Below are 72,089 nucleotides of genomic sequence, written 5' to 3' on the forward strand. Positions count from 1 at the left end.
TTTTTTTATGTATATGCAAGGTATATACAAATAATTTTTGCTCATTTGGTTTTATTTTTATATCATTTTTATTAGCAGTAATATTATTAGTAATATTTTTTTTATTTGTGATAACGAAAAATGTTATTTTTTTAATATATTTTTTTATTATTAGCTTAAAGTGCTGCTAAAATGCTAAATCTAAATTGTGTCCCCTTTTCTGTTATGATCATTTCTATATACAGGATGTTTGTAGGGTTAGGGGATAGAAGTGTTGTTTATTCTTTCTTATATTATTATTATTTTTTTTTCACTTTTATATATATTTTTTTATTTTATTTTTCACATGTCATGGAAGACAATGGGGGGCATTTTCACATTATGATACATTTTTAAGATTTCTGATTTTCCCTGGGACGGACATATTGTTCCCATTTACAGGGGGAATACAGTCTTCTGACAATCCATGGGATGTCCTAGAGGTGGGTCTGCTTAGACGCAGCAGCTCCTGCAGGTACCCAAGCGGTTAAATGACTGCCTGGACAGGAAGCAGGAAGTCACATGGCATTGAGCCCTGTGTATGCAGAAATCGGGGCAGCAGTGATGGTAATACACCGTCCCTGTAAATAAAGGATAGAAGATTTATAGTTGCGTCTTGCGTGTGTCAGTATTACAATGTTATAGTCACTTCTAGCTTGTCGGGAATCTTAGAGTTCACATATCAAGCAGGCCATTCTTTAAGACTTGTGTGATGTCCCAGTATGGGATATAGTCCCGTACAGTGCTTAGGCCCTGTCAGGTTGAGTCCCTCTGTGTTCTAGGGGCTCTCCTGCAGTGTCTCCCCCAAAGTAATATGTATAATGTATATTGTTATGTGTGTTATGTATTAAGAACCTTGGAGTTAGTCACAAGATAATGTGTTCACATGATGTGTTTGTTACCCAGAGAGCACCAGCTAACCAGGTGACCTGCAGCTTGACCTATGGGCTTCTGGCTCAGCCCCCCTTTATAAGAGGGGCAGCCATTACAATCTTACTCTTCTACCTCTCTTGATCCTGAGGCACAGTAAAGACCAGACATCTCAGAGCTAGTGTCCAGCACATCTGGGGGCCTCAAGCCTAACCTACAGCCACATGCCAGTAAGTCAAGTCTTCTATGTCTGCTGTCACTACCTACAGTCATGTCAAGTCTATTATAGTCAGCGTGGCTGTCCTAAAGTCTGTCAACGTCACTACAAGTCCCAGCAAGCTGAAAGGTCCTTCTGTGTTACAGGCCACCTTTCTAGGATCCTGGCCTAGCTGTAAAGACTATTTCCATCTGTCTACCTCAGTAAAGCTACTGTTAACCCCAACCTGGTCTTGGACTATTATTGCCCTGCCTGACCTTGGGATAGCGGTACAACTGTTCGGGTGGTTACCGGGAAAACCAAGCCCTGGCATCACGAACATTTAGGGGTTAATAACACCTTGCCCCTGGGCTACAACATCTGCTCCATACACCTCACCTTCACATCCCGTGGCTCACCACACTTGTATGGCTCTAAAGGGTCCCTGTCTCATTGACAAGTCTGCAGCAACATGTTATAGAGCAGAAATAGCTGATTAGATCGATATACATATTTGTAGGAAAAGATTTAGTATAACTTTTAGTATTTTCTAGATTAGGAGTCCAGTGGGTGGTATCCTTCTCCTATGAGCATGCAGATATAGCTGTCAATCACCAATAGTACCGCCCACTGAATTAAGCCCACAACAAGCAGAAGTTTAAAGTGAACCTGTCCTTTTGAAAACCTCTCACGTGTCCTAGAGACATGTCAAAAGTTTTGATCGGTAGGACGAGCGAGCAGAGATGCACACAGCTGGGCACTTTTCAGTCCTGCCGGTCTGGGTCTGGTTTAGCGGTTGGTTGGGGTCTGAACCCTCAAACCCTGACCAATCACAACTTTTCACATTCATCAGCGCTGGTCTCCACGCCCTAGTGCTGGTCACGTGAGCGCATGCGCTCACGTGACCAGCACTAGAACGTGGAGACCAGCACAGATGAATATTCAAATACAGCTGACAGGTCCCGCCTCCACTGAGCAATTCAGTGAAGATAGCAGAGGATCTTCAATCCTATCCTTTGGATAGGGGATAAGAAGTTTTTCGCCAGAGTACCCCTTTAACAACATTTAAATTTTTTTTTTAAATGACAGTACCCATTTAAGTAAATATAATACTAGTTCTAATGAATCCTTTAAAAAAAAAAAAAAAACTATATGGAAATCCGCTCATCATTTCCCGCTCCGCAATATGCTACTTGCAGATTAGAATGCATTTTTATTGTGTCGGGTTCCCTTTAAAATCAGGTGGGACAGGTGTTAAATTGATCTGCTGTAACCTGTAGGAAATGTCGCCTGTTCGGATATCTGCTATAAAATCCACAGCTAAAAACCATTTAGGTAATGAGATGGCGAGGGGCACAGGTGCACATGTACTTTTGCATAAATCATTACCATATGTTCCCATTAAGCAGCCGCTACCTAAGGCGTCAGCCACCAACACATTGATAAAATTATCTCTTTAATATTTATTAAGATGCGATGTGAAGAAAGTATAAATGATGAAAAGTGTTTGGAAGATTCTCCCACCCCCATGGTGCTGAGCCTTTGATAAAGAGTTAATGGAAATTTTTATAAATAGATCCATCAGGACATTTTATTCCAGTTTATTATCAAATAACACATACATAGTGTGGGAGATTTGCTATGTAGAACCTGTCACTGACAGGCTGACCCTTCCCATACCATTAACCTCTGCAGCAATGCTGGCAGCACTCATAGATCTATTTCCCCAAAACAACCTCTGGATCTGACGCTGAGCATGTGCACTTAACATCTTTGGTAGATCATGGTGAGGCCTGTTCTGAGTGGAATTTGTCCTGGGAAACCGCAGTGTGGTTTTGCCCGCCACCCTGCAGCTAATTTTCAGGTTCTTATTTCAGGATTTTATTATGGCCAACACCGTCTTTATGTAGAGCATCATTTCTTTTTTCAGATCCTCAGAGAGTTCTTTGCCATGAGGTGCTATGTTGAACTTCCAGTGACCCGTATTAGAATGTGAGAGTGAAAACACCAAATTTAAGACACCTGCTCCTTATTCACACCTGCAGGGCTGGCGTTAGGGCGGAGCAAACCAGGCAATTGCCTAGGGCCTCCATCATCCAGGGGGCCCCCTGCCGGCTGCTTTTAAAGTGCCCACAGCGCCGGCTGCTTGTTAAACATCAGCAGCCCATCTGCGGCCATTTTAAACTAGTGACCAGCGGCAGGTCCTGCGGGCCTGGACACTTCTATTTTTCATATTTCCTTACCTGGCCGCGCTCGGCAGGATCAGGTAATGCGGCGGGTCTTGTGGGCTGTGTGGATAATATGATGAGTGACATCTCCTGTGGCTCCTCTGCATGGCATCAGGGATGTCACTCCTTATTTCCTGCAGCCACGGCCAGACTGCTAAACTTAAACAGCCGGCGCTTCAGGAAATGATGAGTGACGTCCCTGACGCCATGCAAAGGAGCCACAGGAGACGTCACTCATCATATTATCCACACAGCACACAAGACCCGCCGCATTACCTGAGCCTGCCCAACCTAATGTGGGGGAACTATACTGCCAACCTAATGTGGGAGATACTGTATATATAATATGAGGGGTGGATTCACTTATGGGAGACCCTGTATATATAATGTGAGGGGTGGACTCACTTATGGGATATACTGTATATATAATGTGAGGCGTGGACTCACTTATGGGAGATACTGTATATAATGTGAGGGGTGGAGTCACTTATGGGATATACTGTATATATAATGTGAGGGGTGGACTCACTTATGGGAGATACTGTATATAATGTGAGGGGTGGACTCACTTATGGGGGATACTGTATATAATGTGAGGGGTGGACTCACTTATGGGAGATACTGTATATATAATGTGAGGGGTGGACTCACTTATGGGAGATACTGTATATAATGTGAGGGGTGGACTCACTTATGGGAGATACTGTATATATAATGTGAGGGGTGGACTCACTTATGGGAGATACTGTATATAATGTGAGGGGTGGACTCACTTATGGGAGATACTGTATATAATGTGAGGGGTGGACTCACCTATGGGAGATACTGTATATATAATGTGAGGGGTGGACTCACTTATGGGAGATACTGTATATATAATGTGAGGGGTGGACTCACTTATGGGAGATACTGTATATATAATGTGAGGGGTGGACTCACTTATGGGAGATACTGTATATATAATGTGAGGGGTGGACTCACTTATGGGAGATACTGTATATATAATGTGAGGGGTGGACTCACTTATGGGAGATACTGTATATATAATGTGAGGGGTGGACTCACTTATGGGAGATACTGTATATAATGTGAGGGGTGGACTCACTTATGGGAGATACTGTATATAATGTGAGGGGTGGACTCACTTATGGGATATACTGTATATATAATGTGAGGGGTGGACTCACTTATGGGAGATACTGTATATATAATGTGAGGGGTGGACTCACTTATGGGAGATACTGTATATATAATGTGAGGGGTGGACTCCCTTATGGGAGATACTGTATATATAATGTGAGGGGTGGAGTCACTTATGGGATATACTGTATATATAATGTGAGGGGTGGACTCACTTATGGGAGATCCTGTATATAATGTGAGGGGTGGACTCACTTATGGGAGATACTGTATATAATGTGAGGGGTGGACTCACTTATGGGAGATACTGTATATATAATGTGAGGGGTGGACTCACTTATGGGAGATACTGTATATAATGTGAGGGGTGGAGTCACTTATGGGAGATACTGTATATAATGTGATGGTGGACTCACTTATGGGAGATACTGTATATAATGTGAGGGGTGGACTCACTTATGGAATATACTGTATATATAATGTGAGGGGTGGACTCACTTATGGGAGATACTGTATATATAGTGTGAGGGGTGGACTCACTTATGGGATATACTGTATATAATGTGAGGGGTGGACTCACTTATGGGATATACTGTATATATAATGTGAGGGGTGGAATCACTTATGGGAGATACTGTATATATAATGTGAGGGGTGGACTCACTTATGGGAGATACTGTATATATAATGTGAGGGGTGGACTCTCTTATGGGAGACACTGTATATAATGTGAGGGGTGGACTCACTTATGGGAGATACTGTATATATATAATGTGAGGGGTGGACTCACTTATGGGACATACTGTATATATAATGTGAGGGGTGGAGTCACTTATGGGAGATACTGTATATAATGTGAGGGGTGGACTCACTTATGGGATATACTGTATATAATGTGAGGGGTGGACTCACTTATGGGAGATACTGTATATAATGTGAGGGGTGGACTCACTTATGGGAGATACTGTATATATAATGTGAGGGGTGGACTCACTTATTGGGAGATACTGTATATATAATGTGAGGGGTGGACTCACTTATGGGAGATACTGTATATATAATGTGAGGGGTGGAGTCACTTATGGGAGATAATGTATATATAATGTGAGGGGGTGGAGTCACTTATGGGAGATACTGTATATATAATGTGAGGGGTGGACTCACTAATGGGAGATACTGTATATATAGTGTGAGGGGTGGAGTCCACTTATGGGAGATAATGTATATATAATATGAGGGGTGGAATCACTTATGGGATATACTGTATATATAATGTGAGGGGTGGACTCACTTATGGGAGATACTGTATATATAATGTGAGGGGTGGACTCACTTATGGGAGATACTATATATAATGTGAGGGGTGGACTCACTTATGGGAGATAATGTATATATAATATTGAGGGGTGGAGTCACTTATGGGAGATCCTGTATATATAATGTGAGGGGTGGACTCACTTATGGGAGATACTGTATATATAATGTGAGGGGTGGACTCACTTATGGGATATACTGTATATATAATGTGAGGGGTGGACTCACTTATGGGAGATACTGTATATAATGTGAGGGGTGGACTCACTTATGGGAGATACTGTATATATTGTGAGGGGTGGGCTCACTTATGGGAGATACTGTATATAATGTGAGGGGTGGACTCACTTATGGGATATACTGTATATATAATGTGAGGGGTGGAGTCACTTATGGGATATACTGTATATATAATGTGAGGGGGTGGAATCACTTACGGGAGATACTGTATATATAATGTGAGGGGTGGAGTCACTTATGGGAGATACTGTATATATAATGTGACGGGTGGACTCACTTATGGGATATACTGTATATATAATGTAGATTGTACTATATTGTATATATCATCTGCTCAGCTCCTCCTGCTCTATAACATGATACCTGCAGATTGTACTGTATTGTATATATCATCTGCTCAGCTCCTCCTGCTCTATAACATGATACCTGCAGAGTGTACTGTATTGTACATATTATCCGCTCAGCTCCTCCTGCTCTATAACATGATTCCTGCAGTGTGTACTGTATGGTATATATTATCTGCTCAGCTCCTCCTGCTCCATGGCATGATATCTGCAGATTTTACTGTATTGTGTATATAATCTGCTCAGCTCCTCCTGCTCTATAACTTGATACCTGCAGATTGTACTGTATTGTATATATCATCTGCTCAGCTCCTCCTGCTCTATAACATGATAGCTGCAGATTGTACTGTATTGTATATATCATCTGCTCAGCTCCTCCTGCTCTATAACATGATACCTGCAGATTGTACTGTATTGTATATATCATCTGCTCAGCTCCTCCTGCTCTATAACATGATACCTGCAGATTGTACTGTATTGTATATATCATCTGCTCAGCTCTTACTGCTTTATAACATGATACCTGCAGATTGTACTGTATTGTATATATCGTCTGATCAGTTCCTCATGCTCTATAACATGTTACCTACATGTTGTACTGTATTCTATTTGTCATCTGCTCAGCTCTTCCTGATCTATAATATGATACCTGTAGATTGTACTGTATTGTATATATCATCTGCTCTGATCCTCCTGATCTATAATATGTTACCTGCAGATTGTACTGTATTGTATATATTATCTGCTCAGCTCCTCCTGCTCTATAACATGATACCTTCAGATTGCACTGTATTGTGTATATCATCTACTCAGCTCCTCCTGCTCTATAACATGATACCTGCAGAGTGTACTGTATTGTATATAGTATCTGCTCAGCTCCTCCTGCTCTATAACATGATACCTGCAGCGTGTACTGTATTGTATATATAATCTGCTCAGCTCCTCCTGCTCTATAACATCATACCTGCAGATTGTACTGTATTGTATATATCATCTGCTCAGCTCCTCCTGCTCTATAACATGTTACCTGCAGATTGCACAGTAATGTATATATCATCTGCTCAGCTCCTCCTGATCTATAACATGATACCTGCAGAGTGTACGGTATTGTATATATTATCCGCTCAGCTCCTCCTGCTCTATAACATGATTCCTGCAGTGTGTACTGTATGGTATATATTATCTGCTCAGCTCCTCCTGCTCTATGGCATGATATCTGCAGATTTTACTGAATTGTATATATAATCTGCTCAGCTCCTCCTGCTCTATAACTTGATACCTGCAGATTGTACTGTATTGTATATATCATCTGCTCAGCTCCTCCTGCTCTATAACATGATACCTGCAGATTGTACAGTATTGTATATATCATCTGCTCAGCTCTTACTGCTTTAGAACATGATGCCTGCAGATTGTACTGTATTGTATATATCGTCTGATCAGTTCCTCCTGCTCTATAACATGTTACCTGCAGATTGTACTGTATTCTATATGTCATCTGCTCAGCTCTTTCTGATCTATAATATGATACCTGTAGATTGTACTGTATTGTATATATCATCTGCTCTGCTCCTCCTGATCTATAATATGTTACCTGCAGATTGTACTGTATTGTATATATTATCTGCTCAGCTCCTCCTGCTCTATAACATGATACCTTCAGATTGCACTGTATTGTATATATCATCTGCTCAGCTCCTCCTGCTCTATAACATGATACCTGCAGAGTGTACTGTATTGTATATAGTATCTGCTCAGCTCCTCCTGCTCTATAACATGATACCTGCAGCGTGTACTGTATTGTATATATCATCTGCTCAGCTCCTCCTGCTCTATAACTTGATACCTGCAGATTGTACTGTATTGTATATATCATCTGCTAAGCTCTTACTGCTTTATAACATGATGCCTGCAGATTGTACTGTAATGTACATATCGTCTGATCAGCTCCTCCTGCTCTATAACATGTTACTTGCAGATTGTACTGTATTCTATATGTCATCTGCTCAGCTCTTCCTGATCTATAACATGATAGCTGCAGATTGTACTGTATTGTATATATCATCTGCTCAGCTCTTCCTGATCTATAACATGATAGCTGCAGATTGTACTGTATTGTATATATCATCTGCTCAGCTCTTCCTGATCTATAACATGATAGCTGCAGATTGTACTGTATTGTATATATCATCTGCTCAGCTCTTCCTGATCTATAACATGATACCTGCAGATTGTACTGTATTGTATAAATCATCTGCTCTGCTCCTGCTGATCTATAATATGCTACCTGCAGATTGTACTGTATTGTATATATTATCTGCTCAGCTCCTCCTGCTCTATAACATGATACCTGCAGATTGTACTGTATTGTATATATTATCTGCTCAGCTCCTCCTCCTCTATAACATGATACCTACAGATTGTACTGTATTGTATATATCATCTGCTCAGCTCCTCCTGCTTTATAACATACCTTCAGATTACACTGTATTGTATTTATCATCTGCTCAGCTCTTCCTGATCTATAACATGATGCCTGCAGGTTGTACTGTATTGTATATATCATCTGCTCAGCTCCTCCTGCTCTATAACATGATATCTGCAGATTGTACTGTATTGTATATATCATCTGCTCAGCTCCTCCTGCTCTATAACATGATACCTTCAGATTGTACTGTATTTTATATATAATCTGCTCAGCTCCTCCTGATCTATAACATGGTACCTGCAGATTGTACTATATTGTGTATATATGATCTGCTCAGCTCTTCCTGCTCTATAACATCATACCTGCAGATTGTATTGTATTGTATATATTATCTGCTCAGTTCCTCCTGCTCTATAACATGATACCTGCAGATTATACTGTATTGTATATATCATCTGCTCAGCTCCTCTTGCTCTATAACATGATACCTGTGGATTGAACTGTATTGTATATATTATCTGCTCAGTTCCTCCTGCTCTATAACATGATACCTGCAGATTGTACTGTATTGTATATATCATCTGCTCAGCTCCTCCTGTTCTATAACATGATACCTGCAGATTGTACTGTATTGTATATATCATCTGCTCAGCTCCTCCTGCTCTATAACATGATACCTGCAGATTGGACTAAATTTTTTGTTGTGTGACAGGTTCCCTTTATAAGAATTTATTATAACATAACCTAAATATAGACAGACACTTTTTATGTCTGGAGGACTGAAGGATGAGAAAGGGTTCACAGGGTCTATAAGGAAACCTGCTGGGCTTTGATTGGGTCAAGTTTAAATGTAGAATCAAAGTAGGTGCCCCACAAAGAGGTGTTCTCTGATCTATTACCTATAGCTGGCTTCTTATGGTCTCTCGAGATTGGTGAACTCTCTCAAAGACTTTGATTTTAGAACGTAGATCTTTCAAGTTCTAGGATATATATATATATATATATATTTATATATATATATATATATATATATATATATATATATATATATGCGCTTTATATTATCTGCCTCCTGCAGGTTTGCAGCAGAGTCAGGAGATTTTTAATGAATTACACTGTGTGACTCTTAGGAAAAGTCTTGGAGAAATGTGGGGAAGGCTGATAGCAAGAACAAGGTTTGTGAAGCTGTTGTAGAATGGAGAATGCGCCAACTTATTCCTGCCATTCCCAAAATCCTTTGCTGTGTGGCAGCATAGGCTTGTAATAAACAGCTATACAGTCCCTGATCACAGCATTTTTCAAAAGTTGTAATGTAGAACCTTATGTACAAAGAACTCTGAACCATGAACATACTACATGTAATTTAACACTGCTGTTCTCATAGGCACAGTTGAATACAACTGATTTCTTAAAGTTCTGTGCCACTTAAATTATTAACCTATTAGACTGGGGAAAGCAGACTCTATCAGCAGAAAGGACCCGGGCCCTGCACTGAGAAAGTAAGCAGGGTCTGGAAACCAATGAGACTCCTACACATATGTCGCAGGGGTGCCGATCGGCAGGGGGACTGTCATTTTCGTCTCTTAAGGCCCCGATCGCTATTGATCTCGGCACTTATGGGTTAAATAAGGAACATCAGCAGGATCGCCCATTTCCTTCATTGACCGTGAGTTCACAGCTGATAGCAGCCCCCTACTCACAGTCCATGAAGCAAGTACTTGCTTCATAGACTTAATGCCGGTCAGAACATATATGCACATTCTGGTGCGTTACGAACCAGGGCAATAGCATGTCATTGTCATTAAGGTAAATCCTCCTTATTGTTGATGGTCTACTGGTTACTGGATTCTTGTTTGTTGATGAGTCTACTAACCAATAAGGTCTTGTTGCTTGATGAGTGGTCAACATATCATTGAGTTTCTTTTGCTTTTTGTCTAAGTCAGCCAACATTCAGTTCCCGTAGGAGTTTATGGTCTACTTATCCTTGGCTTCTTGTTTGTTGATGGGCCTACTAACCAATGAGGTCTTGTTTCTTGATGATTGGTCAAGATATCATTAGGCTCCTTTTGTTTTTTGTCTGGGCCAGCCAGCATTGAGTTCCTGTTCACAGCTGTTAGTCTACTGATCATTGGGTTCTTGTTTGTTGATGGGTCTACCAACCAATGAGTTTTTGTTGCTTTATGATTGGACAAGATATGATTGGGTTCCTATTGTTTTTGTCTAGACCAGTCACCATTGCGTTTCTGTTGATTATTGATAGGTCCAACCAACATTGAGTTCCTGCTAATTGTTGATGATTCTACTTAATATTGGGTTCTATCTGCCTGTGAATTGGTCAACTCACCATTCAGTTCCTGTTGCTTGGTAATCATATCATTGGGTTTCTTTTGTTTGTTGAACAGGCCAGCCACCATTGAGTTCCTATTGATTTTTGATGGTTCTGCTAACATCGAGGTTCTGCTAATAGCCGATCGGCACTGTGTTCCATATGTCTAACCATCACTGGGTTCCTACCGTGTGTTTTGTCTACCTATGTTTACGTTATTTTTGTTTGATCAGACAAGCTACTAATGGGTATGTGGTTCTTGTTGATGAATCCAGCCACATTGAGTTACTATTGCTTACTGATGGGTCTATCCATTGACTGGTCAAGACTGGTTTTGCAGTTAAAGGAGATATCCAGTGCTAAAAAACGTATCCCCTATCCTAAGGATAGGGGATACGTTTCAAATCGTGGGGGGTCCAACCGCTGGGGCCCCCCGCAATCCCCTGTATGGGGCCCAGCAGCCGCACGAAGCAGCTGACATGCTCCCTCAATACAACTCTATAGCAGCACCGGAGCGCTGCTTTCGGCAATCTCCGGCTCTGCCACAGCGCAGTATTGAGGGGGCGTGTTCGCCGCCACTTCATGCGGTGGTTGACACCCACTATCTGGCCAGCGAGCCAGGGCCCTGTACAGGAGATCTCGGTGGGCCTCAGCGGTCGGACCCCCCGCGATCTGAAACTTATCCCCTATCCTTAGGATAGGGGATAAGTTTTTCAGCACTGGACTATTCCTTTAACACTTAATATCCGTTGAGGTGTAAGGTGAAGATGGGGTTAAAGGGGCTATCTAAGACAAGGTGACATTAGTAATTATGTGTCATACAGTAATAGACATATTTACCAAGAATCTGTGCTTTTGTTGGTGGTAAATGGCCGTGTCCTGTTTCCCCCATCATTCTGCTGGTTTGTTTTTGGGAACTGGCTACTTCCTGTTTCTGTGGCCTCTCTCAAACTACAATCCCCTTGATCCTTTGTTTTAAGGTGGTAGGTGATTTACTACCCTCCCACACATTGGTCGCCCCACCCATTGCAGCACAGCCACGCTCCCTTGGATCACATGACTTTCCCGACATCACCTGACACACAAGCTCTGGATCTGTGTAATGATGAATTACACGCACATGTGCGCCGGTAACATCATCAGGGGGCTGGCTTCACACACAACAGATAAAGCAGCCAAGCCCCCTTTCATCAACTGACACTCATTTTGTTGGCTGCAAAAAATGAACTTCTGGGGAAAAGATAGACAAGGAAAGTATATTAATAACTAGACTAACTTTTGTTGCCCCTATGCTATTATTAGTGTTGCTCGCGAATATTCGCAATTCGAATTTTATTCGCGAATATCGCATATTCGGGAATTCGCGAATAATCGCGAATATAGCACTATATATTCGCAATTACGAATATTTTTTTTTCACATAACACATCACAGTGATCATCCCTCTCTGCTTCCAGCTTGTGTGGTGTAAAGAAGGCTCTAATACTATTGTGTGAGACTGGCGTGCGAATGTTCGCATATGCGAAAATTTGCATATTCAAATTTTCGCAAATGGTAATTTTGCATATACGAATTTTTGCATATGCGAAAATATACTGCGATTATTACGAATATGCGAATTTAGCGAATATATGACGAATATTTGTCCATATATTCGCGAAATATCGCGAATTCGAATATGGCCTATGCCGCTCAACACTAGTTATTATAGGTAAACATCGAATATTGAATATGGTGTTTTAGCAATTAACACTTTGTGTGGCTATCCATTGTGTAGGATGGTGTGACGGTTAATGGTGATCTTAGACAAGAAAGAATTAAATCCAAAATTCTCCAAAATTGAATCCAAAATTCCATGGTTTTATATAGCTCCGATCCCTTTCTCCTTTAGCCATACTTAAATGGGCGCTGTCAGATACAAAAACTTTTGATATGTTGTAAAGCATGTATAACCAATAGGTTTTGCAATTGTTTAATTAGGAATTTTTCTAGTATTTCATACTGAAAAAGTCAGTCAAACAACTGCCGCCCCCCGCCTGCTTGGACACTTACTAGTGCTGCTGTGTCCATGCATCATCACCTATGTCATGGACACACTTCCTTGATTGACAGCTGTGAGCGCAGGGCTCACAGCTGTAGGAAAAATCCTCCTACTGTCAGCTTGTGTCCCACTACTGTCAGTGAGGACAAGCTGGGAGTTGTAGTTTTGCTAATGCTAGGGGAGATGTGAGCAGACAGCATACTGAGGGAGGGGGCGGAGAGCTTCACAGTGAGGCCACGCCCCTTCCCTTTGAGAGGAATTCAGACTAGTGACCTAAATTAAAAGTGTAATAAAAAAATAAATAAAGGTGCTAGACATGTAAAAATTAGATGTACATGGTCAGGATTAGGTACTGAGTGATATATTTAAAAAATGATTTTTTGCTGGATCTGACAGGTACACTTTAAATGTCGAAATCCTATCTTCCTGCATCAACCACTCGGGGAGCTCTCTGCAAAGAGATTTTCTATAGCTGTAGATCAGTGGTCTTCCACCTGTGGACCTCCAGATGTTGCAAATCTACAACTTACAGCATGCCCAGACAGCCTTTGGCTGTCCGGGCATGCTGGAAGTTGTAGATTTGCAACATCTGGAGGTCCACAGTTTGAAGACCGTTCCTCTAGATCGATTCAGCAACAAGGATAAGCATAGAGCTGCCCTAGTGGTGACAGCATAAATTCCCACAGCAGATGCCAGTCTAGCGTTACCCAGCATAAGGCATAGCCATCGATTCTCTACATTTGTGTCACGATGCCGGCTGGCAGGTAGTGGATCCTCTGTGCCAGAGAGGGATTGGCGTGGACCGTGCTAGTGGATCGGTTCTAAGTCACTACTGGTTTTCACCAGAGCCCGCCGCAAAGCGGGATGGTCTTGCTGCGGCGGTAGTGACCAGGTCGTATCCACTAGCAACGGCTCAACCTCTCTGGCTGCTGAAGATAGGCGCGGTACAAGGGAGTAGACAGAAGCAAGGTCGGACGTAGCAGAAGGTCGGGGCAGGCAGCAAGGATCGTAGTCTGGGGCAACGGCAGGAGGTCTGGAACACAGGCTAGGAACATACAAGGAAACGCTTTCACTGGCACGATGGCAACAAGATCCGGCAAGGAAGTGCAGGGGAAGTGAGGTGATATAGGGAAGTGCACAGGTGATAACACTAATAGGAACCACTGCGCCAATCAGCGGCGCAGTGGCCCTTTAAATCGCAAAGACCCGGCGCGCGCGCGCCCTAGGGAGCGGGGCCGCGCACGCCGGGACAGGACTGACGGAGAGCGAGTCAGGTACGGGAGCCGGGGTGCGCATCGCGAGCGGGCGCTACCCGCATCGCGAATCGCATCCCGGCTGGAGGCGGTATCGCAGCGCCCCGGGTCAGTGGATCTGACCGGAGCGCTGCAGTGAGGAGAGTGTAGCGAGCGCTCCGGGGAGGAGCGGGGACCCGGAGCGCTTGGCGTAACAGTACCCCCCCCCTTGGGTCTCCCCCTCTTCTTAGAGCCTGAGAACCTGAGGAGCAGACTTTTGTCTAGGATGTTGTCCTCAGGTTCCCAGGATCTCTCTTCTGGACCACAACCCTCCCAATCCACAAAAAAAAAGGTTTTCCCTCTGACCTTTTTAGATGCCAGAATCTCTTTGACGGAGAAGATGTCCGAGGAGCCGGAAACAGGAGTGGGAGGAACAGATTTGGGAGAGAAACGGTTAATGATAAGTGGTTTAAGAAGAGAAACGTGAAAGGCATTAGGAATACGAAGAGAAGGAGGAAGAAGAAGTTTGTAAGAGACAGGATTAATCTGGCACAAAATTTTGAAAGGACCAAGATAGCGTGGTCCCAACTTATAGCTAGGGACACGGAAGCGGACATATTTAGCGGAGAGCCATACCTTGTCTCCAGGGGAAAAAATGGGAGGAGCTCTTCTTTTCTTATCCGCAAACTTCTTCATGCGTGATGAAGCCTGTAAGAGAGAATTTTGGGTCTCTCTCCATATGATGGAAAGATCACGAGAAATTTCATCCACAGCGGGCAGACCAGAGGGCAAGGGGGTAGGGAGGGGGGGAAGAGGGTGACGGCCGTACACCACGAAAAATGGGGATTTGGAGGAAGATTCAGAGACTCTGAAGTTATACGAGAATTCGGCCCATGGTAGAAGATCTGCCCAGTCATCCTGGCGGGAGGAAACAAAATGTCGTAAATAATCACCCAAGACCTGGTTAATTCTTTCTACTTGTCCATTGGATTGAGGATGATATGCAGAAGAAAAATTTAATTTAATCTTGAGTTGTTTACAGAGAGCCCTCCAGAATTTAGACACGAATTGGACGCCTCTATCCGAGACGATCTGCGTGGGCAACCCGTGAAGACGAAAAATGTGTACAAAAAATTGTTTAGCCAACTGAGGCGCTGAAGGAAGACCAGGAAGAGGGATGAAATGTGCCATTTTGGAGAATCGATCAACGACCACCCAAATAACAGTGTTGCCATGGGATGGGGGTAAGTCAGTAATAAAATCCATACCAATCAGAGACCAAGGCTGTTCGGGGACAGGCAGAGGATGAAGAAAACCAGCGGGCTTCTGGCGAGGAGTCTTATCCCGGGCACAGATAGTGCAGGCTCGCACAAAGTCCACAACATCCGTCTCCAGAGTCGGCCACCAATAGTAGCGAGAGATGAGTTGCACAGATTTCTTGATGCCCGCATGACCTGCGAGATGGGAAGAGTGGCCCCATTTGAGGATTCCGAGGCATTGGCGTGGAGAAACAAAGGTCTTTCCTGGAGGAGTTTGCCTGATGGAGGCTGGAGAAGTGGAAATCAGGCAGTCAGGAGGAATGATGTGTTGCGGAGAGAGTTCAACTTCAGAAGCATCCGAGGAACGAGAGAGAGCATCGGCCCTAATGTTCTTATCGGCAGGCCGAAAGTGAATTTCAAAATTAAATCGGGCAAAGAACAGAGACCACCTGGCCTGGCGAGGATTCAGCCGTTGGGCAGACTGGAGGTAGGAGAGGTTCTTGTGATCGGTGTAAATAATAACTGGAAATCTTGATCCCTCCAGCAGATGCCTCCATTCCTCAAGTGCTAACTTAATGGCTAGAAGCTCTCGATCCCCGATGGAGTAGTTTCTCTCCGCCGGAGAGAAGGTCCTAGAAAAAAAACCACAAGTAACAGCATGCCCGGAAGAATTTTTTTGTAGAAGGACAGCTCCAGCTCCCACAGAGGAGGCATCAACCTCCAATAGGAAGGGTTTAGATGGGTCAGGTCTGGAGAGCATGGGAGCCGAAGAAAAGGCAGACTTGAGCCGTTTAAAGGCGTCTTCCGCTTGAGGAGGCCAAGACTTGGGATCGGCATTTTTTTTGGTTAAAGCCACGATAGGAGCCACAACGGTAGAAAAATGTGGAATAAATTGTCTGTAATAATTGGCGAACCCCAAAAAACGTTGGATAGCACGGAGTCCGGAGGGGCGTGGCCAATCTAAGACGGCAGAGAGTTTGTCTGGATCCATTTGTAGTCCCTGGCCAGAGACCAAGTATCCTAGGAAAGGAAGAGATTGGCATTCAAACAGACATTTCTCTATTTTGGCATAGAGTTGATTGTCACGAAGTCTCTGAAGAACCATACGGACATGCTGGCGGTGTTCTTCTAGATTGGCAGAAAAAATCAGGATATCGTCCAGATATACAACAACACAGGAGTATAAAAGATCACGAAAAATTTCATTAACAAAGTCTTGGAAGACGGCAGGGGCGTTGCACAGGCCAAAGGGCATGACCAGATACTCAAAGTGTCCATCTCTGGTGTTAAATGCCGTTTTCCATTCATCCCCCTCTCTGATGCGGATGAGATTATAAGCACCTCTTAAGTCCAGTTTGGTAAAGATGTGGGCACCTTGGAGGCGATCAAAGAGTTCAGAGATGAGAGGTAGGGGGTAGCGGTTCTTAACCGTGATTTTATTAAGACCGCGGTAGTCAATGCAAGGGCGTAGAGAGCCATCTTTTTTGGACACAAAGAAAAATCCGGCTCCGGCAGGAGAGGAGGATTTACGGATAAAGCCTTTTTTAAATTTTCCTGGACGTATTCAGACATGGCAAGAGTCTCTGGGGCGGACAGAGGATAAATTCTGCCCCGGGGTGGAGTAGTGCCCGGGAGGAGGTCGATAGGACAATCATAAGGCCTGTGAGGAGGTAGAGTCTCAGCTTGTTTTTTGCAAAAAACATCCGCAAAGTCCATATAGGCCTTAGGGAGACCGGTTACGGGAGGAACCACAGAGTCACGGCAAGGGTTACTGGGAACCGGTTTTAGGCAGTCCTTGGAACAAGAGGGCCCCCAACTCTTGATCTCCCCAGTGGACCAATCCAGGGTTGGGGAGTGAAGTTGAAGCCAGGGAAGTCCAAGGAGAATTTCAGAAGTGCAATTGGGAAGGACCAAAAGTTCAATCCTCTTGTGATGAGGTCCGATGTGCATTAGAAGGGGCTCCGTGCGGAAACGTATGGTACAGTCCAATCTTTCATTGTTTACACAATTGATGTAGAGGGGTCTGGCGAGACTGGTCACCGGGATGTTGAACCTGTTGACGAGAGAGGCCAAAATAAAATTTCCTGCAGATCCGGAGTCCAAGAAGGCCACAGCAGAGAAGGAGAAGGCAGATGCAGACATCCGCACAGGCACAGTAAGACGTGGAGAAGCAGAGTAGACATCAAGGACTGTCTCACCTTTGTGCGGAGTCAGCGTACGTCTTTCCAGGCGGGGAGGACGGATAAGACAATCCTTCAGGAAGTGTTCGGTACTAGCACAGTACAGGCAGAGATTCTCCATGCGGCGTCGTGTCCTCTCTTGAGGTGTCAGGCGAGACCGGTCGACCTGCATAGCCTCCACGGCGGGAGGCACAGGAACAGATTGCAGGGGACCAGAGGAGAGAGGAGCCGGGGAGAAGAAACGCCTCGTGCGAACAGAGTCCATATCCTGGCGGAGCTCCTGACGCCTTTCGGAAAAACGCATGTCAATGCGAGTGGCTAGGTGAATGAGTTCATGTAGATTAGCAGGGATTTCTCGTGCGGCCAGAACATCTTTAATGTTGCTGGATAGGCCTTTTTTAAAGGTCGCGCAGAGGGCCTCATTATTCCAGGATAATTCTGAAGCAAGAGTACGGAATTGTACGGCATACTCGCCAACGGAAGAATTACCCTGGACCAGGTTCAACAGGGCAGTCTCAGCAGAAGAGGCTCGGGCAGGTTCCTCAAAGACACTTCGAATTTCCGAGAAGAAGGAGTGTACAGAGGCAGTGACGGGGTCATTGCGGTCCCAGAGCGGTGTGGCCCAAGACAGGGCTTTTCCAGACAGAAGGCTGACTACGAAAGCCACCTTAGACCTTTCATTGGGAAACTGGTCCGACATCATCTCCAGGTGCAGGGAACATTGGGAAAGAAAGCCACGGCAAAACTTAGAGTCCCCATCAAATTTATCCGGCAAGGATAGTCGTAGACCAGAAACGGCCACTCGCTGCGGAGGAGATGCAGGAGCTGGCGGAGGAGATGATTGCTGAAGCTGTGGTAGTAACTGCTGAAGCATAACGGTCAGTTGAGACAGCTGTTGGCCTTGTTGCGCTATCTGTTGCGACTGCTGGGCGACCACCGTGGTGAGGTCAGCGACAACTGGCAGAGGAACTTCAGCGGGATCCATGGCCGGATCTACTGTCACGATGCCGGCTGGCAGGTAGTGGATCCTCTGTGCCAGAGAGGGATTGGCGTGGACCGTGCTAGTGGATCGGTTCTAAGTCACTACTGGTTTTCACCAGAGCCCGCCGCAAAGCGGGATGGTCTTGCTGCGGCGGTAGTGACCAGGTCGTATCCACTAGCAACGGCTCAACCTCTCTGGCTGCTGAAGATAGGCGCGGTACAAGGGAGTAGACAGAAGCAAGGTCGGACGTAGCAGAAGGTCGGGGCAGGCAGCAAGGATCGTAGTCTGGGGCAACGGCAGGAGGTCTGGAACACAGGCTAGGAACATACAAGGAAACGCTTTCACTGGCACGATGGCAACAAGATCCGGCAAGGAAGTGCAGGGGAAGTGAGGTGATATAGGGAAGTGCACAGGTGATAACACTAATAGGAACCACTGCGCCAATCAGCGGCGCAGTGGCCCTTTAAATCGCAAAGACCCGGCGCGCGCGCGCCCTAGGGAGCGGGGCCGCGCACGCCGGGACAGGACTGACGGAGAGCGAGTCAGGTACGGGAGCCGGGGTGCGCATCGCGAGCGGGCGCTACCCGCATCGCGAATCGCATCCCGGCTGGAGGCGGTATCGCAGCGCCCCGGGTCAGTGGATCTGACCGGAGCGCTGCAGTGAGGAGAGTGTAGCGAGCGCTCCGGGGAGGAGCGGGGACCCGGAGCGCTTGGCGTAACAATTTGAAGGCATCAGAAAGTTTAAGTCAATCGTTGCGACTGTACCCAGGGGCTTCGAAACGAACAACTTTAATGACTTTAGCGCCTGTAAATTGAGTTGGGCCCAGGCCTTGCTCTCCGTGACGGATGTCATTGTGGGTGAACTTTACATGTTTCCTCATCCCACTTGAATTTCTATAAAGAAAAATTGAAGAACAACTCGAGTATAAGCCGACTCGAATATAAGCCGAGGCCCCTAATTTCACCCCAAAAACCCAGGAAAAGTTATTGACTCGACTATAAGCGTAGGGTGGGAAATACATCAACCCCCAATGTCAACATCCCCCCTTGTCATCATGCAGACCCCCGTCCTTAAAAACCCCGTCATCATCACCCCCATCATCATCACCCTGTCATCATCTCCCCATCATCATCACCCTGTCATTATCCCCTTCGTCATCATCCCCCCTTCATCATCACCGCCTGTCAATCCCTTCAATGTCAGTGGTCTTCAACCTGTGGACCTTCAGATGTTGCAAAACTACAACTCGCAGCATGTCCTGTCCGGGCATGCTGATGGCTGTCCGGGCATGCTGGGAGTTGTAGTTTTGAAACATCTGGAGGTCCACAGGTTGAAGACCACTGCGGCCTTCGTCATCATCCAGACCCCCCTTTAGTTTTCTACTCGCCTCCCCTCGGTGGGAAGGAAGGGTGAGCTGGTCCGGGCCATCTATGCTGCAGGGACCGTCTGGTGGGGAGAGTTAGTCATTCCGGGCTGTCCATTTTCACCGGGAGGCCCTCTTCTCCGTTCCAGGCCGGCCCCGGACTAGTGACGTTGCTGCGCACGGATGTCCCTGTGCTTCGTCGTCAAGTTGTCAAGTCAACATATAAGTGGGGGGGGGGAAATCATGCTGAAAAATTCGCCTTATACTCAAGTATATACGGTACTTCATTTCCATCACAGTTCTGATCTATCGTCCCCTTTATTGCCTTATATTCATTCGCTGTTTCCGAACATAATTCCGGAGGATTGAGAACATACAATGGGGTTCGATGACAGCAATCCTTCTTTTATTGTTTTCCACAGAGGCGACATTTGTATATTGTAAGGCTTCGCTACTGTAAGAAAATACCTACAGTACAGCGACAGTTGCCAATTCATCTGCTTGTCATCCATTATTCATGAGCACATTACGCAATTCTCTATGCACTGATCCTTGTTATGTAGCTCAAACCTTCCGCACACATCAGGGTCAAATACACAGGCAGCTAATACCCTGGGTAACCTACAGTATGTATCTGAAGAGTGGGAGAAAGTCCTGGCTAGTGACTAGTGTTGAGCGCGAATATTCGCAATTCGAATATTTATAGCAAATTTCGCATATTCGCCAATATGTAGAATATAGCACTACATATTCGCAATTATGAATATTCGTAATTTTTTCCCCCCACATAACACATCACAGTGATCTCAGAGAGCAAATTTTCGTGAGTATGCGAATATTCGCAAATATCCTCATATTCGCAAATATGGTCACTAAAGAATATTAGCAGATAGATAGGTATGAGATAGATAATATAGATAGGTAGATAGTTATCCGCATGCACACTGCGCATACGCGCTTGCGAAAATAACCGCAAATGTATCAAATATGCGAATATAGGACGAATATTCGTCCATATATTCACGAAATATCGCGAATTCGAACATGGCATATGTCGCTCATCACTAGTGCCAGAACGTTAAACAGATTTATAAATTACTTCTATTTAAAAATCTTAAAGGGGTTCTTTAAGGGTTTTCTATATATATATATATATATATATATATATATATATATATGTATAATATAAACTGGCTCCAGAAAGTTAAACAGATTTGTAAATTACTTCTACTAAAATATCTTAATCCTTTCAGTACTTATGGGCTTCTGAAGTTAAGGTTGTTCTTTTCTGTCTAAGTGCTCTCTGATGACACGTGTCTCGGGAACCGCCCAGCTTAGAAGCAAATCCCCATAGCAAACTGTTACGACTAGCGCTCCGGGTCCCCGCTCCTCCCCGGAGCGCTCACGGCGTCTTTCTCCCTGCAGCTCCCCGGTCAGTCCCGCTGACCGGGAGCGCTGCACTGTCATGGCCGTCGGGGATGCGATTCGCACAGCGGGACGCGCCCGCTCGCGAATCGCATCCCAGGTCACTTACCCGTCCCGATCCCCTGCTGTCATGTGCTGGCGCGCGCGGCTCCGCTCTCTAGGGCGCGCGCGCGCCAGCTCTCTGAGACTTAAAGGGCCAGTGCACCAATGATTGGTGCCTGGCCCAATTAGCTTAATTGGCTTCCACCTGCTCCCTGGCTATATCTGATCTCCTCCCATGCACTCCCTTGCCGGATCTTGTTGCCTTGTGCCAGTGAAAGCGTTTAGTGTGTCCAAAGCCTGTGTACCTGAACTTCTGCTATCCATCCTGACTACGAACCTTGCCGCCTGCCCCCGACCTTCTGCTACGTCTGACCTTGCCTCTGCCTAGTCCTTCTGTCCCACGCCTTCTCAGCAGTCAGTGAGGTTGAGCCGTTGCTAGTGGATACGACCTGGTTGCTACTGCCGCAGCAAGACCATCCCGCTTTGCGGCGGGCTCTGGTGAAAACCAGTAGCCTCTTAGAACCGGTCCACTAGCACGGTCCACGCCAATCCCTCGCTGACACAGCGGATCCACATCCCGTAAGCCGAATCGTGACAGTAGATCCGGCCATGGATCCCGCTGAGGTGCCGCTGCCAAGTCTCGCTGATCTTCCCACGGTGGTCGCTCAGCAATCGCAGCAGATTGCCCAACAAGGACAGCAGCTGTCGCAGTTGACCGCCATGTTACAGCAACTTCTGCCTCTGCTACAGCAGCAACCATCTCCTCCGCCAGCTCCTGCACCTCCTCCGCAGCGAGTGGCCGCTCCTAACCTATGCTTGTCCCTGCCGGACAAATTTGATGGGGACTCTAAACTCTGCCGTGGATTTTTGTCTCAGTGTTCCCTGCATATGGAAATGTTGTCGGACTTGTTTCCTACAGAACGGTCTAAGGTGGCGTTCGTAGTAAGCCTTCTTTCAGGAAAGGCCTTGTCTTGGGCCACACCGCTCTGGGACCGCAATGATCCTGCCACAGCCACAGTCCAGTCCTTCTTCGCTGAAGTCCGGAGTGTCTTCGAGGAGCCAGCCCGAGCTTCTTCTGCCGAGACTGCCCTGTTGAACCTGGTCCAGGGTAATTCTTCAGTGGGCGAGTACGCCATCCAATTTCGTACTCTTGCTTCCGAGTTATCATGGAATAACGAGGCTCTCTGCGCGACCTTTAAAAAAGGCCTATCCAGTCGCATCAAGGATGTGCTGGCCGCACGAGAGATTCCTGCCAACCTCCAAGAACTCATCCATTTGGCTACCCGCATTGACATGCGTTTTTCTGAGCGACACCAAGAGCTCCGCCAGGAAAAAGACTTAGATCTCTGGGCACCTCTCCCACAGCATCCTTTGCAGTCTACGCCTGGGCCTCCCGCCGAGGAGGCCATGCAAGTGGATCGGTCTCGCCTGACCCAGGAAGAGAGGAATCGCCGTAGAGAAGAAAATCTCTGTCTGTACTGTGCCAGTACCGAGCATTTCTTGGTGGATTGCCCTATCCGTCCTCCACGCCTGGGAAACGCACGCACGCACCCAGCTCACGTGGGTGTGGCGTCTCTTGGTTCTAAGTCTGCTTCTCCACGTCTCACGGTGCCCGTGCGGATTTCTCCTACAGCCAACTCCTCCCTCTCAGCCGTGGCCTGCTTGGACTCTGGTGCCTCTGGGAATTTTATTTTGGAGTCCTTTGTGAATAAATTCAGCATCCCGGTGACCCGTCTCGTCAAGCCGCTCTACATCTCCGCGGTCAACGGAGTCAGATTGGATTGCACCGTGCGTTACCGCACAGAACCCCTCCTGATGTCTATTGGACCCCACCACGAAAGGATTGAGCTCTTCGTTCTCCCCAATTGTACCTCTGAGGTCCTCCTCGGTCTGCCATGGCTCCGGCTTCATTCTCCCACCCTTGATTGGACTATCGGGGAGATCAGGAACTGGGACTCTGCCTGCCACAGGAAGTGCCTCTCCCCCCCTCCCAGTCCCGTCAGGCAAGCCTCTGTGCCTCCTCATGGCTCCCGTCCTTGTGTCTCCCTGCCCCGTGCCAAGCTTCACCCTCTGCCCTCCCTCCCCATTCCTACTCCTGCTGTACTGCCTGCCGTTGAGGAAACCCTCCATTCTTTCCCGGTGTCCTCATCCCAGGGGAGGCAGTCACCGGACAAAAAAAAGGGGAGACCTAAGGGGGGGGGTACTGTTACGCCTAGCGCTCCGGGTCCCCGCTCCTCCCCGGAGCGCTCACGGCGTCTTTCTCCCTGCAGCTCCCCGGTCAGTCCCGCTGACCGGGAGCACTGCACTGTCATGGCCGTCGGGGATGCGATTCGCACAGCGGGACGCGCCCGCTCGCGAATCGCATCCCAGGTCACTTACCCGTCCCGGTCCCCTGCTGTCATGTGCTGGCGCGCGCGGCTCCGCTCTCTAGGGCGCGCGCGCGCCAGCTCTCTGAGACTTAAAGGGCCAGTGCACCAATGATTGGTGCCTGGCCCAATTAGCTTAATTGGCTTCCACCTGCTCCCTGGCTATATCTGATCTCCTCCCATGCACTCCCTTGCCGGATCTTGTTGCCTTGTGCCAGTGAAAGCATTTAGTGCGTCCAAAGCCTGTGTACCTGAACTTCTGCTATCCATCCTGACTACGAACCTTGCCGCCTGCCCCCGACCTTCTGCTACGTCTGACCTTGCCTCTGCCTAGTCCTTCTGTCCCACGCCTTCTCAGCAGTCAGTGAGGTTGAGCCGTTGCTAGTGGATACGACCTGGTTGCTACTGCCGCAGCAAGACCATCCCGCTTTGCGGCGGGCTCTGGTGAAAACCAGTAGCCTCTTAGAACCGGTCCACTAGCACGGTCCACGCCAATCCCTCGCTGACACAGCGGATCCACATCCCGTAAGCCGAATCGTGACACAAACCTCTTCTAAACTGGGCGGTTCCCGAGACACGTGTCATCAGAGAGCACTTAGACAGAAAAGAACAATCTTAACTACAGAAGCTCATAAGTACTGAAAGGATTAAGATTTTTTAACAGAAGTAATTTACAAATCTGTTTAACTTTCTGGAGCCAGCTGATATATATATATAAAAAAGTTTTTCCTGGATAACCCCTTTAATGCTTCCAGTACTTATCAGCTGCTGTATGCTCCACAGGAAGTTCTTTTCTTTTTAGCCTTTTAGGGACTCAGCCCATTTTCACTAAGAGGGAGATTTATCAAAACCTGTCCAGAGGGAAAGTGGCTGAGTTGCCCATAGCAATCAATCAGATCGCTTTTTAAATTTTTTAAAAGGCCTCTGCAAAATGAAAGAAGCGATCTGATTGGTTGCTAGGGGCAACTCAGCCACTTTCCCTCTGGACGGGTTTTGATAAATCTCCCCCTCAGCCCTTTTTATGCAATTCTGACCACTATCATTTTATGCATTAATAACTCTGAGATGCTTTTACCTTTTATTCTGATTCTGAGATTGTGTTTTCGTTACATATTCCACTTTAACATACTGGTAAATTCTTGTTGTTACTTTTCACCTTTCTTGGTGAAAAATCCCAAACTTTCATGTACATTTTGAAAATGTAGCATTTTTCTAACTTTGAAACTTTCTGCTTGTAAGGAAAATGAATATTCCAAATGAATTATATATTGATTCACATATACAATATGTCTACATTATGTTTCCATCATAAAGTTGACATGTTTTTACTTTTTGAAGACATCAGAGGGCTTCAAAGTATTGCAGCAATTTCAAAATTTTCACGAAAAATTCAAATTCTGTTAAGTTTGAAGTGGATTTGAGGGGCTTTTCTGTGAGAGATACCCCATAAATACACCATAAATGACCTCCTTATAGAAACTGCACCCCTCAAAGTATTCAAAACGACATTCAGAAAGTTTGTTAACCCTTTAGGTGTTTCACAGGAATAGCAGCAAAGTGAAGGAGAAAATTCAAAATCTTCATTTTTTACACTCGCATGTTCTTGTGGAGCCATTTTTTAAATTTTTACAAGGGGTAAAAGGAGAGAAATCCCCCCAAAAATTTGTAACCCAATTTCTCTCAAGTAAAGAAATACCTTGTATGTGGATGTAAAGTGCTCTGTGGGTGCACTAGAGGGCTCTGAAGCAGGGCCGGCAAACCAGGCAATTGCCTAGGGCCCCCATCCCACAGGGGGCCCCCTGCCGGCTGTTGAGTAGGGGGGGGGGCAACTGTTTTAAAGTGGCCGCAGCATTGGCTTCTTGTTACAGATTAGCAGCCCGTCCGCGGCCACTTTAAAACATAGCAACAGTATTCCGACCGCCGCTCCCGGGATCTACTGCTATGGCCCATAGGCAGTGGTCGGTGGGGGCAGTAAACAGGCATACAGCCTCCAGCCATACACTGTATATGGCTGGAGGCTGTATGTCTGTGGGGGAACATACTGCACCTAATGTGGGGAAACTACACTGCACCTAATGTGGGGAACTACTGTATACTGCACCTAATGTGGGGGAACTACTGTATACTGCACCTAATGTGGGGGAACTACCGTATACTGCACCTAATGTGGGCAATTATACTGCACCTAATGTGGGGAATTATACTGCACCTAATGTGGGGGAACTACTGTATACAGCACCTAATGTGGGGGAACTACTGTATACTGCACCTAATGTGGGGGAACTACTGTATACTGCACCTAATGTGGGGGAACTATACTGCACCTAATGTGGGGAATTATACTGCACCTAATGTGGGGGAACTACTGTATACTGCACCTAATGTGGGGGAACTACTGTATACTGCACCTAATGTGGGGGAACTACTGTATACTGCACCTAATGTGGGGGAACTACTGTATAATGCACCTAATGTGGGGGAACTACTGTATACTGCACCTAATGTGGGGGAACTACTGTATAATGCACCTAATGTGGGGGAACTACTGTATACTGCACCTAATGTGGGGGAACTACAGTATACTGCACCTAATTTGGGGTAACTACTGTGTACTGCACTAATGTGGGGGAACTACTGTGTACTGCACCTAATGTGAGTGAACTACTGTGTACTGCACCTAATGTGGGGGAACTACTGTGTACTGCACCTAATGTGGGGGAACTACTGTATAATGCACCTAATGTGGGGGAACTACTGTATACTGCACCCAATGTGGGGGAACTACTGTATAATGCACCTAATGTGGGGGAACTACTGTATACTGCACCTAATGTGGGGGAACTACTGTATACTGCACCCAATGTGGGGGAACTACTGTATACTGCACCTAATGTGGGGGAACTACTGTATACTGCACCTAATATGGGGGAACTACTGTGTACTGCACCTAATGTGGGGGATTATACTACACCTAATGTGGGGAATTATACTGCACCTAATGTGGGGGAACTACTGTGTACTGCACCTAATGTGGGGGAATTATACTGCACCTAATGTGGGGGAACTACTGTATACTGCACCTAATGTGGGGGAACTACAGTATACTGCACCTAATGTGGGGGAACTACTGTATACTGCACCTAATGTCGGGGAACTACTGTATACTGCACCGAATGTGGGGGTACTACTGTGTACTGCACCTAATGTGGGGGAACTACTGTGTACTGCACCTAATGTGGGGGAACTACTGTATACTGCACCTAAAGTGGGGGAACTACTGTGTACTGCACCTAATGTGGGGGAACTACTGTGTACTGCACCTAATGTGGGGGAACTACTATATACTGCACCTAATGTGGGGAATTATACTGCACCTAATGTGGGGGAACTACTGTATACTGCACCTAATGTGGGGAATTATACTGCACCTAATGTGGGGGAACTACTGTATACTGCACCTAATGTGGGGAATTATACTGCACCTAATGTGGGGGAACTACTGTATACTGCACCTAATGTGGGGAATTATACTGCACCTAATGTGGGGGAACTACTGTGTACTGCACCTAATGTGGGGGAACTACTATATACTGCACCTAATGTGGGGAATTATACTGCACCTAATGTGGGGGAACTACTGTATACTGCACCTAATGTGGGGAATTATACTGCACCTAATGTGGGGGAACTACTGTATACTGCACCTAATGTGGGGGAACTACAGTATACTGCACCTAATGTGGGGGAACTACTGTATACTGCACCTAATGTCGGGGAACTACTGTATACTGCACCGAATTTGGGGGAACTACTGTGTACTGCACCTAATGTGGGGGAACTACTGTGTACTGCACCTAATGTGGGGGAACTACTGTATACTGCACCTAATTTGGGGTAACTACTGTGTACTGCACTAATGTGGGGGAACTACTGTGTACTGCACCTAATGTGGGTGAACTACTGTGTACTGCACCTAATGTGGGGGAACTACTGTGTACTGCACCTAATGTGGGGGAACTACTGTATACTGCACCTAATGTGGGGGGAACTACTGTATACTGCACCTAATGTGGGGGAACTACTGTATAATGCACCTAATGTGGGGGAACTACTGTATACTGCACCTAATGTGGGGGAATTATACTGCACCTAATGTGGGGAATTATACTGCACCTAATGTGGGGGAATTACTGTGTACTGCACCTAATGTGGGGGAATTATACTGCACCTAATGTGGGGGAACTACTGTATACTGCACCTAATGTGGGGGAACTACAGTATACTGCACCTAATGTGGGGGAACTACTGTATACTGCACCTAATGTCGGGGAACTACTGTATACTGCACCGAATGTGGGGGAACTACTGTGTACTGCACCTAATGTGGGGGAACTACTGTGTACTGCACCTAATGTGGGGGAACTACTGTATACTGCACCTAATTTGGGGGAACTGCTGTGTACTGCACCTAAAGTGGGGGAACTACTGTGTACTGCTCCTAATGTGGGGGAACTACTGTGTACTGCACCTAATGTGGGGGAACTACTGTGTACTGCACCTAATGTGGGGGAACTACTGTATACTGCACCTAATGTGGGGGAACTACTGTATACTGCACCTAATGTGGGGGAACTATACTGCACCTAATGTGGGGAATTATACTGCACCTAATGTGGGGGAACTACTGTATACTGCACCTAATGTGGGGGAACTACTGTGTACTGCACCTAATGTGGCGGAACTACTGTATACTGCACCTAATGTGGGGAATTATACTGCACCTAATGCGGGGGAACTACTGTATACTGCACCTAATGTGGGGGAACTACTGTATACTGCACCTAATATGGGGGAACTACTGTGTACTGCACCTAATGTGGGGGATTATACTACACCTAATGTGGGGAATTATACTGCACCTAATGTGGGGGAACTACTGTGTACTGCACCTAATGTGGGGGAATTATACTGCACCTAATGTGGGGGAACTACTGTATACTGCACCTAATGTGGGGGAACTACAGTATACTGCACCTAATGTGGGGAAACTACTGTATACTGCACCTAATGTCGGGGAACTACTGTATACTGCACCGAATGTGGGGGAACTACTGTGTACTGCACCTAATGTGGGGGAACTACTGTGTACTGCACCTAATGTGGGGGAACTACTGTATACTGCACCTAATTTGGGGGAACTGCTGTGTACTGCACCTAAAGTGGGGGAACTACTGTGTACTGCTCCTAATGTGGGGGAACTACTGTGTACTGCACCTAATGTGGGGGAACTACTGTGTACTGCACCTAATGTGGGGGAACTACTGTATACTGCACCTAATGTGGGGGAACTACTGTATACTGCACCTAATGTGGGGGAACTACTGTATACTGCACCTAATGTGGGGGAACTACTGTGTACTGCACCTAATGTGGGGGATTATACTACACCTAATGTGGGGGACTATACTGCACCTAATGTGGAGAGCTATACTGCACCTAATGTGGGGGACTACTGTATACTGCACCTAATGTGGGGGACTATACTGCACCTAATGTGGGGGAACTATACTGCACCTAATGTGGGGACTATACTGCACCTAATGTGGGGGACTATACTGCACCTAATGTGGGGGACTATACTGCACCTAATGTGGGGGACTATACTGCACCTAATGTGGGGAACTATCCTGTGGGGGGAACTATGCAAAAATATAAAATTGTACTATTCTGATCCCTATAACTCTTTTATCTTTCTGTATATGGGGATGTATGAGGGTCATTTTTTTGCGCTGTGATTTGTAGTTTTTATCGGTGCCATTTTTGTTTTGATGGTGACCAATAAAGTGACCAAAAATGTTCAAATCTGGTTAGTGCACTACTACGACTTTTGGGGCCCCACTTTTGATTTTGCCTAGGGCCAAGCCGGCCCTGATAAGAAGGGAAGGAGCGACAATGGGATTTTGGAGAGTGAATTTTGCTGAAATGGTTTTTGGGGGCCATGTCTAGGAAGCCCCTATGGTGCCAGGACAGCAAAATAAACCCACATGGCATACTATTTTGGAAACTAAACCCCTCAAAGAACGTAACAAGAGGTACAGTGAGCTTTAACACCCCACAGGTGTTTGACGACTTTTCGTTAAAGTCAGATGTGTAAATGAAAATGTTTTTTTCACTAAAATGCTGGTTTTCCCCCAAATTTTACATTTTTACAAAGGAGAAAATGCCCCCCAAAATGTGTAAACCCATTTCTTCTGAGTATGGAAATACCCCATGTGTGGACGTCAAGTGCTCTGCTGGCGAACTACAATGCTCAGAAAAGGAGTCACATTTGGCTTTTGCTCACATGTGTTTTGGGGGGCATGTCGTATTAAGGAAGCCCTATAGGGCCAGGAAAGAAAAATAAAAACCCACAGGTGTTTGACAATTTTTCATTAAAGTCAGATGTGTAGATATTTGTGAATGTAAAGTGCTCTGCAGGCGACCCCCCCCCCCCCCCCCCACATGTGATGCCATTTTGGAAACTACACCCCTTACAGAATTTAATAAGGGGTGCAGTGAGCATTTACACCCCACTGGCATTTGACAGATCTTTGAAACAGTAGGCTGTGCAAATGAAAAAAATCCTTTTTTCATTTTCACAGACCACTGTTCCAAACATCTGTCAGACACCAGTGGGGCGTAAATGCTCACTGTACCCTGTACTACATTACATGAGGGGTGTAGTTTTCAAAATGCTGGGATGATGGTGAGGTGGCACCAGTGCCACCTTACTCCTGCTGTCTCGGACGGCACCGATCATTCTTTTTTTTCCAGGTCACCGGGGACCCGATTTACTCGGAATTGCTGCAAATTTGCAGTGATCGCTGATATGGGGGTTCTCAGTACCCCCCAGGCGTTGTCATGGGATGCCTGCGTCCCCAAGAGGTTAAATATCTTTTCTGTCTGACCACAGTGCTCTCTGCTGACACCTCTGTCTTTTTGCAGAAGCAAATCCCCATAGAAAACCTCTCCTGCGCTGGAGAGTTCCTGACATAATAAAGGTCTGTGCATCGCTCCCATTTACCCTTATACAGCACATTACAAGGTTTACCAAACTACTATCTGACATTCTTCATCATCAGGCCCCCTCTCCTACATAGAACAAAATGGATAAACTGCCCAATCCCTGACACAGTAAAACATAGAATCAGACTGACTTAAATTTAACAAAGAACAAAAATAATGTTTTTTTTTTGTTATTTTTTTTTATTTTCAGGTTTAAGTCACATTCGGTAATAAAGTCACATCCGATTAATTAGTCACATCCGGTTAATAAGTCATATCCAGTAATAAAGTCACATCCGATTAATTAGTCACATCCGGTTAATAAGTCATATCAGGTAATAAAGTCACATCAGATAAGTCATGTCCGGTATTTTCTGTTATAGACAATTTCAGTGGTTCTCCCAGTCTGTACATCTATCTCAGCTGTCAAGAATTTCCTGCATTTCTGGGTGGATAAAAGAGAACCCGCAGAATTCTGTGTTGTTCGTTGAATCCACTTGGTCTTCACTGCAGGAGATGAGATCATTCTTGTTGAGATCCTTCTTATCAAAACTGCTGATTTCACTTGGAGATTGCACTTTTGGCTTGTAAGGAGGCTCCACTTCTCTCCTCTCAAGTGCCGTCCAGTTAATGGTATTAAAAAAGGGATGATGCCTGATATTGTCTGCCACACCCAATCTTTTGGTTGGATCTTTCTCCAGCAGCTGTTGTAGGATGTCCCTTGATTCCTCAGTTATCCAGCTTGGATAGTTGGGCGTATGTTCTTTAATCAAGTTATAGGTCTCACGTTTGTTACGCCCAAGGAATGGCAGCTCTCCTATCAGCATAGTGTAGAGAAGAACGCCGAAGGCCCACCAGTCCACAGTAAAAGTGTAGCTTTGCTTCAGCACCATCTCTGGAGCCTTGTACACTGGAGTCCCACCGAATGAGTTGGCTTTTCTACCGTTGGAAATGTTCTCTATGCTCAGTCCAAAATCTGTGATTTTGATGTGGCCGTCCTTATCTAACATTACGTTCTGCAATTTCAGATCCCCATGAATGATGTTCTTGGAATGCAAAAACTGTAGGCCAGATGATATTTCAGCTGCATAGAAAGTAGCCCTGGGAAGATCAAATCTTCTCTGGTCATTCAGGTGACCGAGCAGGTCTCCGCCATTCAGCAGTTCCATCACAAAAAACAGATGTTTCTTGGTCTGAAAACTGCAATATAGGCGAGTGAGAAAGGGGTGTTCCCAGGCCAACGCAAGAATACGTTTCTCTATCATTGGAGCCTCCTTCTTTTTAACCTTTCTCTTCTTCAGGGCCTTTATAGCAAAAAACTCATTTTTGCCTTTCAGTTGAGATAAAACAACCGTCCCATAGCCGCCTTTCCCGAGTACCTTATGAAAGATGAAGTCATCTTTGCTGACACATTTTTCGGAGGCGCTGTCCTTCTGGTTGTCTGCTGGTTTCTCAACGATGACTTCTATGTTCTGGTCTTCTGCAGGTTGGTCTTCTGCAGGTTGGTCTTCTGCAGGTTGGTTTTCCTTGTTTGGTGTTTCTACTACAACTTCCTTCAAGTCATCTTCTGCAGATTGTTTTTTATTCCTTGGTGTCTCTATAACAACTTCCTTCAAGTTGCCATCTTCTGTAGCTTTATATTTCTTTTTAATGCAGATGTACAATATGACCCCGATCACTAACAGGGCCAATAATACAATCGGTAGAGCAATAAGATAAAGCTCCATGATCGCTCTCAATCACAGTCACAGTCTGATGAGAGGTGAGTAAAACTGAACATTTCAGTATGTCCAGCATTGTGACATCATCGATGACCCGTTCAGGACTGGGACAATTTTCTTTGGTGCATTTTAGTTTTCCATCCACAGGGCTTTTTTGCACAACCGATTGTACTTTGTAATGACACCTTCTATTTTACCATAAAATGTACAGCAAAACCAAGAAAAATGTCATTTGTGGAGTAGGAATTAAAGAGAAAAAAAAACAAAAAAAAAGGTTGCAACTTTTGGGGTTTTTTGTTTTACACAGTGCAGTTCATGGTAAACCTGGCATGGTCTCTTTATTTTGTCATTTAATATGATTTCAGCTCATATTTACATGTGTTTTATACAATCACACTACTTTAAAAAAAGTTTTTTTTTTTTTATAACAAAATAAATATACTTACAATGACTCTATTCTGAACCTTATGACTTTTGCCATCTTCCATGTACAGGACTGTTTGTGGGGCGGGTTGCACTGTGATCTACAGTTTATAATGGTAACATTTGCCATTTTGCTTTAGAATGGACTCATTGGGAGAGATTCATCCAATCCCGTGCAGAGGAAGAGTGAAGCAGCCGCCCACAGCGACCAGTCAGGCCGCAAATCCCATCTTTTTAAAGGCCTATGAAAAATGAAAGTAGCGATCTGACTGGTCTTCATGGGCGACTTATCCACTCCTCCTCCACACGGGTCCCGATAAACCTCTCCCATGACAGCATATTTATACAGCATATTTATACAGCATATTTATACAGCATATTTATACAGCATATTTATACAGCATATTTATACAGCATATTTTTTCGTATTATAATGTAAGTCAATGGCAAAAAGATTCTATAGTAAGGTATACCGCAGAATCTGTTTTAGCATCTAACGTTTATGTTTTTGTCCTTTTTAACACGTTAACGAACATGGATGTGTATACACATCCAGGCAGATTGCACGTTCCCGCACCAGGACGAGTATACACATCCATGGTTCTCGTGGGTGCTGCCCAGTGCACCCACGAGATCATGGCATGTACTCGGCTGTAACACACAGCCGGGAACCTGCCGCACTGCCAGGACTGAAGTAAACTTAGGTCCCGGCAGTTTAACCCTTACAGCCGCGGTCGTAAGCGACTGTGAGCTGTAAGGAGCTGTCTCTCTCCTGTAGCACCCCGCAATGATCGTGGGGTGCTGCTAGTTACCTGGGCTGCAGGGGGTCTTTACAAGGACCCCCAGGTCTACCCCGGTTATTGCCTGTTAGGACGTGCATGAGGCACATCCTCATATGCAGCCTGCCAGTGTAAAATAGGCAGGCAGCATATAACTGCAATGCTTTGGAATACCAAGTGTTCCAAAACATTAAAAAAAAAAGTGTAAAAAAAAATATATAAAATAAACAAAAGTGTAAAAAAAAGTGCAAAATATTTTTTTTAAAAGTGTAAAAAAAATAAAATAAAATACAAAAATACATTTATAAAATAAATATAATGAAAAATAAAAATGCATAATATGTAGGATCACACGGCGCACATCTGCAGCATATTACATGCTGCGGATGCCCGCCAGCAGTCACAATAATGAGCTCCCTGCTGCAGCTGGGTAGCTTTGTGTGTCCACTCATGGCGGCGGATTTCCTGTTGGCAGTCATGAGGGAACACATTGAGCTACCCAGCCGCAGCAGTGATCTCACCCTTGTGACTGCCGGGAGCATTCGCGGTGCGAAATATGCTGCGGATGCGCTCTATGTGACCCTACACTGCGTCCTGTTCATACTGCGTTTCAGCAGTATGTCAGAGGTATCCGTCAGCATCATGTCAAAAAAAGTGATGCTGATATATACTGTAGCAGCTCCATACATTTCTGAATGAGACTGCTACAGTATACATTGGCATCCCTTTTTTGACATGACAACGGACACCTATACTGCAGAAATGCAGTATGAATGGGGACTATCACCCAAACCCCCCCCCCCCCTCCTTCCCTCCAACAAAATAAACAATTTATTTTCTTTTTAACACCCAGTGATGTATATATTGGCCATGAGTGGGCGCTTATTCCCCCAACATGACAGTTATATATGGATATATCCATCAGGAACTTTAACTGTCACTGCTAGCCGACCAAGGAGCGATCAGAGTGGTCCCCTGGTCCAGCCAATATACTTGTAGGGGTGCGGTATTGTTCTGGCAGCTCCGATCCTTTGCAGGCATGGGGTGGGGTCTATAATTCATATAATGATGCCCTGAAAGCCAAAGGGTCCTACCAGACGGTCAGGTAACCAAATAAAGAATTTGTGGAAAAGAAAGCTAATTGCTATTTTTTTCCACTGACTTTGAAATAATTCTAGCCACACAATAATGGCTCAATGTAGTCAGTTTTGCCCTAGGTGAATACTTTAGGAGGCGTAGTTTCGAAAATGGGGTCACATCTGGGGGTGCAGTATTGTTCTGACAGCTAGAATGCTTTGCAAGATGAAGTGCGGCCTATAATTTGTATAATGATATCCTGAAAGCCAAATGGGGCTCCTCTCCTTTTGGGTCCCACCATGTGGCCATGCAACCAATATAGCCTAATCGGGGATATTTCTGAACACGGGATGAACAGCATAATCAAATATTGGGGGCATTTTTTACTTTTCAGATGCATTGTACAAAATATATATGTCCCACAAATTATGCATTTGTGAAAAAAAAAAGAAAATTAAAATTTTTCCACTGACTTTGTAACCATTCTAGCCACGTACTCACATTTGGTCTAGGTGAATACTTTAGGGGTTGTAGTTTCCAAAATGGGGTCACTTGTGGGGGTTCTGTATGGTTCTGGTAGCTAAAACCCTTTGCAGGCATGAAGTGCGGCCTATAGTCCATTCAGCGTAAAATGATGCCCAGAAAGCCAAATGGCGCTCCTCTCCTTCTGGGTCCTACCACGCGGCCAAGGAACCAAAAATGGCCTAAGCGGGGATATTTCCAAACACGGTCCGAGCAGCTCAATAAAATATAGTGTGCGTTTTTTTCAATATCAGAAGCGATGTACAAAAAATATGTCCCACAAATGATGCATTTGTGAAAAAAAGCTAATTTCAAAATTTTAACACTGACTTTGTAATAATTTCTGCCAAAAAACTATGGTATTAAAATACTCACTGTACCCCCCTAGTGAATACCTTGAGGGATCTAGTTTTTACAATGGGGTCATTTTGTAGTGGTGCTGGTGTGTGTGTGTGTGTGTGGGGGGGGGGGGGGGGGGTCCTATGTTCTACCACCTTCAAATTTCTGCAAACCTTGCATAGCACATTAAAAAAAAACACTTACTTTTAAAATTTTCTACATTTTCTAAATTTCTAGTTAATTTTTTGGCTTCTAATTCATTTAAAATGTTAATTAAAAACTAAAGAAAAACTTTCAAAATAAAATAGACATCTGACAGTATAAGTTTCATAAACTTTTTGGTCAGAAAGTATAAATATATGCAACCTATTAGTGTTAAAATGGCAAAAAAGCGTAATTTTATTTAAATTTCATTATTTTTTACATTGTAAAAAAAAAAAACTACAAATGATATCGGCGTACTTTTACTATGTACATGAAGGACAACTTATAACAAAAAAAATTGTCAGAATTATCGTGATTGGCAAAACGTTACCAGAGTTATTCCCTAATAAAGTCAGACATCCCAGATTTGAAAAAACAGGCCTGATCTATCAGGGGCGCACAGGTTTACTTGTATTGGTCCTTAAGGGGTTAAGAGTATATGCTAAATGTAAACCAGGGATGTGGAAATTGTATCGCCCGACTCCCGGGACATGCAGTTCAGGGCGCCGGGCAGGTGAAATCTTCAGGCGTTTAGTCCCGATTCGGGCAAGCAGAGCTAAATGCCTAAAGAATTCACATATAACGGGGCAATCAATTTTACCCTGTAACTAAACTCCTATAGACTCTGTGCACTGCAGCCTATAGCGAGCCGCGCAGGACGACAACATCCCGGCGTAGGCTCGTGCGATGACATCACTCATCGCGCACCCCTCTGTCCGGACCGAGGATGCGTTCCAGTAACAACAGTGACCGCCGAGCCCCTGAGCCTGCCGGAGCACACATGGGGGTGGAGGACAGGTACCAGGGGATCAGAAAGGAGGTGAGGTTTGGTAAATAATGTGGTACAGGAGAGGAGAGGGGGGTTGGGCTGAAATAGAATAACAAAAGGGGCATTAGAGGAGAGGGGGGTATAATGACACAGGGGGCATTAGAGAGGGAATATAATGGCACGGGGGGAATACAATGACTCGAGGGGGGGAATATAATGACACAGGGGGCATCAGAGGGGGGAATATACTGGCACAGGGGGCATCAGAGTGGGGGGAATATAATGGTGCAGGGGGCATCAGAGTGGGGGGAATATAATGGCAAAGGGGGCATCAGAGGGGGGAATATAATGGTGCAGGGGGCATCAGAGTGGGGGGAATATAATGGCAAAGGGGGCATCAGAGGGGGGAATATAATGGCAAAGGGGGCATCAGAGTGGGGGGAATAAAATGGCGCAGGGGGCATCAGAGGGGGGAATATAATGGCGCAGGGAGCATCAGAGGGGGGAATATAATGGCGCTGGGGGCATCAGAGGGGGATGTAATGACGCAGGGGGCATCAGAGGGGGGAATATAATGGCACAGGGGGCATCAGAGGGGGATGTAATGGCGGAAGGGGCATCAGAGGGGGTGAATATAATGGCGCAAGGTGCATCAGAGGGGGGGATATAATGGCGCAGGGGGCATCAGAGGGGGGAATATAATGGCACAGGGGGCATCAGAGGGGGATGTAATGGCGGAAGGGGCATCAGAGGGGGGGAATATAATGGCGCAAGGTGCATCAGAGGGGGGGATATAATGGCGCAGGGGGCATCAGAGGGGGGAATATAATGGCACAGGGGGCATCAGAGGGGGGAATATAATGGTACAGGGAGCATCAGAGGGGGAGGGGAATATAATGGTGCAGGGGGCATTAGAGGGGGGGATGTAATGACACAGGAAGCATCAGAGGGGGTAATATAATGGCGCAGGGGGCATCAGAGGGGGGAATATAATGGCACAGGGGGCATCAGAGGGGGGAATATAATGGTACAGGGAGCATCAGAGGGGGAGGGGAATATAATGGTGCAGGGGGCATTAGAGGGGGGGATGTAATGACACAGGAAGCATCAGAAGGGGGAATATAATGGCGCAGGGGGCATCAGAGGGGGGTAACATAATGGTGCAGGGGGACCTACTTGATCCCTACTTGATAATGGGACATACCTACCTGAAGGGTGACTACCTACTCAACGGAATACTGCAGTGCAAAATAACATATCCCCATAAGTGATAGATCGCGGGGGTCTGACCGCTGGGACAACCTCCCTTCTCTTGTATGAGGTCCCAACAGACGGCATGAAGGGAATGTTCCGTCCCTGCATGACACGGCTGCTGAAATGCCCCCTCCATGTATCTATGGGATACATGGGGGGGGGGGGGGGGGCGTGTCGGCCGCTGCGTCATGTGGACAAGCCCCCATTCCTTCCGGGGGCCCCTTACAAGAGATCGGGGGGTTGTCCCAGCGGTCGGGATCAGTTATTTTGCACTGCAGTATTCCATTAATGGGCGGACTTAGGGACCCTATCCACCTAATGGGGGGACATACTGGTCTGCCTATTAAGTTTTAATTAATAAAATACCTTATTTACATACTATTTGGGTTAAAATTATTTTGTACCAGGACAAGTGGAGGGACAAGTAGATTCTGCTCCATTTGAGTCCCTTGGGAAAGGAGTTTTTTTTTATTTCCACACCCTTGCGTAAGCACAAACACAGTGTGACTCTAGCCCTACTGTACACATTAAAACAACTAAGAACCAGGGGTTTAAAGGGGTACTCCACTGGAAAACTTTTTTTTCTAAATCAACTGGTGCCATAAAGTTAAATAGATTTGTAAATTACTTCTATTAAAAAAAATCTTAATCCTTCCAGTACTTATCAGCTGCTGTATGTTCCACAGGAAGTTCTTTTCTTTTTGAATGTCCTTTCTGTCTGACCACAGTGCTCTCTGCTGACACCTCTGTCTATTTTAGGAACTGTCCAGAGCAGGAGAGGTTTGCTATGGGGATTTGCTCCTACTCTGGACAGTTCCTGACATGGACAGAGGTGTCAGCAGAGAGCACTGTGGTCAGAAAGAAAGGAAATTCAAAAAGAAAAGAACTTCCTGTGGAACATACAGCAGCTGATAAGTACTGGAAGGATAAAGATTTTTTTAATAGAATTTACAAATCTATTTAACTTTCTGCCACCAGTTGATATAAAAGAAAATGTTTTCCAGCGGAGTACCCCTTTAACTGTACCCCTTTAACTGGCCATACACAATAAAGTCAGTCAAACCCACCGATTATGGTAGATTCGACTGTCTAAAATGTTTGGTGATCTGTTCAATTTTAGAGAATAGTGTTGAGCGCAAATATTCGCAATTCGAATTGTTATTGTGAATTTTGCATATTCGTGAATATGGTGAATATAGCACTATATATTTGTAATAACGAATATTCTTAATATTTTTCATACAGAACACATCACAGTGATCTCATCCCTCCCTGCCTCCAGCTTGTGGTCTAAAGACGGCTCCTAAACTATTTGCTGTATTAGACTGGAGAGCACATTTTCGCAAATATTAGAATATGTGAATATGCAAATATTCGCGAATATCCTCATATTCACGAATATCGTCACTAAAAATAGATAGGTAGATAGATAGTGACGATATTCGCGAATATGACAATATTCAAAATGAAAAATGTCATAGACCCATTATCACTTCTGTATAGACCAAGAATATTAAGAGATTGATAGATAGAGAGATAGATAGATAGATATGAGATAGATAGATATTAGATAGATAGATAGATAGATGGATAGATATGAGATATAGATATAAGATAGATAGATATGAGATAGATAGATATGAGATAGATATGAGATAGATAGATAGATATGAGATAGATAGATGGATGGGTAGATAGATAATATAGATAGATAGGTAGATAGTTATCCGCATACTCGCATGCGCATTTACGCAAAGCGAAAATAACCGTGAATATATCGAATATACGAATTTTGCGAATATAGGGCGAATTTTCATCCATATATTCATGTAATATCTCGAATTCGAATATGGCCCCTGCCACTCATCACTACTAGGGACCACTGGAGCAAGGGGGGCCCAATGTTGCTCTGTGACCTACACAGGACACTACCAGCTCTGCTTTATCAGAACAATTTCCATGGCTAGAAAAGGGCGAAGTACCTGTGGTAACATTATGGTCACATAGGGAATTCGGGTAGAAAACAGACATGGTCGCACATCTACAATCTTGTATAATGATCTGATTGCTTCTCAGAATAATATCAAAAACTAACAGGTAGTTAGTATACATTTTTGATCAAAAGGTACAAGCCCACTCGCCACGTCAAGGCCACCTATTTAGAGTGGGTCCCTAACGTCCCTAGCATAAAATGGCGTAGCACTGGGCGGCGACCACCACCGCCACAACACCTGTGCCCACGGGGGGAACGACCCACTGGCAGAGCGGCCCCAATGCCACTCAAACCAGTCTATGGGTCGCACCCCCCCCCGCACACATGGCGCCACGGCAGCGACGGACGCCGCACAGCACCACACCAGTGTGAACAAGGTGTAATAGCTCACTTACCATGCTCTCCCAGTCAGACTGGGAGGCTGCTAGGAAAGAACTACTACTTAAATAGGGTTGGGCTGAGGGGGTGGGGAAGAGTGCATGGTTATGGTCACATAACCATGAGGGCACAGATCATGCAGGGGAGGTAAGAAAAGAGCCTACCGCGCTGTCCTGACACTCTTCATTCTGCCTTCAGCCTTAAAAGGGGAACTCCGCCTCTAGAGATCTTATCCCCTCCGCGATCTCGGCTGCGTCACCCCATACATCCTGTGCACAGAGCAAACTTCGCTCCATGCCGGATGACTGGTGATACGGGGCGGAGGCCCATGACCTCACAGTCACGCCCGGCTCCTGACATCACGGCCATGCCCCTCAATGCAAGGGGTTGTGACTGCCATCATTCCTCCTCCCATAGATTTGCATGGAGGGGGTGTGGCCCTGACATCACGTGATCTCCCTGCTGCACTCGGCATTCGTTTAGAGTATCAGGTGCAGCCCCGGAGGCTCGTGACATCACGGCTATGCCCCCTCAATTTAAGTCTATGGGAGGGGGCGTGATGGCCGTCAAGCCCCCTCCCATAGACTTGCATTGAGGGGGCATGGCAGTGATATCACAAGCCTCCACTCTGTGCCAGATGACTGGCAATACGGGGCAAAGTGTTTTGGATAGATGTCTAGGGGCGGATTACCCCTTTATGTTGTTTCCTTTTGGATCCAAAACCACTCAATCTTAGACCTCTGTTATGGGGTGGTGATGCTCCTAGTCTGGGATGATTGGATTTGGTAAAGTGTTGCTGCCACTGTGGTGTGGGGGAGAATGCTTCTACCAGTGTACCAGGAGTGGGGAGAGATAAGTAGAATGATGATGCTGCTGCCAGTGGGGGAGAGGTAGTGAACGCTGCTACTGTAAAATTGGAAAGGGAAAATGTATCTGTCTTTAGTGGAGGAGGGTTGGGGAGACAGTGCTGCTGCTAGCGGAGGAGGGTTGGGAAGCAGTACAATTCTAATAGAGGTAGGGGAGGCAAGGGAAGAAAGAGAATGCTGCAGCTAGTGGGGGTGGGGAGGCCGGGTTTACTCCCATTTTATACACGTAAAATGCCCATTTGATATCATTTGATGTGATGATCTCTGCACAAAGTAATCTATTGATATCTGAACTAACCTACTTCTGTGACTAAGATTAATCTTTTTAAATAACTTACTAATACATCATTAACCCCTTAAGGACTCAGGGTTTTTCCGTTTTTGCACTTTCGTTTTTTCCTCCTTACCTTTTAAAAATCATAACCCTTTCAATTTTCCACCTAAAAATCCATATTATGGCTTATTTTTTGCGTCGCCAATTCTACTTTGCAGTGACATTAGTCATTTTACCCAAAAATGCACGGCGAAATGGAAAAAAAAATCATTGTGCGACAAAATTGAAAAAAAAAACGCCATTTTGTAACTTTTGGGGGCTTCCGTTTCTACGCAGTGCATATTTCGGTAAAAATTACACCTTATCATTATTCTGTAGGTCCATACGGTTAAAATGATACCCTACTTATATAGGTTTGATTTTGTCGCACTTCTGGAAAAAATCATAACTACATGCAGGAAAATTTTTACGTTTAAAAATGTCATCTTCTGACCCCTATAACTTTTTTATTTTTCCACGTACGGGGCGGTATGAGGACTAATTTTTTGCGCCGTGATCTGAAGTTTTTATTGGTATGATTTTTGTTTTGATATGACTTTTTGATCACTTTTTATTCATTTTTTAATGTTATAAAAAGTTACCAAAATACGCTTTTTTGGACTTTGGAATTTTTTGGCGCTTACGCCATTGCCCGTACGGCTTAATTAATGATATATTTTTATAGTTCGGACATTTACGCACGCGGCGATACCACATATGTTTATTTTTTTTTTTTTTACACTGTTTTATTTTTTTTATGGGAAAAGGGGGGTGATTCAAACTTTTATTAGGGAAGGGGTTAAATGACCTTTATTAACACTTTTTATTTACTTTTTTTTTGCAGTGTTATAGGTCCCATAACAATGCACACACTGATCTCTCATCCTGATCACAGGCGTGTATTAACACGCCTGTGATCAGCATTATCGGCGCTTGACTGCTCCTGCCTGGATCTCAGGCATGGAGCAGTCATTCGTCGATCGGACACCGAGGAGGCAGGTAAGGACCCTCCCGGTGTCCGATCAGCTGTTCGGGACGCCGCGATTTCACCGCGGCGGTCCCGAACAGCCCGACTGAGCAGCCGGGATACTTTCAGTTTCACTTTAGAAGCGGCGGTCAGCTTTGACCGCCGCTTCTAAAGGGTTAATACCGCACATCGCCGCGATCGGCAATGTGTGGTATTAGCCGCGGGTCCCGGCCGTTGATTAGCGCCGGGACCCACGCGATATGATGCGGGATCGCGGCGCGATCCCGCTTCATATCGCGGGAGCCGGCGCAGGACGTAAATATACGTCCTGCGTCGTTAAGGGGTTAATTATATCTGACATTAAGTCATTGATATTCTTTATATCATTTCATTTATATTATGGTCTGTTTTTATTACTCTTTAATGTTTAATCAATTGTAACCAATAAATGTACATATCATTTTTATAATAACTGCATTATTATTTTATTATACTGCAAAGTTACTTCTACTGCTACTTCAAAGAACCCATATCTGGGAAAATAGTCGGGCCCAGATATGGGGAATTGCATTGTTTTTATATATTTGGCAATTCATAACGGTCATAATATTTGTAATATTTGTGTTGACCATAATTAATAATTCATAAAGGAGTTATTAACCCTGACAGAATGAGGGCTGATGTCAATTGGGAAGGGGAGTTAAAGGGTTACTCTGGCCCCAAGACATCCAAAGGATAGGGGATAAGATGTCTGATCGCGGGGGTCCCCCGCAATCTAGCATGCAGCACCCACCTGTAAGCACTGCTGGAAGCGCTGGAGGCTCTCAGTGTTATGCCTCCCGCCCACGGGGATGGAGTATCGTGACTTCACGACCCCGCCCCGTGTGATGTCACGCCCCGCCCCCTCAATGCAAGTCTATGGGAGGGGGGGCTGTCACACCTGGACAATGCTGCTGCCAGTAGAAGAAGGGTTGCATCTTTAGGGGTTATTGTGGGGCTATTTTAGAAAAATCTAAACTGACAAAAATGCAAAAACCTTGTGGCAAGCATCACTAGTGACATAAATGTTATTTAGTATACTGCAGAGCTCTGCAATCCAGTCCTCAGGGCCCACCAACAGTCCCGGTTCTATTCCAATGGAGTAACCGGAAAAAAAATACAAATGGGCCTTGAGGTCAGGGTTTTGGGACATCTGGTATAATGGTTAGGTGAAAAAAGTGAGGCCGACATTGATTCTGTAGCCAAAGGACTAGAGTCTTTTCCTTGAGGAGAACCCCAAAAGTCATGCTGCTGCCAGTGGAAGAAGGCTTAAATTACTTTAGGGGTCATGGATCTGAATTATTTAAGGATTTTCATTTAATTTAGGAATTGTTACGCCGAGCGCTCCGGGTTCCCGCTCCTCCCCGGAGCGCTCGCTTCTCCCCCTCCGCTGCAGCGCTCCGGTCACGTCCTCTGACCCGGGGCGCTGCGATCCTGCTGTCAGCCGGGATGCGATTCGCGATGCGGGTAGCGCCCGCTCGCGATGCGCACCCCGGCTCCCCTACCTGACTCGCTCCCCGTCTGTTCTGTCCCGGCGCGCGCGGCCCCGCTCCCTAGGGCGCGCGCGCGCCGGGTCTCTGCGATTTAAAGGGCCACTGCGCCGCTGATTGGCGCAGTGGTTCCAATTAGGGTTATCACCTGTGCACTTCCCTTTATTACCTCACTTCCCTTGCACTCCCTTGCCGGATCTTGTTGCCTTAGTGCCAGTGAAAGCGTTCCTTGTGTGTCCCTTGCCAGTGTTTCCAGACCTTCTGCCGTTGCCCCTGACTACGATCCTTGCTGCCTGCCCCGACCTTCTGCTACGTCCGACCTTGCTTCTGCCTACTCCCTTGTACCGCGCCTATCTTCAGCAGCCAGAGAGGTGAGCCGTTGCTAGTGGATACGACCTGGTCACTACCGCCGCAGCAAGACCATCCCGCTTTGCGGCGGGCTCTGGTGAAAACCAGTAGTGGCTTAGAACCGGTCCACTAGCACGGTCCACGCCAATCCCTCTCTGGCACAGAGGGTCCACTACCTGCCAGCCGGCATCGTGACAGTAGATCCGGCCATGGATCCCGCTGAAGTTCCTCTGCCAGTTGTCGCTGACCTCACCACGGTGGTCGCCCAGCAGTCACAACAGATTGCGCAACAAGGCCAACAGCTGTCTCAACTGACCGTTATGCTACAACAGTTGCTACCACAGCTTCAGCAGTCATCTCCTCCGCCAGCTCCTGCACCTCCTCCGCAGCGAGTGGCCGCTCCTGGGATACGCTTATCCTTGCCGGATAAATTTGATGGGGACTCTAAGTTTTGCCGTGGCTTCCTTTCCCAATGTTCCCTGCATCTGGAAATGATGTCGGACCTGTTTCCCACTGAAAGGTCTAAGGTGGCTTTCGTAGTCAGTCTTCTGTCCGGAAAAGCCCTGTCATGGGCCACACCGCTCTGGGACCGCAATGACCCCGTCACTGCCTCTGTACACTCCTTCTTCTCGGAAATCCGAAGTGTCTTTGAGGAACCTGCCCGAGCCTCTTCTGCTGAGACTGCCCTGTTGAACCTGGTCCAGGGTAATTCTTCCGTTGGCGAGTATGCCGTACAATTCCGTACACTTGCTTCAGAATTGTCCTGGAATAATGAGGCCCTCTGCGCGACCTTCAAAAAAGGCCTATCCAGCAACATTAAAGATGTTCTGGCCGCACGAGAAATTCCTGCTAACCTACATGAACTTATTCACCTAGCCACTCGCATTGACATGCGTTTTTCTGAAAGGCGTCAGGAACTCCGTCAAGATATGGACTCTGTTCGCACGAGGCGTTTCGTCTCCTCGGCTCCTCTCTCCTCTGGTACCCTGCAATCTGTTCCTGTGTCTCCCGCCGTGGAGGCTATGCAGGTCGACCGGTCTCGCCTGACACCTCAAGAGAGGACACGACGCCGTATGGAGAACCTCTGCCTGTACTGTGCCAGTACCGAACACTTCCTGAGGGATTGTCCTATCCGTCCTCCCCGCCTGGAAAGACGTACGCTGACTCCGCACAAAGGTGAGACAGTCCTTGATGTCTACTCTGCTTCTCCACGTCTTACTGTGCCTGTGCGGATGTCTGCCTCTGCCTTCTCCTTCTCTACAGTGGCCTTCTTGGACTCTGGATCTGCAGGAAATTTTATTTTGGCCTCTCTCGTCAACAGGTTCAACATCCCAGTGACCAGTCTCGCCAGACCCCTCTACATCAATTGTGTAAATAATGAAAGATTGGACTGTGCCATACGTTTCCGCACGGAGCCCCTTCTTATGAGTATCGGATCTCATCATGAGAGGATTGAACTTTTGGTCCTCCCCAATTGCACCTCGGAGATTCTCCTTGGACTTCCCTGGCTTCAACTTCATTCCCCAACCCTGGATTGGTCCACTGGGGAGATCAAGAGTTGGGGGTCCTCTTGTTCCAAGAACTGTCTAAAACCGGTTCCCAGTAACCCTTGCCGTAACTCTGTGGTTCCTCCAGTAACCGGTCTCCCTAAGGCCTATATGGACTTCGCGGATGTTTTCTGCAAAAAACAAGCTGAGACTCTACCTCCTCACAGGCCTTATGATTGCCCTATCGACCTCCTCCCGGGTACTACTCCACCCCGGGGCAGAATTTATCCTCTCTCTGCCCCAGAGACTCTTGCCATGTCCGAATACGTCCAGGAGAATCTAAAAAAGGGCTTTATCCGTAAATCCTCCTCTCCTGCCGGAGCCGGATTTTTCTTTGTGTCCAAAAAAGATGGCTCCCTACGTCCTTGCATTGACTACCGCGGTCTTAATAAAATCACGGTTAAGAACCGCTACCCCTTACCCCTCATCTCTGAACTCTTTGATCGCCTCCAAGGTGCCCACATCTTCACTAAATTGGACTTAAGAGGCGCCTATAACCTCATCCGCATCAGAGAGGGGGACGAGTGGAAAACGGCATTTAACACCAGAGATGGACACTTTGAGTATCTGGTCATGCCCTTTGGACTGTGCAATGCCCCTGCCGTCTTCCAAGACTTTGTCAATGAAATTTTTCGTGATCTGTTATACTCCTGTGTTGTGGTATATCTGGACGATATCCTAATTTTTTCTGCCAATCTAGAAGAACACCGCCAGCATGTCCGTATGGTTCTTCAGAGACTTCGTGACAACCAACTCTATGCCAAGATTGAGAAATGTCTGTTTGAATGCCAATCTCTTCCTTTTCTAGGATATTTGGTCTCTGGCCAGGGACTACAGATGGATCCAGACAAACTCTCTGCCGTCTTAAATTGGCCACGCCCCTCCGGACTCCGTGCTATCCAACGCTTTTTGGGCTTCGCCAATTATTACAGGCAATTTATTCCACATTTTTCTACCATTGTGGCTCCTATCGTGGCTTTAACCAAGAAAAATGCTGATCCCAAGTCTTGGCCTCCTCAAGCAGAGGACTCCTTTAAGCGACTCAAGTCTGCCTTTTCTTCGGCTCCCGTGCTCTCCAGACCTGACCCTTCCAAACCCTTCCTATTGGAGGTTGATGCCTCTTCAGTAGGAGCTGGAGCTGTTCTTCTACAAAAAAATTCTTCCGGGCATGCTGTCACTTGTGGTTTTTTCTCTAGGACCTTCTCTCCAGCGGAGAGGAACTACTCCATCGGGGATCGAGAGCTTCTAGCCATTAAATTAGCACTTGAGGAATGGAGGCATCTGCTGGAGGGATCAAGATTTCCTGTTATTATCTACACCGACCACAAGAACCTCTCCTACCTCCAGTCGGCCCAACGGCTGAATCCTCGCCAGGCCCGGTGGTCTCTGTTCTTTGCCCGATTTAATTTTGAGATTCACTTTCGTCCTGCCGATAAGAACATTAGGGCCGATGCTCTCTCTCGTTCCTCGGATGCCTCAGAAGTTGATCTCCCTCCGCAACACATCATTCCACCTGACTGCCTGATCTCCACTTCTCCTGCCTCCATCAGGCAGACTCCTCCAGGAAAGACCTTTGTTTCTCCACGCCAACGCCTCGGAATCCTCAAATGGGGTCACTCCTCCCATCTCGCAGGTCATGCGGGCATCAAGAAATCTGTGCAACTCATCTCCCGCTTCTATTGGTGGCCGACTCTGGAGACGGATGTTGGGGACTTTGTGCGAGCCTGCACTATCTGTGCCCGGGATAAGACTCCTCGCCAGAAGCCCGCTGGTTTTCTTCATCCTCTGCCTGTCCCCGAACAGCCTTGGTCTCTGATTGGTATGGATTTTATTACTGATTTACCCCCTTCCCGTGGCAACACCGTTATTTGGGTGGTCGTTGATCGATTCTCCAAAATGGCACATTTCATCCCTCTTCCTGGTCTTCCTTCTGCGCCTCAGTTGGCTAAACAATTTTTTGTACACATTTTTCGTCTTCACGGGTTGCCTACGCAGATTGTCTCGGATAGAGGGGTCCAATTCGTGTCTAAATTCTGGAGAGCTCTCTGTAAACAACTCAAGATTAAATTAAATTTTTCCTCTGCATATCATCCCCAGTCCAATGGACAAGTAGAAAGAATTAACCAGATCCTGGGTGATTATTTGCGACATTTTGTTTCCTCCCGCCAGGATGACTGGGCAGATCTCCTTCCATGGGCCGAATTCTCGTATAACTTCAGGGTCTCTGAATCTTCCTCCAAATCCCCATTTTTCGTGGTGTACGGCCGTCACCCTCTTCCCCCCCTCCCTACCCCCTTGCCCTCTGGTCTGCCCGCTGTGGATGAAATTTCTCGTGACCTTTCCATTATATGGAGAGAGACCCAAAATTCTCTCTTACAGGCTTCTTCACGCATGAAGAGATTCGCGGATAAGAAAAGAAGAGCTCCCCCCGTTTTTTCCCCTGGAGACAAGGTATGGCTCTCCGCTAAATATGTCCGCTTCCGTGTCCCTAGCTACAAGTTGGGACCACGCTATCTTGGTCCTTTCAAAATTTTGTCTCAAATTAATCCTGTCTCTTATAAACTTCTTCTTCCTCCTTCTCTTCGTATCCCTAATGCCTTTCACGTCTCTCTTCTCAAACCACTCATCCTCAACCGTTTTTCTCCCAAATCTGTTCCTCCTACTCCTGTTTCCGGCTCCTCGGACGTCTTCTCGGTCAAGGAGATTTTGGCTGCCAAAAAGGTCAGAGGAAAAAATTTTTTTTTAGTAGACTGGGAGGGTTGTGGTCCTGAAGAGAGATCCTGGGAACCTGAGGACAACATCCTTGACAAAAGTCTGCTCCTCAGGTTCTCAGGCTCCAAGAAGAGGGGGAGACCCAAGGGGGGGGGTACTGTTACGCCGAGCGCTCCGGGTTCCCGCTCCTCCCCGGAGCGCTCGCTTCTCCCCCTCCGCTGCAGCGCTCCGGTCACGTCCTCTGACCCGGGGCGCTGCGATCCTGCTGTCAGCCGGGATGCGATTCGCGATGCGGGTAGCGCCCGCTCGCGATGCGCACCCCGGCTCCCCTACCTGACTCGCTCCCCGTCTGTTCTGTCCCGGCGCGCGCGGCCCCGCTCCCTAGGGCGCGCGCGCGCCGGGTCTCTGCGATTTAAAGGGCCACTGCGCCGCTGATTGGCGCAGTGGTTCCAATTAGGGTTATCACCTGTGCACTTCCCTTTATTACCTCACTTCCCTTGCACTCCCTTGCCGGATCTTGTTGCCTTAGTGCCAGTGAAAGCGTTCCTTGTGTGTCCCTTGCCAGTGTTTCCAGACCTTCTGCCGTTGCCCCTGACTACGATCCTTGCTGCCTGCCCCGACCTTCTGCTACGTCCGACCTTGCTTCTGCCTACTCCCTTGTACCGCGCCTATCTTCAGCAGCCAGAGAGGTGAGCCGTTGCTAGTGGATACGACCTGGTCACTACCGCCGCAGCAAGACCATCCCGCTTTGCGGCGGGCTCTGGTGAAAACCAGTAGTGGCTTAGAACCGGTCCACTAGCACGGTCCACGCCAATCCCTCTCTGGCACAGAGGGTCCACTACCTGCCAGCCGGCATCGTGACAGGAATCTGGTCTGGGGTCTGAATTTATGTTGCTATAGAAGATGATTATGGGTTTCAGAATTAAGGGACCAAAGATTTCTGGGAAGTCACCTCTAATGTCTTCAGGAGAAGTGGTTGTGGTGGAAGGCAGATAGATGAAAAAAGAAACAATTTAATCACATGGGGGGAGGGGGGGTCACCTGATGTAATAGTTGTATGTATTTTGCCTATCACTGCATTTTATCAGTATTGTACTCTCTTGTATAGTCTGCGGTTGTGTTAGTCGTGCATCTGTCTGTCTCAGGAACTGTCCGGAGCATTAGAGGATTGCTATGGGGATTTGCTCCTACCCCAGACAGTTCCTGAGACAGACAGAGGTGTCAGCAGAGAGCACTGTTGTGAGACAGAAAAGAACAACTCAACTTCAGCAGCTGATAAGTACTGGAAGGATTAAGATTTTTTAATAGAAGTCATTTTCAAATCTGTTTAACTTTCTGGAGCCAGTTTATAGATAAAAAAAAAAGTTTTTGTTCCCTGTAATACCCCTTTATGAGAGAGGTCAGCACATAGAGGACACCTCTATACATTTAATTATTCATCTACCACATCTTTTACCTGGTCTCTGATGGGTCTCAAACTCAGGACCTGCTATATAGGAAGAGTGATGAGCGGCAGGGGCCTTATTCGAATTTGCGATATTTCGCCAATATATTGACGATTAAACGATTGACGATTGAAATTCGCATATTCGCTATGTTCCTTCACTTTTTTTTCCATGCAAAAATTCACATTGGAAAATTTTAATAAAAATTTCCTAATTACAAATATATAGCACTATATTCTAAATATTCGCAAAATCGCGAACTGTCGATATTCGCGATAACAATTTGCATTATGAATATTGGTGCTCAACACTATATGGGAAGCAGAAACACTAACAGTGACCACAGACTGCACTGTTGTCTATGAGAGGGTTTTCTGTTACCTCCGATCCCCATTGTCCAATGCTTCTGAGTTTGGGGATGTGACATCAAACACCCGCTCAGTGGCTCCTTTACATAATGAGAACAACAAAGAAGTTAACATTGAAATATTTGTTCTCCCTGAAATTGTAACAATCTGTATTATACATTGAACACATTATTTATGGTTATTAAAGGGGTTCTCCCTTGTTTATACTGTTTTTTGTTATTATGTTTGTGTGTTATGTGTGTATAAGTATGTGTTTTTTTTTATGTGTGTTGTGATTATGTATATATGTGTTTTCTTACCTTTTGTGAAGATCCGGAAGCTGGCCCCTTTTTCTTCCAGTGGCTTGCTGTGTAACCTCGGCCTCCGCCATGTTGTGTTTGGTAAGTGGGATGTCGGGGTGTGTGTTCTTGCTTCTGTTCTTCTTATCTTCTGACGTCCGAGGTGAATCTTTTCTTCTTGTTTCTTCCGTAGCTCAGCGACGAATCTGCGGACTCTTCCGGCGCATGCGCAGGTAGTTTTTTTTTTACCAATAACGTTTTTTTTCTCTAATTGACAAACTGTCTGCGCTTGCGCGAAGCTATGCTATTAGCGTAGGCCTAACGTACGCTAAGCTGTTAGCGTAGCACTTGCGTACTCGCGCATGCGCAGACAGTTTGTCAATCATAAAAAAAAAAACGTTATTGGTAAAAAAACAAAAACAAACTACCTGCGCATTGTCAGGGTCCGGACTAGCGGCTGGTGAAGACACTAGAGGTGTTCCCCTGTACCAGAGAGGCGATGACGTGGGCCGTACTGGGGAATCGGTTCTAAGCAGTTACTGGTGTTCACCAGAGCCTGCCGCAAAGCAGGATGGGCTTGCTGCGGCAGTAACTACCAGGTCGTGTTCCCCAGTAGCGACTCAACCTCTCTGGCAGCTGAGACTGGCGCGGTACACAAGGACTAGATAGAGGCGAGGTCAGACGTAGCAGAAGGTCAGGGCAGGCAGCGAGGTTCGTAGTCAGGGGCAACAGCAGAAGGTCAAGGTACACAGGCTTGGGACACACTAAACGCTTTCTCAGGGCACAAGGCAACAAGATCCGGCAAGGACAGGAAAGGGAAGTGGGTTTTTATATGTTTTGAACTGATTGGGCCAGGCACCAATTAGTGGTGCACTGGCCCTTTAAATTTCATAGAGCCGGCGCGCGCGCGCCCTAGAGAGCAGGGCCGCGCGCACCGGGAGGGCAGTGAAGGAGGACGTGGTGGGTGAGAGACACGGGACGCGATCCGAGGGTGGGCACGTCCCGCACCTCGGATCGCGTCCCCTCCTAGAACATGGAAGCAGCGCTCGCAGTCAGCGGTGTCGACCGGAGCGCTGCATACAGAAGCACGCCGCGAGCGCTCCGGGGAAGCAGCGAGACCCGGAGCGCTCGGCGTGACACGCATGCGCCGGAAGAGGCCGCAGATTCGTCACTGAGCCACGGAAGAAACAGGAAGAAAAGATTCGCCTCGGACGTCAGAAGATAGGAAGGACAGAAGCAAGAACACAGCCCCCGACATCCCACTTACCGAACACAACATGGCGGAGGCCGAGGTTACACAGCAAGCAGCTGGAAGAAAAAGGGGCCAGCTTCCGGATCTTCACAAAAGGTAAGAAAATCCATTTATATATAATCACAACACACATAAAAAAACACATACTTATATACACATAACACACAAACATAATAACAAAAAAACTGTATAAACAAGGGAGAACCCCTTTAATAAATATCATCAATTACAAATAGGGTCATTTTTTAAATGTAACCCATATTAAAAGTTAAAGGTATTATCCAAGAAAAAAAAAATTGTTTTATGCATCAACTGGCTCCAGAAAGTTAAACAGATTTGGAAATTACTTCTATTAAAAAATCTTGATCCTTTCAGTCCGTATCAGCTACTGAAGTTGAGTTGTTCTTTTCTGTCTATGTGCTCTCTGATGACACCTGTCTCGGGAACTGTCCAGAGTAGGAGAGGATCCCTATAGCAAACCTCTTATGCTCCAGACAGTTCCTGAGACAGACAGAGGTGTCAGCAGAGAGCACTGTTGTGAGCCAGAAAAGAACAACTCAACTTCAGCAGCTGATAACTATTGGAAGGATTACGATTTTTTTAATAGAAGTAATTTACAAATCTGAATAAATTTATGGAGCCAGTTGATCCAAAGAAAAAGTTTTTTTTCCTGGAATACCCCTTTAACAACACATATGTGTATGGAAGAAAAGTGATGGCACCTAAAATAACTAAATTGAGGTAAAACAAATAGAAAAAAAAAAACGATATTGCTTAGTTTTTAGCCCAAGTGTCTATATAGAGAATTCCCTCCTAGTAAGAGCTATTTCTTGACTTTCTTTGGTGGCCATGTAAGGCGACTACAAAACGACAGAAGCTTCTATTGACCAAGGCTCTATTGTTGTTATTTCATTTCTAGAAAATAACCAAGCTGTAGGACAGCGTTTCCCAACCAGGGTGCCTCCAGCTGTTTCAAAACTACAACTCCCAGCTTGCCCGGACAGCCTTCGGCTGTCCGGGCATGCTGGGAGTTGTAGTTTTGCAACAGCTGGAGTCACCCTGATTGGGAAACACTGCTACGGGATGTGCCATGTTGCTGGAGCAATACAAGCTTCCTCAATGTCATCTTCAGATTCAAGAAAAAGGTTCTAGGAATTTAGGAAGGCAAAAATAAAATACATTTCTCTGCCCATCTAAACAAGGAGACCTGCCAAATTTTCATCAGTAAAAGGATTACGCTTGAGGCATACAGATGCTTTACACAGTATGGTGGTATATCTGTGTGTCTGCAAATCACACTGCCCACTGATAACAGAACTCTGTCAGCAAAAAGAGCCTCTCATTCACAGACCCCCCCCCCCCCAAATGTCCTGTGTTATTGTGGAACTATTTAAAGAGTACCTGTCACCAAACTAAAATTTTTATATATTGTTCCTTATGTTATTATAAGACACTTTGCTATTTACTTGCTGTTAAAAATGTCAACCTTTATATGTTTTTAATGTGATTGAAGAAATGGCCACTAGGTGGCTCTGTTCTGTTCCCTGCGCAGGTCAGACAGTAAGTTTGGTCTCCTCCCGGCCTGGCAGGAGACCAAACTCAGGAAGTGCGTGCGGGGCATGATGAGTCACAGCTCTCGCAGGCTTCAGTGATGTCGCGCCTACTGGGGAACGCCCAATTTCTCCTGCCGGGAGCTCACACTATGTGAACAAGGGGAAAGGTATGATACAGGGTTTTTTTTACGGGCAGGAGGGGTGTTAGGAGTAGTAAGGGAATATAATCTGAGTTAGTTTAATAAAAATGGTCTTATGACAGATACTCTTTAAAAGGGGGAAAAAAAAGAAAAAGTGCAAGAAACAGCACTAGTAACATAAATGTTGTATAGTATACTGCAGTGATCCCCAACCCAGAATGTTGGTGGGCCTGGGGGACTAGGTTGGGGATCACGGGTATACTGGGTAGATGAAGACAAATTGAGGCAGACATACAGTTTGGCAAAAAAGTAGAGCCACCAATTGTGCAACTTCTCCCACTTAAAAAGATGAGAGGCCTGTAATTGTCATCATAGGTATACCTCAACTATGAGGGACATAATGAGAAAAAAAATCCATAAAATCACATTGTCTAATTCTTAAAGAATTTATTTGCAAATTATGGTGGAAAATAAGTATTTGGTCACCTACAAATGAGCAGGATTTCTGGCTCTTACAGACTTGTAACTTCTTCTATAACAGTTTCCTCTGTCCTCCACTCGTTACCTGTATTAATGGCTCCTGTTTGAACTTGTTATCAGTATAAAAGACACCTGTCCACAACCTCAAACAGTCACACTCCAAACTCCACTATGGCCAAGACCAAAGAGCTGTCGAAGGACACCAGAAACAAAATAGTAGGCCTGCACCAGGCTGGGAAGACAAAATCTGCAATAGCCAAGCAGCTTGGTGTGAAGAAATCAACTGTGGGAGCAATTATTAGAAAATGGAAGACATACAAGACCACTAATAATCTACCTCGATCTAGGGCTCCACACAAGATCTCACCCTGTGGTATCATGATCACAAGAACGGTGAGCAAAAATATCAGAACCCCACAGTGGGAATCTAGTGAATGACCTGAGGAGAGCTGGGACCAAAGTAACAGAGGCTACCATCAGTAACACCTTATGCCACCAGGGACTCAAATCATGCAGTGCCAGACGTGTCCCCCTGGCAGGTAAGGACTAAAATCACCTTCTGATGGATAACCCCTTTAACCCCTTAACGACGCAGGACATATCGCGTCGGTCCCGGCGCTAATCAACGGCCGGGACCCGCGGCTAATACCACACATCGCCGATCGCGGCGATGTGCGGTATTAACCCTTTAGAAGCGGCGGTCAAAGCTGACCGCCGCTTCTAAAGTGAAACTGAAAGTATCCCGGCTGCTCAGTCGGGCTGTTCGGGACCGCCGCGGTGAAATCGCGGCATCCCGAACAGCTGATCGGAGACCGGGAGGGCTCTTACCTGCCTCCTCGGTGTCCGATCGACGAATGACTGCTCCGTGCCTGAGATCCAGGCAGGAGCAGTCAAGCGCCGATAATGCTGATCACAGGCGTGTTAATACACGCCAGTGATCAGCATAGGAGATCAGTGTGTGCAGTGTTATAGGTCCTTATGGGACCTATAACACTGCAAAAAAAAAGTGTTAATAAAGGTCATTTAACCCCTCCCCTAATAAAAGTTTGAATCACCCCCCTTTTCCCATAAAAAAAAATAAAACAGTGTAAAAAAATAAAAAATAAATAAACATATGTGGTATCGCCGCGTGCGTAAATGTCCGAACTATAAAATTATATAATTAATTAAGCCCTACGGTCAATGGGGTACGCACAAAAAAATTCCAAAGTCCAAAAAAGCGTATTTTGGTAACTTTTTATAACATTAAAAAATGAATAAAAAGTGATCAAAAAGTCCGATCAAAACAAAAATCATACCGATAAAAACTTCAGATCACGGCGCAAAAAATGAGTCCTCATACCGCCCCGTACGTGGAAAAATAAAAAAGTTATAGGGGTCAGAAGATGACATTTTTAAACGTATAAATTTTCCTGCATGTAGTTATGATTTTTTCCAGAAGTGCGACAAAATCAAACCTATATAAGTAGGGTATCATTTTAACCGTATGGACCTACAGAATAATGATAAGGTGTAATTTTTACCGAAATATGCACTGCGTAGAAACGGAAGCCCCCAAAAGTTACAAAATGGCGTTTTTTTTTCGATTTTTGTCGCACAATGATTTTTTTTTCCGTTTCGCCGTGCATTTATGGGTAAAATGACTGATGTCACTGGAAAGTAGAATTGGCGACGCAAAAAATAAGTCATAATATGGATTTTTAGGTGGAAAATTGAAAGGGTTATGATTTGAAAACGAAAGTGCAAAAACTGAAAAACCCTGAGTCCTTAAGGGGTTAAGCACTTGTATATAATATGTGTATAGAAAATTGCACATGCAATGTTTCGCAAAAAATAAGATACAGCCGTGTAGACGTGAAAATAAAAAAAAGTTATGGATGATACTTCCAGGAACTTGGGTAGGCAAACATTAAATACATTCTCCTTGCCATCTGAACAAGTAGTAAAGCCAAGTCCCTGTCAGTTAGGGGATACAGATGCTTTACACAGTATCGTGTTATAGCAGGGTGTCTGCAAATCACACTGCCCACTGATAATAGAACTCTGCCAGGAAAAAAAGAGCATCTCATTCACAGACCCCCCCCCCCCCCCATCCGTCTGTCCCCCCGTCCCCCCCGTCCCCTTCCTCAAGGTGCTTTGCATCCTTAGAATTTAATGTGGTGCAATTTTTTTTTTTTTACATAAAAAAAACATGCTTGGAAATGTTGCAAAAACCATGATGAAAACGTCACTGGTGACATAGATGTTGTATAGTTAAAGAGGTACTCCAGCTTTATACATCTTATACATTATCCAAAGGATTGGTCCGCTGCGATCTCGGTGCAGAATCCTGCACATATATTTGCAACAGCTGGAGGCACACAGGTTGGGAAACACTGACATAGACAATGTCAACTCAATAGTGGATGGGCGTTCCGCTACTGAGTTGACATTGTCTATGTCAGTGTTTCCCAACCTGTGTGCCTCCAGCTGTTGCAAAACTACAACTCCCAGCATGCCCGGACAGCCGGGCATGCTGGAAGTTGTAGTTTTGCAACAGCTGGAGGCACGCGGATTGGGAAAAACTGGTCTATGTGTATATGCATTTACAGTATGTGCATGTTCATTCATGTTTGTATACTTGGTAGCATAACCAAACCAGTCTTTGAGTATAAATCCATCCCTGTGATCTACAAAATATGTCTATATGGCAGCTAAACTTTTATCTTGGTGACTGTACAGAATCATGATTTCCACCAGTCTAATATATTCCCTTTGCTCTGACCTTTTTCTTTTTTCTTTTTTTTTTTAATTAACTGGTGCCAGAAAGTTAAACAGATTTGTACTTCTATTTAAAAATGTAACCCTTCCAGTACTTATCAGCTGCTGTATACTACAGAGGAAGTTCTTTTTTCTTACATTTCCTTACTGTCTGACCACAGTGCTCTCTGCTGACACCTCTGTTCATGTCAGGAACTGTCCAGAGTAGGAGAAAATGTCCATAGCAAACCTATCTTGCTCTGAACAGTTCTTGTCATGGACAGAGGTGTCAGCAGAGAGCACTGTGGTCAGACAGAAAATAAAAATTCAATAAGAAAAGAACTTCCTGTCGTGCCTACAGCAGCTGATAAATACTGGAAGGATAAAGATTTTTTAATAGAAGTAATTTACAAATCGGTTTAACTTTCTGGCATCAGTTGATTTAAAAAAAAATGTTTTCCACTGGAGTACCCCTTTAACCCCTTAAGGACTCAGCCCATTTTGGCCTTAAGGACTCAGACAATTTAATTTTTACGTTTTCATTTTTTCCTCCTCGCCTTCTAAAAATCATAACTCTTTTATATTTTCATCCACAGACTAGTATGAGGGCTTATTTTTTGCGTGACCAGTTGTCCTTTGTAATGACATCACTCATTATATCATAAAATGTATGGCGCAACCAAAAAACACTATTTTTGTGGGGAAATTAAAACGAAAAACGCAATTTTGCTAATTTTGGAAGGTTTTGTTTTCACGCCGTACAATTTCTCGTAAAAATGACATGTGTTCTTTATTCTGAGGGTCAATACGATTAAAATGATACCCATTATTATATACTTTTATATTATTGTTGCGCTTAAAAAAAATCACAAACTTTTTAACCAAATTAGTACGTTTATAATCCCTTTATTTTGATGACCTATAACTTTTTTATTTTTCAGTATAAGCGGCGGTATGGGGGCTCATTTTATGCGCCATGATCTGTACTTTTTTTTGATACCACATTTGTATATAAAAAACTTTTAATACATTTTTTATAATTTTTTTTTTAATAAAATGTATTAAAAAAGTAGGAATTTTGGACTTTTTAAAATTTTTTTCGTTCACGCCGTTCACCGTACGGGATCATTAACATTTTATTTTAATAGTTCGGACATTTACGCACGCGGCGATACCAAATATGTCTATAAAAAATGTTTTTTACGCTTTTTGGGGGTAAAATAGGAAAAAACGGACGTTTTACTTTTTTATTGGGGGAGGGGATTTTTCACTTTTTTTTTACTTTAACTTTTACATTTTTTTACATTTTTTTTTACACTTGAATAGTCCCCATAGGGGACTATTCATAGCAATACCATGATTGCTAATACTGATCTGTTCTATGTATAGGACATAGAACAGATCAGTATTATCGGTCATCTCCTGCTCTGGTCTGCTCGATCACAGACCAGAGCAGGAGACGCCGGGAGCCGCACGGAGGAAGGAGAGGGGACCTCCGTCCGGCGTTATGAATGATCGGATCCCCGCAGCAGCGCTGCGGGCGATCCGATCGTTCATTTTAATCGCGAACTCCCGCAGATGCCGGGATCTGTATTGATCCCGGCACCTGAGGGGTTAATGGCGGACGCCCGCGAGATCGCGGGCGTCGGCCATTGCCGGCGGGTCCCTGGCTGCGATTAGCAGCCGGGATCAGCCGCGCATGACACGGGCATCGCTCCGATGCCCGCGGTTATGCGTAGGACGTAAATGTACGTCCTGGTGCGTTAAGTACCACCTCACCAGGACGTACATTTACGTCCTGCGTCCTTAAGGGGTTAAGCAGGCGATGTTCTCCGTCTGTCAGTTCTGGTTTCTCATTATAATTTAGTAACTTTAGCAGGCAGCATAGAACAAAGATACGAATAAATTATTGAAAATCTGTCCAAATGTTCTGTTTGCGAAGTTTTATCAAGAGCTGGAATCATTTATAAAGCGTCAACCATTACATGAGAGCCGGAAAATAGGCGCAGAGTCATATACAATATTACAATAAAGACCCTGGGATGATCAAATGATAGGAACAGAGTTATTTGGGAGCGATTATTGGTGAAAATGTGACATAGAATGGGAATGTGCAACTAAAGCTTATGAGTAACAAGAGGATTGTGCGGTAAATGTCATTACTGGTGGAGAATGAAGTGGCTGTTATATATACCGCAGAGGCGCCAGGATGTTACTGCGCGGTATACAGTTAACCTTGTGATCTCATTATGGCTCTTTTCTGTGGAAGCCCGTAGAGCGATGTAATCCTGTCAGATAAGACGTCTGTATTATTACTGCAAATGATTTAAGACAGCGCAAAATACATTGGGATCTGAAAATGAGGGATTTGTGTTTGTGTAGCTGAATATACAATTTATATTTGGAAAGTTTTCAGATCTTTTTACTTTTTTTTTCACATTTGGTTATGTTAAGCTTTTCTGACCTCCTGAAAAAAGTTTTTTGGACAGGAAAAAAAAAATCTTGCAGTGACAGAAGTATTCAGACCCTTTACTTTGGACGTAGTTGAAGCCCCTTTGGCAGTGGTCACAGCCTCCAGTCTTCATGTGGATGAGATCATTTCTTACAGGCATAGTGTACTTGGACACAATGCAATAATACTTGCCGATCCACGGTCACAGCATTACAACAGACTTCTTCGGCTCCAGCCGGAGCTCCATATGAACATGTCCATTACGCTGTGCACCTTGCTTTCTTCTGAGACTAGCATAGAACGCTCACCAGCCGGTGAGCTTGATTGGCGACGTTTCAGGATCACTCCCTTTCTCAAGCCTCAAGGGAGTGATCCTGAAACGTTGCCAATCAAGCTCACCGGCTGGTGAGCGTTCTATGCTAGTCTCAGAAGAAAGCAAGGTGCACAGCGTAATGGACATGTTCATGTCCCGGTACCAGATTTCATCCGTTACCTTGTGGTGAGGTCCCCAAAGTCAGAGTCCCTAGGTATCGGTGGGGTCCTCATCTATAGTTAGCCCCTAGTCACCCCTGTAATAGTTAAAATTATTCAAATCCAATGTGTATATATGTATATAAAGTGTACTTACCTTGTTGTAGTGTCGCAGGACCTGCGGGTCACGTGATGCGTTCCAAAACTCTATGGTTTATGGTTCAAGGACCTTTGGAGGAAGTCAGGTGATCGCCCACCATGCCTTGTAACGGTGAGTGACAGCTGACTCGGACCAATCCAAAACGGCCCTGCCCATATAAGGGAGCGGCGGCCATTACTCTCTCTCTCTTTCCTCATGGGCTGCTGATAGGGGAGGATCTGCGCAGCTGTCATCAGCAGTGACTAGGCCCAAGCTTTGCGGCAACGGCCATCTTACAAAACTGTGAGTTATCTCAATCCCTGTTAAGTCTGCAAGATCACCGGATCTAAACAGACCCCTAAATCCTGCATCAATCCTAGTTCTACTAGTCCTTTGGATAAGCTAATGGTCTGCGGCATCTGTCAATCACTGCCGTACTACGTAGAGACTGTATTGCTAAGACTGTTGCTGTTAATTGGATGTACCGCAAGTACCTCAGTAAAGTTTATACAAGTTCAAGTTCATCCCTATTGTGGACCTTCATTCATTTAAGCACGCACCTATCGTTTCTGGGAAGGGTGGCGATAGGCTGAAGATTTACCTCAGCGTATCAACCCACACCCTGGCATCACGAGTGACAGGGGTTAAATTAACCCCTCATAAACCGAAGCAACACCCCAGCTACACTACACCCCCAAGGCCCTACCACACTAGGAAGCAGTGGCACAGAGGGTAGGTGATATGTCTTTTGAGGAGCTGATCCCATAAGATTCTGGGTTCAATTCCCAGACAAGATAGATAATTATAGAATAAATTTTTTTTTTTTAAAGTAGTTTCATTAGGGGTCAGGTGTGGTAACCACGAGTGAAACCCGCGACCGCCACTACGCTGGGATTAGCTACTCGGTTCTTGGGGGGGTTATGAACCCAGGGTCAGATGGTATTAACCCTTAATGTCACGTGACGCCACTGTAGTCTTGGTATCTTCCGGGGTACTACAGGTCCGGGGAACTCCATCTCCCCACAGGCTAGCAAGGAAAGAATTGACTCCACACTAGGTTGCAGTTTAACGGAGGCTTAACTAACTTGAAGAAAGGTGGTACAATCTCCACAGCGCTCAACCAAAGTCTCCCAAAGGTTTAACAGACAGTCTCTAGAGGACCACACAGCTTGCAGTGCCTGGACTTGATATTGCATATATGCTTGGCTCTTACGGCCGGACTAGGAGTTTTAGGTCTGCGCTATATTAGGCTTGAGATTAAAGTCCCTTACTGAAGTGTCGGTAGATTTGTGGCTTTTCGCCAGAAGATAATGAATTGTCCTTTAGGAATTCTCTGATCAAGGCTGAAGTAAAGGCTTGCTATTAGTTGGGGTTACTTCATGCATTTCTTATCTCCCTCTCATCTTTGCTCTCACTCCTCTGCGGATTCTCTCTGCTACTCTGGAGCTTCACCTCCTCTGAACTTGCTCGGACCTCCACTCTGGACTCTGAACTCCACACCACTCTTCTCAACTCCTCTCCTCCTCTACTCTCCTACTCTCTTACTCTCCTACTCACACAGGAAATGCCACCCCTTATAAGGGAAGGCTAAACTAAAGCCCATTGGCCAGGCAGCTGTGGATCATAGAGTTGTCTGTATCCCCTTTAGGATTTACAATAAAGTTACATACAAGTAATAACATAATATAACACCTTACACAAAAGTTTAGTCTAGCCCTCAGTCATCCACTCTCACATACCCTGACTAAGCAAGAGGTTGCTAGGTAACATACTTAAAGCTACAGACACCTAATAACGGATTGCTTAGTTATAACATTGCAAATACACATTAGAAATGGTCCTGCAGGGGAGCCCCCAGGACACTGGAGGTCTCAAACTGACAGGGCCTAAAATACCTTGACACAATGTACCTGTACTGGGACACCACACAGGCGGCATGCGGGGGGCGGCTGGCAGCATTGCGCTGGGGTCCACGGCAGGCCTGATGTGCTAATACAGAACTTTTCACACATAGCGCAGCGGGCACATATATAAAGAGAGATGCGCTGTGGGGGCTTAAATACATAGAAGCACTGCCGGGGGGCATTAATGTATTTAAGCACTGTGGAGGCATATATATAAGCGCTGCGGGGCATTACTAAATAGGGGCATATATATATATATATATATAAGCACTATGGGGCCATATATATATATATATATATATATATATATGGTGTGTGTGTGTGTGTGTATGGCACTTAGAGTACTTTTCAGGGCTAAAGTAAATTGGTGTGGGTTAGCGTGAAAATGACAGAGGTGCTACTTTTGTGCGACTTTCAGAGAAAAGTCGCATATTATGAATCCATCACCACTGCATAAAAATAGCCTAAAGCACTGCACATGGTACTTTCAGATACGCTCTATAGCAAAAGTCGCACAAAAAGTCGATGCAACTTTTTTAGATAGAAAAAAACGGTCTAAATGGCTTGATTGATTCCCTTCTTAGTCCATATAGCCTTCTATATAGAAGCTTATGTTCAAAGAAACATACTAACAAAAACAACAATCAGCCCCAAACCCCAGCTTCTGCCCCTATATGAAAAAAACTATGATGGAAAGGGGACACAATTTACACAATTAAGTAAAGCATTTTAGTAACACTTTGTGTTCACAATAAAAAAAAAAAAAAAACACAATAATAATTAAATGAAAACCAGGCATTTAATGTATTTCTTTGTTTCTATTTTCCCCTGCTAGGGGCCACCGCGATCTCCGGCTGCACCCTGCGTTCTAAACAAACGCCTGGTTTCTGCAGCAGTGATCATGATGTCACAGCCGCGCCCCCCTGCCATAGACATGAATGGAGGGGGCGTGTTGTGGCGTCACAAGGGGACGTGGCTGCGACGTGGTTCCGAGACCAAAAAAAAATAAAAAATACCTGAAAGTGTCTGGTCATAAAGGGTTGAACTGGCCCGGGCTAGAATTAGTTAAAAGAAACCTTTTCAAGGCTTTGATTGAGGGTTTGTAATAAAAAAAATTCAATATACTGTATTTCGTGTTTCCCGCAGTTCAGGTTGTGTGCAGTATCTTTAATTCATTCAATTAGAGTCCCATTAAAGTCAACACACAGACAGTATTTCAGCGTGTCTAGAGATGTACACAGCATATCCTTTAGTTATCTTTGCCCCATCCTTTCTAGTTGTTATTATTCCAAACCACGATTGAGAAAGGCTGCGATTCTGAAAGATTATTTAGTGGAATTGGAAGTACACTCCTTATTCTTATCGGTGATAGCAATGGGGGTTGCATCTATAGCTGCCTGGCCAGCTTGAAAAATAATCTAAAAAAAATACTTATTTTTTTCCTTTGAACTGCAACAAAATGTCACTTCGAGATTGTTACGGAATTTCTGAATTTATCTCTAAAATACGATCATGTAATAAAATGTCCCATTGCTTCCTTAGCATTTTCTCTTGTCATTGTTATCTTGGGCGAAAGTGGAGATAAAATATTTTTGAAAATATCTCATTTAACAAATATATTATGAATTCTTATAGTGTTTCAATCCTGATTTTAGGGAGATCCTTTTGTTGGAAATCACCAAAATCTAATGTTGGTATGTTTTAAAATAAATTATACAAATTCTCCAAATATTGACCAAAAGATACACCTCCAATCCATTTCTTGTAATGGGCCCCTGGGAAATCTAGATAGCTATTTACTATTGAGTGATCTAAACAATGTTTTGCCATTAATCCTGTTGTCTGAAGTAATGATCACCACTAAATCCAAAAATTCTGCGTTGTCTTGAGATATAGCATATGTCATGCTCCGCCCACATTTGTGCTGGTTGATATGAGGAACAAAATAAATTCAGTTCTTGATGTATTCCACTTGAAAGAAGGGAAAAAAAAAACAATCTAAGAATCTTAGTCTCTACACTTGGTAAACAGTTGGGAATGTGAGTAATTTACTTAACTGGACACGTTCCAATGACGGGTATAGTGTCCATGGCTCCTTTTCGCTTAAAATGTTGCTCTGTTACTACGTCTACCAGCCTCACTGCTTGAAGGGCAACTTAGCCTATTAGAGAGAAGGAATGACATCCCAGACATTCCTTGTCAGCCCTGGCATCCCATGCTCTCCCAGCCCCAGCTATTTGAACAGGACTAGAGTTGAGCTAGCTTTGTGGAAAACAAAAATTAAATTAAAAAGAAGAAAAAAAAAAAAGAAGAGTTGAGTGAGCTTTCCGAAAGTTTTGGAAAGTGTTCAGTTCATGGCAAGCACGTCACAAATAAGCTGCACAGTGCAACTTAACTCTTTTGTCTCAGCAAACCAGCAAATCCACAAGGAATTTGTTAATTAGTGCTGCTAAGCAGTACTAGTTAACTCCTTGGGTTGTGTATACATTAGACAGCCATCTATATGATCTAAATGGCTGTATAATGTATAGAGTGAAGAGAGTCTCTCTGGATGACCCTGGAGGAAATGGGCTTTGGCCCCATATTTATTTAATGGATCCAGTTGTTATATAAAGATTCAATGGCTCGTATTAGGGCAAATGGGCAAATCTCCCAGACCTTTACATTGTTTCAGGGTATGAGACAGGGGTATCCCCTGTCTCCCCTCTTATTTGCGATCGTAATGGAGCCCTTTGCAGAATATATCTGTTCCGCTTCGGCGATAAAAGGGTTCCAGTACGGTGCATACACAAACAAGATTGCGTTAAATGCGGATGACGCTCTGCTGTTTTTAAATGATATGGGTCCTTTGCTTAACCCCTTAACGACGCAGGACGTATATTTACGTCCTGCGCCGGCTCCCGCGATATGAAGCGGGATCGCGCCGCGATCCCGCATCATATCGCGTCGGTCCCGGCGCTAATCAACGGCCGGGACCCGCGGCTAATACCACACATCGCCGATCGCGGCGATGTGCGGTATTAACCCTTTAGAAGCGGCGGTCAAAGCTGACCGCCGCTTCTAAAGTGAAAGTGAAAGTGACCCGGCTGCTCAGTCGGGCTGTTCGGGACCGCCGCGGTGAAATCGCGGCGTCCCGAACAGCTGATCGGACACCGGGAGGGCTCTTACCTGCCTCCCCGGTGTCCGATCGACGAATGACTGCTCCGTGCCTGAGATCCAGGCAGGAGCAGTCAAGCGCCGATAATGCTGATCACAGGCGTGTTAATGCACGCCAGTGATCAGCATTAGAGATCAGTGTGTGCAGTGTTATAGGTCCCTATGGGACCTATAACACTGCAAAAAAAATGTAAAAAAAAAAGTGTTAATAAAGGTCATTTAACCCCTTCCCTAATAAAAGTTTGAATCACCCCCCTTTTCCCATAAAAAAAATAAAACAGTGTAAAAAAAATAAAAAATAAACATATGTGGTATCGCCGCGTGCGTAAATGTCCGAACTATAAAAATATATCATTAATTAAGCCGTACGGTCAATGGCGTACGCGCAAAAAAATTCCAAAGTCCAAAAAAGCGTATTTTGGTCACTTTTTATATCATTAAAAAATGAATAAAAAGTGATCAAAAAGTCCGATCAAAACAAAAATCATACCGATAAAAACTTCAGAACACGGCGCAAAAAATGAGTCCTCATACCACCCCATACGTGGAAAAATAAAAAAGTTATAGGGGTCAGAAGATGACATTTTTAAACGTATAAATTTTCCTGCATGTAGTTATGATTTTTTCCAGAAGTGCGACAAAATCAAACCTATATAAGTAGGGTATCATTTTAACCGTATGGACCTACAGAATAATGCTAAGGTGTAATTTTTACCGAAATATGCACTGGGTAGAAACGAAAGCCCCCAAAAGTTACAAAATGGCGTTTTTTTTTCGATTTTGTCGCACAATGATTTTTTTTTCCGTTTCGCTGTGCATTTTTGGGTAAAATGACTAATGTCATTGCAAAGTACAATTGGCGACGCAAAAAATAAGCCATAATATGGATTTTTAGGTGGAAAATTGAAAGGGTTATGATTTTTAAAAGGTAAGGAGGAAAAAACGAAAGTGCAAAAACGGAAAAACCCTGAGTCCTTAAGGGGTTAAAGCGGCAATAGACATGGTTACCTGGTATGGAAACCTCGCAGGGATTACCATATATTGGAAGAAATCCTTTTTATTGCCGCTGGACCATTCAGTTACTCAGATTCGAGTAGATGAGAGGGAAGTCATAACACGTGTTACCCAAATTATATACTTAGGAATAGAAGTTTCACCCTCAATTCAAGACTATGAAAAGATGAATATGACTCCTTTGCTGAACCGGTTCAAGTGTAAAAGCACAGCATGGCGTAAATTAAATCTATCCCCAGTGGGCAGAGTAAATCTTAATATCAAAATTATATTAATGCCACAGCTTCTGTATCTCCTACATAATTCCCCCATTTGGTTACCAATTAGTCTTTCTCAGAGAATAAATACCCAATTTCGAGAACTGATCTGGAATGGAAGGAAACCTAAATAAAAATTAGAGTACTTACAATGCCCCAAACAAGAGGGGGGACTTGCTCTATCTAATGCAGCCCAATGGCAACATCTTAGGGGCTGGGATAATGTAGACTCCTCGAACCGCTCCATCATTTTTTTAAAGTAGTTTCCTTTCATCTAGTAATTTAATAATGTCTCTTGAGAAAGGGGAATAAAACAAACAAACAAACACCTTCTCCTCCCAACCTTTAATTTAATACATAAAGTTTGGACTAAAGTCAAACAGATCAGTGGAGTAGGGAAGGTTAATGAATACACACCATTATGGGGGAATCAGACTCTCTTGGAAGTAGAAAAACTTCAAGGTTTTGAGAACTGGAAAAGGGCGAGAGTGTTGTGGGTAAAAGATCTATATAAACAGGGTAATTTTTGTTCCTTTTCAGATTTTCAGGATGATTTCCACATATCTCGTAACTCCTTCTTTCAATACTTACAGATGAGACATGCCATTACTGCTCAACAAAAATAAATATCCCTAAATATAACCAGTGATGCTGCTTTGGATTTAATAATTAAAGACAATAGGAATACTGGGTTTATGTCCAAATTATATCAATTAGTATTAATGAAAGGATGGGAAAATCAATCAGTACCGGCTCTTTATAAATGGTGAATGGAAGCAGGAGTAAATATTGATCAGTGGAGATCTATCCTGAAAAACGTTCCAAACCAAACTTTAGGGGAAGGGGCTAGACTGTCACAAATATATATTCTGTATAAAGTATATCAAACCCCTGCCTCCCTGTTTAAAGGGGTACTCCGCTGCTCAGCGTTTGGAACAAACTGTTCCGAACGCTAGAGCCAGCGCCAGGAGCTCATGATGTCATAGCCCCACCCCTCATGATGTCACGCCCCGCCCCCTCAATGCAAGTCTATGGGAGGGGGCATGACGCTGAGCAGCGAAGTACCCCTTTAACCCCTTAAGGACGCAGCCCTTTTTCACCTTAAGGACTGAGCCCTTTTTCACAATTCTGACCACCGTCGCTTTACGAATTAAAGGACAACTGCAGCGGTATGACACTTATCCCCTATCCACAGGATAGGGGATAAGTGTTTGAATGCGGGGGGTCCGACCGCTGGGACTCCCTGTGGTCTCCTGTACGGGGCGCTGCCATTAGCGCTCATGATGAGCACTAAGGTGCGTAGCGTCGACCTAGAGGTCGACGGTGAGGCCCCGTCTCCTCCCCATCCCCCATAAAGTTCTATGTGGGCCTTCCCGCCTCCCACGAACACTTCCTCCCCGCCTCTCCCATAGAGATGTATGGAGGAGGCGTGCCGGCTGCAACGTCTGGCTGCGGCCGGCACGCCCCCTGCACGGGACAGCCGCGGCCCCGTACAGGAGATCACAGGGGGTCCCAGCGGTCGAACCCCCCGCGATCAAACACTTATCCCCTATCCTGTGGATAGGGGATAAGTGTTAATCACGCTGTAGATGACCTTTAATAACGCGAAAACACTATTACCGAATATTCTGATTCTGAGATAGTTTTTTGATGACATATTCTACTTTATTTTGGTGGAAAATTTTCGGCGTTACTTGCATCCTTTTTTAGTGAAAAATCTAAAAAATTTCATGAAAATTTTGAATTTTTCTAACTTTGATGCTCTCTAATTGTAAAGAAAATGGAAATTCCCAATACATTTTATTTTTATTCACAAATACAATATGTCCACTTTATGTTGGCATGATAAAATGGACATATTTTTGCTTTTTGAAAAAATTAGAGGGCTTCAAAGGGACAGATGTTACAGAACTACAACTCCCAGCATGCCTGGGCAGTCCAGGCATGCTGAGAGTTGTAGTTTGGCAACATCTGGAGGGCTACCGTTTGGGCACCACTGTAACAGTGGTCTCCAAACTGTGACCCTCCAGATGTTGCAAAACTACAACTCCCAGCATGCCCAGACAGCCTTTGGCTGTCTGGGCATGCTGGGAGTTGCAGTTTGGCCTTCCTAGTGGTTGCCACAGTAAAGATCACTTTACTTTCACTTTCAATTCCCCCCCCCCCCCCACCGTAGTTTTCCTACCTGAGCCAGGATCCAGCAGTCTCCAGCGAAGATCGGGGATCCCCAGGCATCTTCTCCTACAGGTACCGGCCTCCATCTTCTGTCCATGTTCCCCTCGACATCCAGGGATGGGCAGAACTGTCCTGCTCTGCCAATGGTCAGAATCAGTTCTGACCAATGGCAGGGGATAGGAGGAGATCCCAGCACTGCTACCTCACTCCTAGCCCTCAGGATGATCAGGGCTGTCCCTGACAGCTCCGATCATTGCTATTTTCCGGGTGATCGGGTCACCAGAGACCCGATCAGCCCGGAATAGCAGAAAATCGCATGTCTGAATTGACATGCGATTTTCTGCGATCGCAGACATGGGGGGGGGATTGTGGACGTCTCAGGTCCCCCCTGGGCTATGTGCCGGGATGCCTGCTGAATGATTTCAGCAAGCATTCCGGTCCGGTCCCCAACCGGCAAGCGGCAGGGGCCGGAATGCAGGGCGTATGCATACGCCCGGGGTCCAGAACAGGTTAAGAATGGACATACAAGGGATGCAAATTGTCCCCGATGCTCATAATTCATATGCTCTGGGAATGTTCTCATATTCAAAACTATTGGAAATCAATATTAGAATACATTGGGGAAGTATTCGCAATTAATATCTCTATCGAATTGAAGATATGTATTTTAGGATATCTGGACAATTTACCGGTTGAGAATCATATTAAAACTGCCCTTAGGAGATTATTGTACAGTGCTAGAAAACTGACTGCCCAGTTCTAAAAAAATCCGAAGCCACCAACTAAGAAATAATTTATTAAGAAGTTGGAGAGGGTGGTGGAATGTGAGAAGGCTATATATTACAAAAGAGGAAATAAATATAAATTTACAGTGGGGATTAAAAGTTTGGGCACCCCAGGTATAAATTTGTATTAATGTGCAAAGGGCATCAAATTACAGATTAGACATTCTTATAATATGTCAACAAAAGTTAGATTTTATTTCCATCATTTACACTTTCAAAATAACAGAAAACTAAAAAATGTCATCTGCAAAAGTTTGGGCACCCTGCAGAATTTATAGCATGCACTGCCCCCTTTGCAAAGCTGAGACCTGCCAGTGTCATGGATTGTTCTCATTCATCATCTGGGAAGACCTAGTGATGTCAATCTCAAAGGTTTTAAATGTCCAGACTCATCTGACCTTGCCCCAACAATCAGCACCATGGGTTCTTCTAAGCAGTTGTCTAGAAATCTGAAACTGAAAATAGTTGATGCTCACAAAGCTGGAGAAGGCTATAAGAAGATAGCAAAACGTTTTCAGATGTCAATATCCTCTGTTCGGAATGCAATTAAGAAATGGCAGTCATCAGGAACAGTGGAAGTTAAAGCAAGATATGGAAGACCAAGAAAAATATCAGACGGAACAGCTCGCAGGATTGTGAGAAAAACAATTCAAAACCCACGTTTGACTGCACAATCCCTCCAGAAAGATCTGTCAGACACTGGAGTTGTGGGACACTATTCCACTATAAAGAGATACTTGTACAAATATGGTCTTCATGGAAGAGTCATCAGAAGAAAACCTCTCCCAGTACTCACCACAAAAAATCAGCGTTTGAAATTTGCAAATGAACATTATAGACAAGCCTGATGCATTTTGGAAACAAGTTCTGTGGACCGATGAGGTTAAAATTGAACTTTTTGGCCGGAATGAGCAAAGGTACGTTTGGAGAAGGGGAACAGAATTTAATGAAAAGAACCTCTGTCCAACTGTTAACCATGGGGGGTGGATCAATCATGCTTTGGGGTTGTATTGTAGCCAGTGGCACAGGGAACATCTCACGAGTAGAAGGAAAAATGAATTTAATAAAATTTCAGCAAATTTTGGATGCTAACTTGATGCCATCTGTGAAAAAGCTGAAGTTAAAGAGAGGATGGCTTCTACAAATGGATAATGATCCTAAACACACCTTGAAATCCACGGGGGATTACATCAAGAGGCGTAAACTGAAGGTTTTGCCATGGCCTTCACAATCTCCTGACCTCAACATAATTGAAAATCTATGGATAGACCTTAAAAGAGTAATGCGTGATAGACAGCCCAGAAATCTCAAAGAACTGGAAGACTTTTGTAAGGAAGAATGGGCAAAGATACCTCAAACAAGAATTGAAAGACTCTTGGCTGGCTACAAAAAATCATTTACAAGCTGTGATACTTGCCAAAGGGGGCAGTACAAGACATTAACTCTGCAGGGTGCCCAAACATTTGCAGATGCCATTTTTTTTTCCTGTTATTTTGAAAGTGTAAATGATGGAAATAAAATCTAACTTTTGTTGACATATTATAAGAATGTCTAATCTGTAATTTGATGCCTTTTGGAGATTTTTCCATCTTTCCTTGGCTTCTTTATGCACATTAATGCTAATTTTTACCTGGGGTGCCCAAACTTTTGATCCCTACTGTACTCTGATATGGAAAGGTGGATACATAAAATAGGATTTTGTTATGAGGAAAGTTTTTTTTCTTTTTGTGTTGTTGTTTTTTTTCCCCCTCTCTTTGTCTATAAGGCTTGTCTTTGTAACGTGAAGTGTAGGACCACCAGATGACATTTATTATAATTTATTTTTTTTGCTTAGTCCTTTTCTGTATTAGACATCAGAAGAAGAAATGAAAAGTCGGCATTCACCACGTCTTCAGAGTATCTCCTTTTCTTCAGAAATGCTCACATCTCATACAGGACAGGACGACAAGCAGAGGAGGGAGGGGGGTACCACAAGGCGACAGCATTGTTTCGCAATCTTGCATGCTTCAACTGGCCTCTAGTTCAGTGAGGAAGGCAGGTACACATAAGACAGGTGTTCATTAACGCATAAACCAATCACCATAATTAGACCTAAGAGGTAGGTATCAAAAAGAACTCATGTCCACCCGATCGTTTAACCCTAGATGGCCCATTGCTTCAGTCCTCAGGATCCAGCTGGTTTCTCTCTGCAGCAATTTATTATCTCTTTGCATGCCTGAAATATACCAGTTCAAGACCGGCAAACCTGAGTACTTCAGGATCTCCTCCAAGGGTATCATTAACGTGGGACAAAAGGCGACCCCTTTCCTGTTCGGAAAGAATAAAAGTGCCCTCGTCATCTTGCCCACATAATAATACCCACATGGGCAAAAAATTGCATATACAACATATTATATTTAGAGCGGCACGTAATCAACTCATTCACTGTATGGGTAATCCCTCCTATCCTCAGGGTTTTGGCATTCAGATTAAATTTACAAAAGTTACATGACTTACACTGTATCTTTCCCTTAGGTATCATTTTAGCTTTCCATGATTCATTCTCCTTTTCATGCTTTTTCTTATTACTTTTTAAGATGTCACCTATTGTCTTGTTTTGACGATACGCTATTAACTGTTTTCTTTTTGCCATTAAACTCAGGTCTTCATCACTTTCTATTATATACCAGTTCTTTCTGATCGCTTGCTCTATAATTCTGTT

At 45.0% G+C, this 72,089-nt stretch overlaps 1 protein-coding gene and 1 long non-coding RNA gene across 2 annotated transcripts in view; both read right to left on the reverse strand.

Moving 5' to 3' along the window:
• Positions 1–31,214: 31,214 nt before the first annotated feature.
• On the reverse strand, positions 31,215–32,809 carry LOC130285096 (protein kinase C delta type-like). Its single transcript, XM_056536292.1, has one exon. The coding sequence runs from the start codon at positions 32,764–32,766 to the stop codon at positions 31,459–31,461; it is 1,308 nt and encodes a 435-aa protein (XP_056392267.1). The 5' UTR covers positions 32,767–32,809; the 3' UTR covers positions 31,215–31,458.
• Positions 32,810–71,039: 38,230 nt separating this feature from the next.
• Positions 71,040–72,089, reverse strand: part of LOC130285099 (uncharacterized) — a 5,697-nt gene continuing 4,647 nt past the window's right edge. Inside the window, exon 3 of the long non-coding RNA XR_008847247.1 lies at positions 71,040–71,405. This is a non-coding gene — a long non-coding RNA (uncharacterized LOC130285099). The remainder of the gene's footprint in view (positions 71,406–72,089) is intronic.

This window comes from Hyla sarda, chromosome 8 (genome assembly GCF_029499605.1).
Source record: "Hyla sarda isolate aHylSar1 chromosome 8, aHylSar1.hap1, whole genome shotgun sequence".
In the NCBI taxonomy this organism is placed as follows: domain Eukaryota; kingdom Metazoa; phylum Chordata; class Amphibia; order Anura; family Hylidae; genus Hyla; species Hyla sarda.

Excerpts from the sequence above, each read along its gene's own strand:
- LOC130285096 (XM_056536292.1), bottom strand. The coding sequence starts at position 32,766 with ATGGAGCTTTATCTTATTGCTCTACCGATTGTATTATTGGCCCTGTTA.